This window comes from Acipenser ruthenus, chromosome 4, assembly GCF_902713425.1.
Source record: "Acipenser ruthenus chromosome 4, fAciRut3.2 maternal haplotype, whole genome shotgun sequence".
NCBI classification, from domain to species: Eukaryota; Metazoa; Chordata; class Actinopteri; order Acipenseriformes; family Acipenseridae; genus Acipenser; species Acipenser ruthenus.
The window spans coordinates 104,663,628-104,735,716 of NC_081192.1; the positions used below are offsets into that span (position 1 = coordinate 104,663,628).

Below are 72,089 nucleotides of genomic sequence, written 5' to 3' on the forward strand. Positions count from 1 at the left end.
CAAGGGGAGACTTCTCATTGTCATCAAATCAATACCGGCAGACAAAACGCATGATAAACTATAATGATTGCACTCTGTCTATTAAAGGCTGTGAATGTGCTCGGCCGTCTGCTGTGAACTTTAAATGGCAAGAAATCCATCTTGTGTGTGCGTGTGTGTGTGTGTGTGTGTTACCCTACCAAATCTTAATGAATGATTTCATGGAACAAGTGACTGGGCTGGTAATGTGGGATATCGGGTAACCCCACACACACATACTCACAGCCATGACGTTGGTTATTAAGGGAGTGTAGACAGGATCAGGATAAACAGCGGGGTCAAGCAGGAATGATGTGGTTCAGAATGGAGAGGGCCGTGAAGTGGCAGCTATTTTGTGTCCTGTTCAGAAGAACGTAGGGATTTCGGCTTGTAGGGGCCTGTATTTTTTCCTGTCTGCAGTAAATAAAAACATTGTGATCCGCAGTGGGGGGGGGGGGGGGGGGGGGGGGGGGGGTCCGCTGATCTACTTTAAGTCTTGGCCACCCGCCTTCTGAACTGTTCAAGGACTACGTGTTATGTTTTATTTTCCTCTTTTCAGATTTTTAGTGTACTGTCAGTCAAACCCAGATAAAACAGAGGTAATGTTCTTGGGATCAAAAAGGTCAACTAAATAATGTAGATCCATCTGTTATTCGAGTGGACAGCTTCCCTTCTGAGCCGAAGACTGAAAATGAGAGATTTGGGTCTAATTCTCGACCCAGATCTTTCATTCAAACCTCACATTAGGAATGTAACCAAAGTGTTGTTTTTTCCATCTAAGAAATATTGCTAAACTAAGACACTTGCTTTCATAACATGAAGCAGAGAGACTGATCCATGCTTTTGTATCATTCAGAATTGATTACTGCAATGACCTGTTGTGACAAGCTGGCTTTAGTGGTTACGTCAGACCAGAAAGGAGTACACAGACAGACGGTAGCTGGTGGTGAATCTGAGACGTTGTTGCGCTCAATGAGTTTATTGTAAAATAAAAGGTTTAAACAGAAAACAGGACAAGGCCAAAATAAACAGACAAACAAAACTAACAGGCACTAACAAACAGGGACGAACACTAAACAAACACGTACCACGTAGCAATTGCTTCTTTTTATTTCTCTCCTCACTCTCTCCCGTTCCTTCACCCTGAACACACAACCCCGAGTGAGTGAAACGTGCATCTATATATACTGTTGTGCCGGGATTCAATTACTAATTAATTATTCACTTGAATCCCAGCACGTGAACTAATTCTGTGCAACCCTGTGCTCACATATTATTAAATACTGTAAATGCATGTGAAGTGAAGTGCAATCTCCGTGCCTAAATACAATTATACATTTTAAATAACTCGTGCTGCACACACCCATTTATATCCCGTGCAGCCATATCTATACACCAACATTAACACACCACACGCAACATATAACACAGAAATGCACACAGGGGCGGGGCACATTGCCACATATTCCCCCCTTGTGTGCAGCACACATGGCCTCAATGGCCACCTCCCCCCTTAAAATCCCAAAAGTCCAGCACAAAGTCCCGGGCCAAGAACAGGGACTTTAAGGGGTTCTTGGGTGGCAATGTTGCCAGTAGCCAGGCTGCTACTGGCAATGCTGTCAGCATAACTGCCGACAGCTCCCAGGCTGACTCCTTCAGCCGGGGCAGTCCTGGCAGCAGAAAAGCTGCGGGGGCAGGTGGTCCCCTGACCTTCCCCTTCTTCGTAGCTGTCAGATCCCCCCCATGGGGCTCTGGCCACAACACTTTCTGCAGCGCAAGTGCTGCAGTGTGAGCAGGTCTCCTGACCTCCCCCACGATCTCCGGCAGCGAAACTGCTGCTGGGGTTGGTGGTCTCCGGACCTCCTCCCCCTTCTTCGTGGCCGGCAGCTCCCCTTGGGGTTCCGGCCACAGTACTTCCTGCTGTGATGCGGAGCAATAGGCAGTCCCAGGCGATGTGGAGCAACAGGCAGTCCCAGGCAATGCGGAGCAACAGGCAGCCCCAGGCGATGCAGAGCAACAGGCAGCCCCAGGTGATGTGGAGCAACAGGCAGCCCCAGGCGATGTGGAGCAACAGGCAGCCCCAGGCGATGCAGAGCACCAGGCAGCCCCAGGCGATGCAGAGCACCAGGCAACCCCAGGCGATGCGAGGCTGGCATCCTTGGGCGAAGTGAGGCTGGCATCCTTGGGCGAAGCGAGGCAGACATCCTTGGGTGGTGCAAGGCAGGCATCCTTGGGCGGTGCGAGGCAGGCATCCTTGGGCAGTGCGAGGCAGGCATCCTTGGGCGATACCAAACTCAGCTGCAGCTTATGGTGGTGGAAGTGGGAGCGGCAAGCAATCTTCCCTTGACAGTGAAGGTGGAACCAGCAGGTATTCACCCTCTGCTGGTGGAGGAGGCAGAGGCAGCTGCTGCTCTGCTCCTGCCGGTGGAGGTGATGGAAGCAGAGACAGCTCCTGCTGCTCTGCTCCTGGTGGAGGTGGTGGAGGCAGAGACAGCTCCTGCTGCTCTGCTCCTGTCGGTGAAGGTGGTGGAGGCAGGCAGCTCCTGCTGCTCTGCTCCTGCCGATGGAGGTGGTGGAGGCAGAGGCAGCTCCTGCTGCTCTGCTCCTGGCGGTGGAGGTGGGAGCAGTGTGTAGTCTCCTGGTGATGGAGGTGGGAGCAGCGTGTAGTCTCCTGGCGACAGAGGTGGGAGCAGCGTGTAGTCTCCTGGCGATGGAGGCGGGAGCAGCGTGTAGTCTCCCCCTCTTGCAGGGGACAGGTGCGGCTCTCCCTCTCTTGCAGGGGACTGGTGCAGCTCTTCCTCTCTTGCAGGGGACTGGTGCGGCTCTCCCTCTCTTGCAGGGGACTAGTGCAGCTCTTCCTCTCTTGCAGGGGACTGGTGCGGCTCTCCCTCTCTTGCAGGGGACTGGTGCAGCTCTCCCTCTCTTGCAGGGGACTGGTGCGGCTCTGCCTCACTTGCAGGGGACTGGTGCGGCTCTGCCTCACTTGCAGGTGACTGGTGTGGGTCTACCTCACTTGCAGGGGACTGGTGCAGGTCTCCCTCACATGCAAGGGACTGGTGCGGGTCTCCCTCTCTTGCAGGGGACTGGTGCAGCTCTTCCTCTCTTGCAGGGGACTGGTGCGGCTCTCCCTCTCTTGCAGGGGACTGGTGCAGCTCTTCCTCTCTTGCAGGGGACTGGTGCGGCTCTCCCTCTCTTGCAGGGGACTGGTGCAGCTCTGCCTCACTTGCAGGGGACTGGTGCGGCTCTGCCTCACCTGCAGGGGACTGGTGCGGGTCTACCTCACTTGCAGGGGACTGGTGCAGGTCTCTCTCACATGCAAGGGACTGGTGCGGGTCTCCCTCTCTTGCAGGGGACGGGTGCGGCTCTGAAGGTGCAACCATCAGGCACTTTTCCTCTGCTGGAGGAGATGGGGACAGCAGACATTTTCCCTCTGCTGTTGGAGATGGGGACAGCAGGCATTCTTCCTCTAGCCCAGTGAGGGTGCAGGTAGGCATGGCTCCTCCTACTTGGAATTCAACCTGCTGGGGCAGTCCCATGTCGGCAGCCAAGTAGTTGATCACCACGGCTGCCGGGTTCACAAAGGGCACTGGGGAGTAGTGTTGTTCCCAGCGTTCCCAATGTTCCCCATCTCTGGCCCACAGCAGGTCAACAACCTTCGGGAGGTCCTCCCAGTTCCACTCCAGGTCTGACACCCAGTCCAGCATCTCCTCAGAGGATGGGAAAGGCTCTGTCTCCTCCCTCCTGGGCTGTGGATGCTCCGGGACCTCTCTCCATTCCTGCTGTTGCTGTCTTTTGCCGTGTTTTCCCATTTTTTTATTTTTATTTTTTTTAAACAAACAGTCATGTTTATTTATTTATTTATTTATTTATTTATTTATTCCCCCCCCCCCCGCAGTACTCTTTCTGGCCTGAGTCTCAGAGGTGCTGTTGTCCTGGTTCTGACACCACGTGTATCAAGCTGGCTTTAGTGGTTACGTCAGACCAGAAAGGAGAACACAGACAGACGGTAGTTGGTGGTGAATCTGAGACGCTGTTGCTCTTAGAGAGTTTATTGTAAAATAAAAGGTTTAAACAGAAAAAAGGACATGGAACTTGCGGCCAAAATAAACAGACAAATAAAACGAACAGACACTAACAAACAGGGATGAACACTAAACAAACACGTACCACATAGCAATTGTTTCTTTTTATTTCTCTCCTCACTCTCTCCCGTTCCTTCGCCCTGAACACACAACCCCGATTGAGTGAAACGTGCATCTATATATACTGTTGTGCCGGGATTCAATTACTAATTAATTATTCACTTGAATCCCAGCACGTAAACTAATTCTGTGCAACCCCGTGCTCACATATTATTAAATACTTGAAATGCACGTGAAGTAAAGTGCAATCCCTGTGCCTAAATACAATTGTACATTTTAAATAACTCGTGCTGCACACACCCATTTATATCCCGTGCAGCCATATCTATACACCAACATTAACACACCACATGCAACATATAACACAGAAATGCACACAGGGGCGGGGCACATTGCCACACCTGTTTACTGGTGTTTCAAGTGATGTCTTATCCCAATTGCAACGTGTGCAAAATGCAGCTGCTAGTGTCTTAACAAAAACAAAGCAATATCACAACCATATTACGCCTGTCTTAGCATCCCTACACTGGCTTCCAGTTCGGTTCAGGATTGATTTTAAGGTCATGCTAATAACCTACAAAACCATAAATACTCCCATCTTATTTGAATGACTTGTTGATCCCATATGTTCCTAGATGACCACCCCGATCACAGGACGCTGGATTGCTCACTACCCCAAAGATGTTTTTAAAGAATACAGGTAGTAGAGCTTTCAGCTATAGGGCTCCTAAACTGTGGAATAAACTGCCTTGTTCCATAAGGGAAGTACCAACCATTGCTGTTTTTAAAACAAGACCGAAGACACATTTTTATAGTCATGCCTATTTATCTTAAAAATGACTTGTCTGCACCTTTTATTGTTCTGTTCTTGCTGTTTTATTGTATTAATCTTGTATTCATGTTGCCTGCTGGATTCTTTTTAAATTGACAATGTACTGTTTATTTGGTTTTTTTTATCACCCTGTGAAGCGCTCTGTGACGATTCTATTGTGAAGGGCGCAATTCTAAATAAAGATTGATTGATTGATTGATTGAATTAGCTTTCAGCTCTAGCATGCTTCTATCAGATGGTAGGTGCCTGCTGTGTTGTCAGTATAAGGTTTTTCATTTTAACTTTTCAGCTCTGTAAAAGCCTGTTTGTGTTTGCTGTCAACTCAATTCAGGTTAGCATCTGGTTTAGTGCTGCTGATCTGAAAGCTGTGCACAGCTCAGAATATGCTCTGTATTCTCTCTTTTATGTTTTAATAAGAACAACAGGAAGCAGTGTGACCTCCATGGCCTGCTCAGAGCTGCTTGACTGACTCTTTGCAATTCATGTCATCTATCAGATAATAGAACCTTCATCAATGGGCACTATCGATTAAATATGCTTAACAAGAAGTACAGCATCATATGTACCTTTTACTATAATTATTATTTTAATAATCATATTTAAAAAAGGTGCTATTATTACGGTTTTGTTCTGATCACTGGTTAAGAATGTATCCTGGATTTTCAGTACAATACACTTGCTCACCAAAAAAACCCGTAATGGCCTACATACAGTATCCCTCCAAGATCCAGTTTAAGTGGAAATATGTGTATCTTGTTTATCGCTGAGCTTCTGTAATGTGAACCACTGCAGCATGTCACAGCATGTTCATGTCTGGGAACTTGTTTCATTATGAATAGGCTGGGTTTTTTTCACGGATTTCACAATTGCGTGTAATATGTAGTTCTTATTTCTTAAATAATTGTGTAAACGTACTTTTTTATCACTTAAAAATAAATACAGCAAACGTTTGCCTTATTGACATCCAGTCTAGTTTGCTTCAGGTAAATGATTGAACACATTGCATAGAGCTGCAAGATTTTTCAGAAAATGTCTTCAGAGAAAAAGACATCAGCTGCAGCAAAGATCATACATATTTCTGCTAAGGATCACTCTGTCCAGCATAAGGGGACATTTCACATGTCCGCTGTTATTTTTGCAATTACCGGTATTGTTTTTATTTTGTTTCATAATATACTGATGGTGAAAATGCTGGGTGAATTGCAGCATAACAAATTTAGTCCACTTGATGTGTCTAACTAGTGGATTAAGCAGGTTTAGTCCACTAGTGGATCATCTGCTAAATGAGACTAAACAAGATCCTGATTGTAGTGAACCAAATCAGATTCGTGATGATCATGTTCAAGTGGGTTAACTTAGTACTGTGAAGGATAACACTAACTTAGTATGCTTGCTTGTTCTAAGCATTTACTGCTTACATTTTTTTTTTTTGCAGACATCTGAAAACTTTATTCCGTACATTTCTTTATGTCCGTTACGTTCGAGCAGTCAGATAAAGTCTTGCACAATATATTGTAACAACCTGAGCAATGGCATTGTTGCAAGACTCTTTGTCTGTCTCGTTTGTTTGTCTTGTCCTGTCTTTTCTCTTCTGTTACATGCATTGTGAGGAAACGGGTAACACTATTAGGGAAGGAGAGAGTATGTGTGAGTGTGTGTGTGTGTGTGTGCGTGTGTGTGAGTGTGGGGGGAAGTCTCACCTGCTGCTGAGGGATGCATCAGCCAGGTCATTCTTTGCCTTTCCAGAATTGACAGGAGCTGGAGGGTTGAGTGGAATGGATCTGACTGTTCGATCCGGGTGGTAGGCGGGACCCCAACCGAGGCTATATAGGAGGGGCATGCCCTTGCAAGGGAAGATCGCGCAGACTTGAACCTGAGGGGATGCTAAGAGACCGTGAGAGACAGAGTGACAGCCTGAAAGAAAGGGGCTGCTGTGAAGTGAGTTGGGAGGATCCTGAGGCAAGTCTGGAGAGTGGGAACGAGCGCATGAGAGTTGGGTAATAGCGTAAGGAAGGGTTTTAAGAGTGAGAGAGCTAGAATACATTCCTTTTACTTTTACTTTTATTTTGGTGTGAGTCCCAGCCCAGAACAGGGATTCGTTGTTTTTATCAGTTTCAACCAGAATAATAAACCGGAATTATTTGTAATCCCACTTTGTGTCCTGAGTCCTGCTTCACTCAAGCCTGATGAACACTACAATATATAGGCCCTACATTTAAAATAAACATTTTAATCATGTACCTTTAATACCGGTTTCAGTTTAACGCAATATGATTTCAGTTAATATGCTTCAACTATAAACAACTAATGGTCCATTATAGTTCAATTCAACTTTTCTGTGCCTATGCAGCAGTGTCGCAGCTTAAATGCAAGTATGATCCGCCAGTTTGAAATGTGCACAAGACATGACATTTATTTTTAATTAAATATGTTTGATGTAATAAAAATGTGTCTTTCTTTTTTGTACAAGGATCCCGTTATATATTTATCTGACACTGAAATCCACATATTGGATTAGTAAAGAAGGGTTTATACAGCTATAGACCAGGTTGAAGTTGTTTTGATAGTGGACATTCGCAGTACACTGTAAAATACTACAATTATAGTGCCAGCTTCAATCACTGCTACCAAATAAACTGAACGCAGGAATGGTTTGTCATTTACAAGGTATATTCTTTGTATCTTGCTAAACAAAAAAGAGATAAAATTGCCAGGGTACAATTTTCAGTAACAGCCGTGACGAGTGTCCATATGGCTATGGACAAAGGACCCCAGGATTACTGTGAAAAGATGAGCTGTAGCTGTGCTTCTGTTGAATTCCAAACTTTAAAATACAAAGTTAAATGTAACAAATATGCAAATAGATCCCATTGCTATAGCTACTGTAGTCTTGATTAATAAAGATACTGTTTAATGTTCCACAGAGGCGTGCCCTTCAGAGTGATGAAGGTGCAATTGTGTATATAACATCATTAACACAACATGTTTGTGGTGTGACAGTGCTATCTGCTTTTTCCCACATTGCCACATTAATAGCACTAACAAAATTGTTTCCTGTGTTAAATATAGCAGCATAGAGAAGGTGTTTGTTTGTCTCAATGTTAAATGAATCCTTAATATCACCCAAAGTAATACATTGCATGGAATACTGAACAAACAGTAAAGGTGAGGCAATTTGGTAAACCTTTGTAAGGTTTTATGCAGTCCCTTGCATTGGGATCTTCTGTAAACCTTTGTGAGGTTATACGCACTCCCTTGCATTGGGATCTTCTGTAAACCTTTGTGAGGTTATACGCACTCCCTTGCATTGGGATCTTCTGTAAACCTTTGTGAGGTTATACGCACTCCCTTGCATTGGGATCTTCTGTAAACCTTTGTGAGGTTATACGCACTCCCTTGCATTGGGATCTTCTGTAAACCTTTGTGAGGTTGTACGCACTCCCTTGCATTGGGATCTTCTGTAAACCTTTGTGAGGTTGTACGCACTCCCTTGCATTGGGATCTTCTGTAAACCTTTGTGAGGTTATACGCGCTCCCTTGCATTGGGATCTTCTGTAAACCTTTGTGAGGTTATACGCACTCCATTGCATTGGGATCTTCTGTAAACCTTTGTGAGGTTATACGCACTCCCTTGCATTGGGATCTTCTGTAAACCTTTGTGAGGTTATACGCACTCCCTTGCATTGGGATCTTCTGTAAACCTTTGTGAGGTTATACGCACTCCCTTGCATTGGGATCTTCTGTAAACCTTTGTGAGGTTATACGCACTCCCTTGCATTGGGATCTTCTGTAAACCTTTGTGAGGTTATAAGCACTCTATTGCACTGGGATCTTCTGTAAACCTTTGTGAGGTTATACGCAGTCCCTTGCATTGGGATCTTCTGTAAACCTTTGTGAGGTTATACGCACTCCCTTGCATTGGGATCTTCTGTAAACCTTTGTGAGGTTGTACGCACTCCCTTGCATTGGGATCTTCTGTAAACCTTTGTGAGGTTATACGCACTCCCTTGCATTGGGATCTTCTGCATGGATCCGTTTTCTGAAAGACAAGATGGTCAAGCCATGTTTGGTCAAATGAAATTTATAACTAAAGTTCGGGAGGAGGGTCAGACACCAATCTCCGCGTCACCAAATTGAATCATTCAATTTACACATTGGCTAATTTAAATTGTTAGCACTATAAATACCCGCTTCACTTATCTCTCAGTTGTGTTTTGATTTCATCATACATGCACGCATCATGGTCTGCATTCTGGATTATTCCGTTTCGGCGGATGATGATCTGTTTGCTGTTTCCCCGGAGCCGAGATCCACGCAACCAGTTCAACCAGCCCTTCCCAGGCCAACTCCACGACAACTTCGGTCGGCGGTATTACCACTCCAAACTTCTCTGCCCAGATGTCTGCTTCTCCTGTCTGCCGTGGCTCCTGCCTGGCCACTCGTTCCTCCGCAACTCCTGACATCAGAGACTGGACGATCTCCCGGCTCCAGCTTTATCTTCGTCGCAACAACATCCCATTCAAATCTACAGCACGTAAGGAGAATTTGTTTACTTTATTTCATCCTTCCCGTCGCAGGCGCTATGACGTCAGCACTGATCGTTGCTTTACCCAGTGTTGCCAAGTATCACGACAAAACAAGCCCAACCCATGTCAGTATGGGTGTTTTTACAAATTCCAACCCGCGACTCAAGAAGCTAGCCCAATTTCCACGTATTATAAGCGGACTTGAAACACCTCGCCCGCACCGACTGCATCTCCACGAAGCGCTTCTACTACCGGAAAAATCCGAAAGCAGGACCATCGCACCTGTCAATCAAAGGCTCATTTAGCAGTTCCTGAGCATTCTGGCTCCAACTATAACCTTTCAGGTTACCTCCCCTCACTGCAGGCGTCCAGCAGGCCCCATGCAGTGACCTCTTTGGCCACTATGGGCGTCCAGCAGGCCCTCATAGTGATCCTTTCTCTGTGAAATGCTTTTCTTTCTGCGCTTCAGCAGTTTTGAGCATTTGTATCCAGAGATTGTTTTTACAGTTAGGAGCGGCTGCTCCCGCGATCTATCCTGGGGTTTCGACACCCGCCACTGTTGTATAATATGCATCTGTAACCTTTCTGGTTACATCCCCTCATCACTGCAGGCGTCCAGCAGGCCCCTGCAGTGATCTCTTTGGCCACTATGGGCGTCCAGCAGGCCCCAATAGTGCTCCCTTCACCTCCAACTATAACCTTTCTGGTTCCCTTCCCTCACTGCAGGCGTCCAGCAGGCCCCTGCAATGACCTCTTTGGCCACTATGGGTGTCCAGCAGGCCCCAATAGTGCTCCCTTCACCTCCAACTATAACCTTTCTGGTTCCCTTCCCTCACTGCAGGCGTCCAGCAGGCCCCTGCAATGACCTCTTTGGCCACTATGGGTGTCCAGCAGGCCCCCATAGTGCTCCCTTCACCTCCAACTATAACCTTTCTGGTTCCCTTCCCTCACTGCAGGCGTCCAGCAGGCCCCTGCAGTGATCTCTTTGGCCACTATGGGCGTCCAGCAGGCCCCCATAGTGCTCCCTTCACCTCTAACTATAACCTTTCTGGTTCCCTTCCCTCACTGCAGGCGTCCAGCAGGCCCCTGCAGTGATCTCTTTGGCCACTATGGGTGTCCAGCAGGCCCCCATAGTGCTCCCTTCACCTCTAACTATAACCTTTCTGGTTCCCTTCCCTCACTGCAGGCGTCCAGCAGGCCCCTGCAGTGATCTCTTTGGCCACTATGGGCGTCCAGCAGGCCCTCATAGTGATCCTTTCTCTGTGAAATGCTTTTCTTTTTGCTCATTGGCAGTTTTGAGCATTTGTATCTAGAGATTATTTTGCCAGATTTGTAATAACTTCATTGAAGGAACCTGTATTATTCCACCTGTAACTTCCTTCATTTCCGCTCACCGTAACTCCATCACATCCAGCATCAACAGTCCCTCATGAAGATTGCTCCCTGCAATATGCAAATCAACCACGCCATATTCTTAATCAAAATTGCTGGGAAAAACGCATGACTGACTAAAGCCAATATATCAAACACATTTAAAATCATGCCCATTGAGCCTGTCCTCAGGGGATTGTATTTTTTATATTTCCACTTTTCTGTCCGCCCCCCCCCCCCCCCCCCCTACTAAACGCAATCTTCTGTCCCTCCTAGGCCATTTAAACTACATGGGAGCATGGGAGGATTTGCAAACAAGAGGAAGCCATTCAGCCCATCTTGCTCGTTTGGTTGTTAGTAGCTTATTGATCTCGGAGTATCATCAAGAAGCTTCTTGAAGGATCCCAGGGTGTTGGCTTCAACAACATTACTGGGGAGTTGGTTCCAGACACTCACAATTCTCTGTGTAAAAAAGTGCCTCCTATTTTCTGTTCTGAATGCCCCTTTGTCTAATTCCCATTTGTGACCCCTGGTCCTGGTTCAAAAAGTCTCCTGGGTTGACTTTGTCAATACCTTTTAGGATTTTGAATGCTTGAATCAGATCACCGCGTAGTCTTTGTTCAAGTCTGAATAGCTTCATTTCTTTTGGCCTGTCTGCATACGACATGCCTTTTAAATCCGGGACAATTCTGGTCACTGTTCTTTGCACTTTTTCTGGAGCAGCAATATTTTTTTTTGAATGAAGTGTCCAGAACTGAACACAATATTCTAGGTGAGTCTTACTAATGCATTGTACATTTTTAACATTACTTCCCTTGATTTTAAATTCAAAACTTTTCACAATATATCCAAGCATCTTGTTGGCCTTTTTACAGCTTCCCCACATTGTCTAGGTGAAGACATATCTGAGTCAACATAAACTCCTAGGTCTTTTTCAAAGATTCCTTCAATTTCAGTATCTTCCATATGATATTTATAATGCACATTTTTCTTGCCTGTGTGCAGTACTTTACACTTCTCTATTAAATGTCATTTGCCATGTGCTTGCCCAGTTCTGAATGCTGTCTAGATCATTTTGAATGACCTTCGCTGCTGCAACAGTGTTTGCCACTCCACCTATTTTTGTGTTGTGTGCAAATTTATCAAGTCTGCTTACTATGCCATAATCTAAATCATTATGTAGATTAGGAATAGCAGAGGACCTAATACTGATCCCTGTGATACACCACTGGTTACCTTGCTCCATTTTGATGTCTCCTCTAATCAGTAATTACAGTTGGGAGCGGCTGCTCCCGCGTTCCCCACCCCCCATCACTGTAGGCCCCTGCAGTGACCTCGCTGGCCACTATGGGTGTCCAGCAGGCCCCCATAGTGCTCCCTTCTCTGTCAAATGGTTTTCTACCAGCTGTGAGCTTCAACAGGGCCCCACAGCCCCCTTCTATTCCTTAGCTCCGCGGTCTTCCAAATGTAACCTTTTAGGTTACCCTCCCCTCACTGCAGGCATTCAGCAGGCCCCTGCAGTGACCTCCCTGGCCGCCATGGGTGTCCAGCATGACCCCATAGTGGTCTCTTCTCTGTGAGATGCTTTTCTTCTTTCAGCTTATCTGCAGTTTATTCAAACACTTTCAAAACCGTTCCCATTTCTTTGAATATCAGTCAGGGCCGCAATACTGCATACTCTGGAGGCCTTCTGTTTTCTACATGTTAACTACTCCCTAATCCACGTGCATGCATTTCATCAAATCCCTACTGCGTTCAATATGAGAAATTAATCTTTTATGTGGGACTTTGTCAAAAGCTTTCTGGAAATTTAAATAAACCATGTCATATGCTTTGCAATTTGTACGCAATGAGGATAAATCCTCGAGGCAGAGCTTTTATCTCCTACCTTTCTGTCGATTCCCTCAATGATGTCATACTCATGGTTTGGTTCCTTTTTTTCGCAAGGAACTCCGCCTGTGGGAGCTCCTACTAAAAGAAAGGAATGGCAGTACTTTCTTTTACGACAACTGTCTCCTGCTGCACAAAGACATTCAGCCATTCAAAGATGCAGCTCCCTCTCTTGGCTTTGGAGGATACTACAAGGGAAAATTGGTTTTCTGCTCCATGGCCCAACGAATTCAGCATTATTCCTATAACCGATCACTCCTCGTCATTGCGCAAAATGTGTCCATTTGCTGTAGCCACACTCCTTTTGGGGGTCTTCCTGGGCTCAAAATCCATTCTTCTCCACTTACATAATTCACCTACAGTCTAAATCTTTAACAAGATCGTTCATTCTCCCACCATATAATGAGAATATTCAGAAGGATTACCTGTTTATCTGTTACTCATCAGTTCATTTTCAGAGCTCAACACATTCTTGGCCACCTGAATATAATCGATTCTCTTTCTTGTTTCCAAACGCAGAGATTCAGAGCATTGGCTTCCGAAGATGACCTCCTGCAAACTCAGATGCCTCATTTTTCAGACCTGACATTCATGTGAGCCACCTGCTGCATTCCCTGATTTCTGCAGGCTCAAGAAACAACTCTTCTCAGCATCACTCCCCGCTCACTGCAAATGTACTGGTCATCCTGGAATTGCTTTAAAATTTCACTTTGCATTCAACATTCCTTTCCATCATTTTCAGTGCCCGTAGCGTCATCCTATTTTATGTCCCTTAAGAACAGAGCTATAAGATTTGAATTTCCGGCATCAAGTTTTTCTACAAACTCAACTCAATTTCAGTGTCCCAGCTCTACACTCTGCAACTCACAAATTTCACTAATCCTGAAAGGGCTTCAACTATCAGAATCTCTTTCTCCTCCTGCTTGCCTACCTATTGCCATCAACGTACTCTCTTGGTGCCTCTCATCTGCTCCAGCTACTCCTGCCTGTTTTAGATAAAACCTTACAGCTCTTTCTCTTAGCCTTCTTGGGTTCCCATAGGTGCTGGGAGTCTACATCGCTCTCAAATTCAACCTCCAGATTCACCCCTTAATCTCTGACCTAGCAATCCCCTCATCTGATACCCTTTCCTTCCTGCTCAAAAGAAGTAAAACGGACCAGGAAGATTAGAGAAAGCTTTTCAATTTGTTTATAAATTAAACTCCCATGTTAGCCCATATGACCCCTTTCTCTCTTGTCCATCTCCATCTTTCTCAGGGCGCATCACCCTCAGGCCCGCTGTTTATTAACGAAAACTGAACAATCGTCACCCAACATTTGTTCTTCTTTCACCTGATTTATTTCCAGGTCCGGATTCGCAGCTGAGCAGTTTTCCGGTCATTCCTTCAGAATCATATCAGCCTCTTTCCACTGAGTTCCAGACTCTCTTATCAAACGGTTAGGTTGTTGATCCTCCAGTGCTTACCAAGTTTACATTATAACAAATATTATGGAGCCTAAAAATGCTTTTACAGAAATGTGCTCTTAAGTGTTAGTAGCCTGCCTGGAGGAAGGGCAATCGAATCAGCCATGGATTCCCAGAGGTTTATTTCCCAAAAGTGGGTTTTGTTTTCCTCTCCTGCGTGCTGATGATCATTTGTTAAAGGTTGGCTAAACCTTCAAGTGGGCTATATTCAATTCTAATTGTGGCATTGAGACTGGCTTGTTCTTTTTGGGGGCCTCGTCCAGTTGGCCAGGCAGCGAACCCTCAAACCAAGTTAGGTTTGATGCCAAATGAATGTGTATATACAGCATACTTTTCTGTTAAATCGCATACTCCGCATTCTCTACAATAAATATTTGTACTAAAACATTTTGTGATTGGTGTTTGTCCCGAACTACTGAAATGAAATTTATAATTAAAGTTCGGGAGGAGGGTCAGACACCAATCTCCGCGTCACCAAATTGAATCATTCAATTTACACATTAGCTAATTAAATTGTTAGCACTATAAATACCCGCTTCACTTATCTCTCAGTTGTGTTTTGATTTCATCGTAACCCACCACCTCCCCATCTCCTCCTTTCTTAATAACAGTTTTTATGTTTTATCAAATGGGGGTCTCAGCCTCGTCCAGTTGGCCAGGCAGCGAACCCTCAAACCAAGTTAGGTTTGATGCCAAATGAATGTGTATATACAGCATACTTTTCTGTTAAATCGCATACTCCGCATTCTCTACAATAAATATTTGTACTAAAACATTTTGTGATTGGTGTTTGTCCCGAACTACTGAACTGCAAATATCTCAGAAACTGTTCTTGATGTTGTGGAAAGTGAGCAATGGTTGTTGGAGCACACAGACATGGTATGCCTCTTTTGCAGCTGGACAGTGTGATCCACAAAGAACTCTTCCTCTGTGCCATACAGATTCCATATCAATGAGTTGCTGTTTTTCCACTTTTCAATACCCAGAAGCCATATGTGCTTTGCCTCACTATATTTTCCTTCCAAAATTGCATTATGCACCTTGAAAAGTTGTTGGGAAATCCCTGAACTGCCCTGAGCATCCTGGGTAAATACTTCAAAGATAGTTGGCTCAGAAAGGAAAATTGTGTGCATTACCATCAGATGATTATCAATTGTGCAAGTGTGGCCAGACATACCTTGTTTGGTTGGCACTTTGCCTCCCCAGTTTACAGGTTGCAAAGCAAGCTGCTGTTCATGCATTCCCTGTTTTGATATCAGCCTTTCCTTTGTAATAGCGAGAAACTCCAAGTCTCTTCTTTTTCTTATGTTTCCTCAGCTAGCTCAGTTTCTTCACACATCTTTCTTTTCTTGTACCTGCTAATAAAGGCCCATTCCATTCAGAAAAAGTGAATTGGATAGCAAACTTTTCCAACTTATTAGCAGTGAAACTATAGCCACCATCTCCACACTTTGGGTTTTCCTCATCTATACCAATATATTCATCTTCTTTAGATCTATTGTCTATTTTTTTCACTTTCAGGCACACTGTGTAGAGAAGATAGGTCTTTGCAATCAGGACAAAAAAGGGACTGATAACACATTTGAAGAAATTAAGGATATCTGTCCCTTTTTTTTATCCTGATTGCAAAGACCGATCTTCTCTACACAGTGTGCCTGAAAGTGAAATAAAAAGGACAATAGATCTAAAGAAGATGAATGTATTGCTATAGAGGATATAAAAATATAGAAGAGTAAAGGTCAAAGATATCCCCAAAAATAACAAAACAAAGGTTCTCAAAACCATTTCCTGCAGAAAGGCTGGAATGATGTCCTATATGAACATTTTTATAAGGTGAATAAAACATGTGTTTCTGTATTCACATATAGCCATGTTACTGTAGAAAAATCAAGAAAAAGGAAATGCCCCCTTTTCAAGGCTCCAGCTAAATGTAAATTTACAGGATGCAAAAAATTCAGTTTTAAAATCTCCAAAGAACCTGTCTGTGGGAAAACTACTTATTGATGTCAGCAGCTATGGTTCATTCTGCCACTCGAAAGGCAATCAGAATGCCAGACACACACGTAAATCAAACAGAAAATGAATAGGTCAAAGTTTAAAACACAAAACTCCATCATCCTACCGCTTTATACGTTTAAGGAAAGCAGTGGAGTCACTAGAGGCTGGAAATCTGAGCTATGCAAAAAGTCTGTCTGTTTATCAAACCATTTCCAGTGAATATTTGAGAAAAGACAACGTAAGCAGTGATACGTTTATGGATATCATTTTGAATAAAGCGACATTTGAAAACTTAAAGTAATACAATGCAAAACAGTCTGTGGATATATACAAGAAATTGGATACCTGCCTTTCAGGCTGATAGCTTCAGTGACCTCAAAGGTAGAATGGGAGGACAAGCAAGATCTCTACTACGCATTACTCCGTCATGACTCAGAACAGGGGATGTCTATGACAGTAGCAGAGTAATTAACAACAATCCATACTGTTCCTTCTATATCTTATTTTCTAATTCTTTATCTGTGGACATTTCGATCAATCCGTGGTCCTTCTGTCCAGTCTGCTGATAAAGTAGAATTTGTTTTCAGTTTTGCTTTAATTCATTCCATTTTAATTTATTTTAACAAAGAGGATTTGCTCTCATATTTAAACTTGACATGGGATTATATGAGCAATGTTGGTGGAAAAGTAAAAAAAAAATCTGTTTTTCACATTTGTAAAGTGCACTATTCACAGTGTCCCAAGATCTAAAGGTGCTTCTCCCAAGCTCAAAACTAAGAGCATTTGTGCTGCACACATTTGCATTACTTCAGAATGTCACCTCTCTTCAACAAGCAGACACTATCCTGAAGTCACTCCTCTATTTGTTACTGTCACCATGTAACAATACAGGAACGGATTATCACAAGAAGCTCCTTGAACAACTAATTGATGCATCTGTTGAATTAGAAAAGGGTGAAGTAAATTGCAGTGAAAGTGGGGATAAACATTCTGGGAAAAATCTCAGGAAACTCTCCCCATTTGGAATCCGTTTTGTAAAGTTGTGTGACAATATTTCCACTTGCATTGATAAAACCCAGGATATTTCTAAAGTACCAAACCCATTTCATTGTACACATTTGGTTCTAGTATTATTGTCTCACTATCTTCCACTTTTTCCTTTGTGAACAGGGTGTCTGCTTACTGAAGGCAGAACAAGAGACAGCAATGCAGCTTTAGAAAATTGGTTCCAAATTATTTTGAAAAACTTATTTTAAGACAGACACATAAAAATATAGAAGAGTAAAGGAATGGACCTTTATTAGCAGGTACAAGAAAAGAAAGAGGTGTGAAGAAACTGAGCTAGCTGAGGAAACATGGAAGAAAAAGAAAATAATTGGAGTTTCTTGCTATTACAAAGGAAAGGCTGATATCAAAACAGGGAATGAGGCAAAAATGCATGAACATCAGCTTGCTTTGCAACCTGTAAAGTGGGGAGGCAAAGTGCCAACAAGTCAAGGTATGTTAAGTCTGGCCACACTTGCACAATTGATAATCATCTGATGGTAATGCACACAATTTTCCTTTCTGAGCCACATATCCTTGAAGTGTTTACCCAGGATGCTCAGGGAGATTCAGAGATTTCCCAATGACTTTTGAAAGTGCATAATTCAATTTTGGAAGGAAAATATAGTGAGGCAAAGCATATATGACTTCTGGGTATTGAAAAGTGGAAAAACAGCAACTCATTGATATAGAATCTGTACGGCACAGAGAAAGAGTTCTTTGTGGATCACACTGTCCAGCTGCAAAAGAGGCATACCATGTCTGTGTGCTCCAACAACCATTGCTCACTTTCCACAACATCAAGAACACTTTCTGATATATTTGCAATTGACTGGCACTGGAAAGAAAAGCCAAACCATATGTGGGGAAAAAAGCAGATAGCACTGTCACACCACAAACATTTTCTGTTAATGATGTTATATACACAATTGCACCTTCATCACTCTAAAGGGCACTCCTCTGTAGAACATTAAACAGTGTCTTTATCAATCAAGACGACAGTAGTAGTAGGGGGTATCATTGTGTGCCACCCAGAGGCTAAAGGGTTAATTGCACCCTGGCAATGTTTTCTTTCTTTTGTTTAGCAAGGTACAAAGAGTATACCTTGTAAATGACAAACATTCCTGTGTTTTGTTTTCTGGGTAGGAGCGGTTGAAGCTGACTGTATAATTGTAGTGTTATACAGTGTACTGCGAATATCCACTATCAAAACAACTTCAGCCTGGTCCAGTGAGAGGCATGCATAAAATAACAGGCACAAACCGAAGTTTTGAATCAGGAAAAAATGATAATACATCAAGGGTAAGTGCGGACCTTCGACATTATAATGAGATTTTTACATTTGCATGCTAAAGTATTTTGAAACAAACTAACTAAACTACCGCAGCAGGGATGAAACTAAGACTGAAAATGACTTTAATACATTTTCCTGTGAAATTGGGTTTAAAGCCTGATTTTAAACAATTCAATTTGGTGGGAACAAAAATGGAACTGTTTATTGAGAAAAACTATAAAGTCCAATCCCTTGTTTTTACCTGTCCTTGACAGAAGTAGAAGTATGGTTTGATCAATGGATGTAGATCTTCAATGTCCTGGGAGTATTATTGTAGTTCTCTACATTACTAAGAGATATTTTGAGTTATTGTGTATGGCTGTACAACAGTGAATTATACTGCACACAAGAGAAACAATGAACTGTATTTTTAATATAGCTGTGTCAGTAATACAATTCTTCAATAAGATAGTAAGCTGAGCGTCAATAATGTTCTTCTAGATCAGGGGTCTCCAACCCTGGTCCTGGAGAGCTACTGTGGCTGCTGGTTTTCGTTTCAACCGATCTCTCTATTACTTAATTGCACCAATTATTGGCTTAATTAGTCAAGATTAACAGGTGTTCCAGATCTTTAGCCACTGATGATATAAAGACACCTATAAAACCTGCTGGATAGAGGCTCTCCAGGACCAGGGATGGAGACCCTTGTTCTAGATAGTCCTCCTCAGTCTTCGAGAGTCGAGTCTGTCAGGCTTTTACATCATTAATGAGTGTTTTAATTGAGTAAGATACAACAAAACACTGCTTCCTTGATTTGTTTGTGTGATTCCCTAATGCATATGTGAAAATGAATTAACCTGAGTAATCAGTTTGCAAATGAGATTTGACACAAAGGGCTAGATTCTCAAAGCTCTTCATTCCAAACCGTCATTAGTATGATTTTTGTTTTTCAGAAAGGAAATAAATAAATAAATAAATAAAATGATTAAACCAGAAATAGACAAATAAGACAACAGTTATTTCTTATTTGTTTTACAGTTTACAGTAAAACAGGTTCTTTTTTCTATGCAGGAACCATTTGGCGTTAAAGGACATATTAAAAAATCCATAGGTCCTAAGTTTCAGCAACTGCAATGCAGGGCTAGACTATTGGTTGATTTAAAATGATATAATTTAAAATTTGAATTAAGAACCCATCAATGAATGGAGTGTACATACAATCATATGTTGATAATGACAAACAGTACAGTGAGCTTACATGTCAGTTTTATTTTGCGGGTTGTACAATGACTGTAATGGGTCTGCAGGCTTTAATGTCAATTTGCAGGTCTGACCCATGGAATGTGGGTCACGTGGGTGGTTTGAAATCTCTGTCACTGTTAACATTTTCCAATGTAAAAGACTATGGTAAAAGTGACTCTCATTCTCAGAGGCTATGCTCTTAATACTGATAACTGTCTTTGCATCAATATCCTCACACCACTTCCACTGCCAGAGTGATATCACAAGGCTGAATGATAAACAACTGGTGTTCAGTGGATCCAGCTGTGAACATTTTCCTACATCCTTTTCAGTCAGGGGGAATACTATTTTCTGTTTTCAATTGTATGATTCAATTGTACTGATTTATTTAGCACTTCACTGGTTACAGGGAATTTGAATCAATTCACTAAATGATCAAATGTCTAAGAGTTTAATTTCACAATTTAAATTCTGTTTTCCAATACTGAGGACTACAGTATATTTTATTGACTCACGACAACTTTTAATTAAGCTTGTCAAAAATGGATGGGTAATTGAAAGCGAACTACATTTGTCAGGTAAAAAAAAATAAAAAATACTATGTATCTGCCACAAAACCTCAGGAGACCCATGCCAACAAAGCTATTATGAGAGGATTTTGTGTTTGCTGAACGAGTTTGAGTGTGTTTTGTAGCATTAAGACTAATTCTATAAAGTTCTTCTTTAAGTGGCTGTGTAAAACACACACTTGAGACAAACTTAAATGGTAACTTGGCAATACCATAAAACTGCTGAGTAGAGTACTACCGTCTTGTATTGTACTTTTTTTTTTTTTTTTTTAAGTGAATACAATAGCAAAAGCGGGGCGCTTTAACAAGGCTCCAAACTAGCAACCGAAGTTTCCCGGTAAGTGTTACTAACCTACATGAACTGGAATCTGCAGGCCTGCCTGCGAGCTAGTCCGTGTTGCAAAACGCGGCCGTGCTTTACATACACACGGGTACAAGGACTGAACAGAAAAGCAGATACCGTCACCCTGTATGTTTCAATTAACCAGTGCACAACCCTTTCAGACACGCCTTGTTTTTATACTTCCTTTCTATACTAGCGGTAAAAAAAAAAAAAAAAGTAACCCTAGCCGCTACAAATGGGGAGTAGCATTGGTTATGCAGGCTCCTCCTCTGTTATGGCATAACTCATTTATATAGGGGAAACGGGTTATACTCTTCATAGCACAAACGTGAAAACACTCAAAACCAAAAATCTTATTAATTTATTCATAGTCAGATATTAAAGTTATCTATATAAAAAATAAACTAGATTAGGCCGGAAAGTCGTAAAGAGAAATCTGCAAAACATCATTCCTCATGAAGACCCCCCTTGAAACCGTAAACTAGAGGCTCCCAAAGCGCGCTCTGTGCAGTTTGGCGGTTGTTGTGGAGGAAGAGAGAAAACACATTAACTTTAATGTGTGTTTGTTCTTAGATAGTTTGTAATATTCTAGCTATTTTGTTTTTAAATTTCAAAAACTATGTCCGATGAGGAGCTCAAGGTTCCAGAAGAGCTGTTTAAAGATGTTAAATTCTACGTGGTTGGAGACATTGAACAAAAGGTAGAGCGACAATCTGCCCTGTGTATGGAGGGTATATTGTAATAGTGTGGATAGCCGCACTAATAGTTTGTATTTGCTTTAACAACGGGTTTGCATGCATGGATTTGTATACAAGTGTGTACTCATTATTATGTATGTATTGCTTAACCTAATTCATTGCTTCTGTTGTTGTTGGTGTACCTTAGTAAAACACAGCAGAGAAGAGCTTTTCTTTTGTAACAGGGCCTCTATTTTTTAAAATCTTTTTTTTGTTTAACTTTCTAAAATGAAAGTCTGTGCATCTATTTATTGTGTCATACCAGTGCGCTTATTTACCGAAACTGTTAGCACCTTGTGCTTCCTTATGGAGCGTGCACGTTTAATTTGTGTATTTACATTAGGTAATTCGAACAGTTTGCTAAATAGTGTGCTCTGCACTGCGCTTGCGCGAGTTGTGCTCCTGTCTGGGATTGAATGGCGTGCTCTAGCAGGATGTTGCTGGATTGAACTTCCTGCCAGATAGTGTACCCCTGCCTTGTCTTTTTGGATTGGTGGTGATTATGGATAGACCATAATCAGACCAAGCTTCTTTTAAAAGCTTATGCATAAGTAGTCTTATTTCCATCCCTGAAACAGTCATGAGTCATATTTTAGTGGAATACAGCATGCTGTCCATCTACCGTTCAAGATGTATTTGTTATGTATGCCAGAGTAATGAGAGAGGGAAATAACTATGGCATTCTGTTTATCCTTTTTCTTTTACAGTTTATATATATATATATATATATATATATATATATATATATATATATATATATATATATATATATATATATATATGAATATATATATATATATATATATATATATATATATATATATATATATATATATATATATGAATGACAACAGGACTGTAATTGAATGCAATTAAACATTTGGTGATATTAAGATAGATATAATTGTCATTTAACATCTGAATTTATTGTGTATGTAGTTCATGTAAATGTACCCTTTTCTTTAAAAATGTTTTAAGTTATTTGTTTTAAAATCTTTTAATCATGATCTTCATCGTTGTTGTTGTTGTGATTTATTATTAGGTAGTTCAGCTCTTGAAGGCTGGGAAAGCCAAAGAAGTGTCCTACAATGCGCTCGCTACACACATCATTGCAGTCGATGAGGACAATCCCGAGGTGGGAGAGGCACGTGAGGTCTTTGACTTGCCTGTTGTTAAGGTATGGACTATCAATCCCTTTCATTATTTGGGTGAAACAGTTTTAGGCGTTACCGTTTCAGACAGCCCCGCATAGTATACTGTTATTATATATTAATCAAAACCTTTATTTATCCAGATGAGTCGATTGAGATCAAATTCTCATTTCCAACAGCGACCTGGCATGAGACTCACACTACCACAGCAACAACATCAAACATTCTCATTGCTGTGTGTTTACATTATTAGAACCTCTCAGGATTACAGTACACCTTTAGAACAGTAGTACAAAGGTACAGTTGCTGGAAAGAGTACAAAAATACATTGTTCTTGTTCTACCAGCTCACACATTGTTTCCCCTTCTGCAAGCTGTTGAGTAGCAGTTCTAGGGCTCTCCCGAGTTTCTATACATGTGATCAGTTCAGCTGAGCATTTCCAGTTCTGCTTTAGGTTGGTAGGATTAATGTTTGAAATTTTGTTTTGCAGCCATCCTGGGTAATCTTGTCTGTTCGATGTGGAGATCTCCTGCCGTATCCTTGTTGTTTTGCATCACATAAATAAGTGCAGTATATGCACTTGTCTTGCATTAATGTTGGAATAGTGCAGTGTTTCTGTATTTCTATTTAGTTTTTGCAACAAATATCAACGTTTTAAAGTTTAAACAAATTCTGGCAAGCTCTCTGAAGATGTCATATTATTTATCCAAACTAATAGCATTTTGGAACTCCTGTAAAATGTACTTAACATGAAATTACTTTTAAGAAATTGTGCCAAAGAATGTTTACAAAAAGCCATAATCACCATAGGTTTTTTCATTTTTTTTTTTTTTAAATGTTTGTATTCCAAGTTGCCAGCTCTTTGCTGAACAAAACAGGTGTACTACATGATGTTAGCCTTCATTTTCCAGCACGTTTAGTTTTTCCTTGATAAATTACATATAGAGTGGCTGGTTTTTCTCCAGAATCAGGGCAGATTTTCTACGGCGTCACCGCATGTTTACCCAGGGTATGTACATTAAAATCATTTTGTTATTATTTTTAAGTTTCTCATTTTTACTTGCTAAGAAGTTTGTTCTTAAAGTAATAACTGTTTTTTACTGTTGTGTTCTTATGTGATGTTTGACTTTTTTTTTTTTTTTATCCCTAATGTTATTCCTGAACAACATGTTCATGAAATAAACCAATGCAAATAACCCCCAGGATCACTTTTATTTTGGGATTAAATAAACAGTCCACCGTTACTCTCTTTTAGCACTATTTGCCCTTTAACAAATGTCCTATTCAAGGTCGAAGCGTTCTGTGACATTGCAAAGACATGAATAGGTATATTTAATAGTTCTTGAAAGGGCTAATTATACAAATCATTGTGTATAATGGTTTTGTTATTGAGTGACTCATAGACCTCAGGAAATATGCAGAGAGGATCATCTACAGCAGGGCTTCTCAAACCCACTGTCTTCTGGTTTTCGTTCCAACTGAGCTCTCACTTACTTAACTAAACCCATAATTTAAATTTGCTTAATTAGGCCTTTTTAACTGTTTTCAGCTCTTAAACAGTTGCAGATTTCAAATTAGCTGTAACATTGTATAAATAACCTGAAATGTGTAACTTTTTAGGAGCTGAGAACAATTAAAACGGCCTAATTAAGCAAATGATTAGTTCAATTAAGAAAACCAGAAGACGCATGTCCCGAGGACTACAAAATGATATGGCCAAAGAAACTACAAAATGATATGGCCAAAGAAACTACAAAGTGATATGGCCAAAGAAACTACAAAATGATATGGCCAAAGAAACTACAAAATGATATGGCCAAAGAAACTACAAAATGATATGGCCAAAGAAACTACAAAATGATATGGCCAAAGAAACTACAAAATGATATGGCCAAAGAAACTACAAAATGATATGGCCAAAGAAACTACAAAATGATATGGCCAAAGAAACTACAAAATGATATGGCCAAAGAAACTACAAAATGATATGCCAAAAGAAACTACAAAATGATATGGCCAAAGAAACTACAAAATGATATGGCCAAAGTCTACTGGAAGCCATAGGAGTAGTGCAGTATTTCATGTTGGATTTCGAAATGTCACATATGTCAGTTTTCAAGTATGTGGAAAACTACAAAATGATATGTAATTCAGTATGTTAACGTAGCATTATTGAGCAGAGTTAATTCTATAGGGTGATGCAAAATTTTTGGCCATAGCTGTACACACCTGCCCTTAATAGAAGCAGAGAGAGTTGGGGGGGGGGGGGGGGGGGGATGTCTATATGCATTCTTAGAAATACATACTTAAAAAAAGAGAAAGACATGAACTAATTTTCATAATTGATATTTTGTTGCACCAGATTTCGTCCGAGGACCGCAATACACTCTGGGCTTTGATAACCTTTTATGGAGGGGATTGCCAGTTGAGCCTGAATAAGAAGTGTACTCATTTAATTGTACTTGAGCCAGCCGGGGTAAGTGTACTGCTTTCATGCTGGCTGCATATGTGCAGTCATGATTTTGGATGGTTTGAGTTGACAGGTAGGGACCAGCCAGCCAAATCTGTATGCTCTTGGTTACGTGTCATTGCCTCTTCAAAATGTCATTTTGTGCATATTTTAAAATTACAGCAACCTCTGTATTTTCACTAATTGAATTCACCAAGGGAACAGCTTACCCCATGGGTTATGTACAGTAACGTATTGCATTGAACCATGTTTGTGCTTTAACTAAGCTTAACCCTTTAAGGACCGGGATCATGTTAACACGATCAGAATGAAGTGGACTTCTAGGACTGTGATCGTATAAACACGACAAAAAAAGCACTTTGTTTTGATGACTTACAGGGCCACCTTACTTTGCAGTACAGTCTTGAAATACACATCATTGGATAGGGAAGGGACTAACCTTCAGATTTTTTTTTTGTGTGATGTCACTGAGAGGGACTGTGGCAAGGTGGCTGCTGATTAAGACGGGATGCAGAGGTGATGCAGTGCAGAATCAATCACACGTGAAAACTGTAATCCAATTTGGAAATGTTATTTTTATTTTTACACAAATCATGGTCTGGCAACCAAACAATAATCCTCCGGCTATACACCCCTGGAAAATAATAACGATTTGTAAACAAAATAAATAATAACACGTTATCCGCTCCCACAATACTACAAACACAAATCACCGGTCCGGGTGCGTGCAGTAGTGCTCAAGGTGGGTGATAACAAATAACAGTGACTGGTGGTGTTGTTCCGGGTAGTGCTGGCCCTAGGCGGAAAATCTGTAAAAAATTTGAAAAAAATGTAAAAAAATAAATTTTTAGTGGATTTTCTCACCTGGTCCTGGGGCAGCATCCCACAGAATGCTTGGTCCTGAAAGGGTTAAATGCAGCACTGCCCCCTGTAATGTCGGTCGCTCAGGTGAACGCATTGGATACAAGTTTGTTTTACTAGAAGGTCAAAATTCCAGGAAATGTGTTGTGCTGGTTTGGAAGTGGGAAGCTCGTCCCATCACCTCCTGGCTGATAGTGACAGTCTGTTTTTACTGCTTGATCACTCTAAAGCCCACCGCACACAGTCAGACTGAAGCAGTCCCGACTCGACTCATCTCATCTCATCTCAACTGGCCGTACAGAGTCTGGATGAATCGTAGCATTGTGCGTGCCCTTAAAACCAAGATTATGCAGATTTCAGTCGGGGTGTCTTCAGATTTGAAGATTGAACATGTTGATTCTTTTTCAGACTCAGTTTCGTTCAGATGTGATCAGTCTGTCTGTGTGCAGCGATTGCCGACCAAGAGTGACTGAGACCGATTAGTCATAAGGGTGTCAACCAATGGTGAAGCAGGTTTAAGTGACGTAGCTTGTCATGTAACTTGTCATACAAGATGGCGGAATATTGACAGCTTTAGTTCCACAGGTAAAAATACATTAGTCTTGAATTGCTCTGAGTGTCCCGAATTCAAAAATACCAGATATGTGCACATTTTAATAGTTTTTTTTAGGCGTTTACTAATCAAAGGTAAATGATCAATTTAGCTTTTTGTTATCAGTCTACTGGCAGCCTATATTTTCTTACTGCGCAAAACAGAAGTATGCAGTGCGTCGATCTCCAGTAGGTCACAAATCACAAGCTCCTAGATCCACACGCTGAGAAAAAAACACCAGTCAAATAAAAATCAACAGGTTGGATTTTATTTTCCACAGGCTAAAGTGTAGTAGACAAACTATACAAAAAGTCAAACACTGCCTGAAACATTTGCACGGTGTAAATGGTCAACAGCTAAATTATTAGGCTAAGCGCTTCTTTTGGTTGCTTCGCGGCGCGATCTCCACCGTCTAATCAACATACGATGCCATGCATAATATGAGGGACGCTATGTTGGGCAAAAATGTGTACAGGGCAGTATTAATTAAATCTGCATACATAGTAATCACCAGGATCTAGTTGTGGTCACTAATTCAGTCTTAGCAGTGTTCGACACCCAGTCGGGAAAAACTCAATTGTGACGTCAAACCAAAACTAAGCACAACTGATCGTGGAATCTGTGCAGACTCAGATGAGATGAGTCGGGACAGATTGAGTCGGGCTGTGTGTGGCGGGCCTAAGAGCAATAGATATGGCAAACACACTGATGAATAAAACATGCATGGAAACCCCATATACTTATGAATACTATTATACATGCACTATTGGATGACTGAACGTAATATATAATAGATATACAAACAGTATATTCCATGTGTAAACAAGCTTTTTCACGTAACTCATTTGTATGCGTTATATCTGTTATACTGCATGATGGGGCCAGCATTGAAAATCAGTACTAGATTCATGTGAACCTGGGAATTAATCTTCCTGTCTAACATAAATGTGCAGTTTCTGGCTGGTTATTTTCATTTCACATCAGTGATGCATCAGGTAGCCTGTCAGAATGTCTTCTGACTTCACAACATCAGCAGCTTCAATCCAGCCTCTTCAATCAAACATTTCAGTGGTTCCTGACTGCTCACCCAAAGTTGTGCGTTTTTGATTTGGTGCATCTGTACTACCTACTTGCATAGCCTCAAGTACCTAATTAAGCAGCAAGTACCCCATAAAAGGTCTTTTATTTTTTTATTGCCATTGCTCAAAGAAAATGGGAATAGTGCAAACACATCTGCTTTGTGTTCAGTTCAATTTAATGGGGCTTTTGACTGGTCTGGTAGACAGCAATAATACAGAGGGCTTTGTATCTACGTATACCAGGGTGTGTCTAGCTTGAGACGTTGTATTATCTGTGTATAAGGCTGTGCTCGGTTTATTACAGGAAGAGTGTTTAGTTTTTATAGCCCCATCCCCTCGACTACAGGGGCTGGCAACCAATAAACCTTTGCACAAGTGTTGTCAGAAATTACGAGTGCTTTTTTTTTTTTTTTTAATATCCTTGTGAGTGTCGAGTAAAAAAACAAAACAAAAAAATCCATTGATAAAATTGATGATTTGCTTAGGTACTTATCTGTAATCATTTGGCTCAACAAAATCTCACATTTTTAATTAACTGGGGCTTAAGTACCTGCATATTTTCAGTGTTATGGAAATCGGGCAACAGTAGACCTCTCCTAACATGGCTGCCAAATTCAGGGATATAGTTAGGATTTCAGATTTTGGAAGGGAATTTAGGTTGTGTGCATGTCTCTAAGTTTTTTTTTTTTTTTTTTTTTTGTAATAAGTTAAATAATATTAGACAGCAGTTTTTAAAAAAGAGGAGGTTTTGTCAATACAACTGTTAGAGAAAATATTACACTTCAAGATATTGTCTTTATATTTGGTACATACTACACAATTTGAAATATTGATGAAAACAAAACCTGGATACAATTTCTGAAAGTGTCACTGGGTATTCTGTCTTAAACTCCCAACGATGCAAAAATATTGTAATGTTGTTTTTTTTTTCTTTTAGGAAAAGTATGAATGTGCTTTAAAGCACAGCAGTATTAAAATAGTGACTCCAGACTGGGTGTTGGACTCTGTTGTTGACAAGTCCAGAAAGGAAGAGGAGACTTACCATCCACGACTGAATATCCAGGAAGAGGAGGAGGAGGAGAGCGAAGAGGAAGAATATGACAGGGGCTCGCAGTCTGATGGCAGCTACATTGAAAACAGATCAAGGAAATACAGCCCAGCCTCGTCTCGTGAGGGGTCCCCTGTGAGCTCAGAGGGGTTCTCCCCAAAGCAGCAGAAGAGGAGCGACCGATTGAAAAGTGAATTGATGTTTGACGATTCCTCTGACTCCTCGCCAGAGAAACAGGAGAGGAACCTAAACTGGACCCCAGCTGAGGTTCCCCAGTCAGTGGCTGCTAAGCACCGGCTGCCCCATGGGAAGGACTCCGGTCTAATAAACTTGTGTGCTAATGTACCACCAGCACCAGGCAGCATTGTGCCCCAAGAGGCACCGAGTAACTTGTGTGCAAATGTAGCACCAGGCAGTGCACTCCCCTCGGAGGCACGGAGTAACTTGTGTGCTAATGTACCACCAGCACCAGGCAGTGCTCTCCCCTTGGAGGCACGGAGTAACTTGGTGCCTTCGGGACAGAGTGCACAGGGACCAGAGAGGCAGGAAATGATGGCTTCTTGGAGCCCAGCTGTACGGACGTTGAGGAACATTACAAATAATGCAGATATTCAGCAAGCTAGCAGGCCATCAAATGTTGCACATGTAAGTTAAATCTGTTGATTTTCTGTGTTCGCTATGGCAGCACATATACGAAAATTGGATTTTCTTTATTGCACTTTTAAAAATGTATTTTTTGTTTATTTTCTATAAGTCGTTTGCCTGCCTGTTGATATTTGTATTAGTCACATGTATCTCTTTTTTGTTTTTTGTGTTTTTTTTTGTGTTTTTTTTGGTTTTTTCTGGCTGTCAGCTTTATCTTGATCGCCTAGATACTTTTATTTTGATTAATTAATTATTCTTTTCTGTGACTCATGTCAGTACAGTTACTGGGGAAGGATGAGCAACATAATCTGAAGAATTTAATGAAAAGGGTGATCTTAGAAAATACTACTTAAGAGTAAATAGTACTTAAGAGTCCTTGATTTTGTAATGGTCAAAAAAGCAGATGAATCTTTCATGAAAGGCTTAAGCTGTAATCGGATTTACCAGCATGTATCGATTTTGCCTGTGGATCAAGACATTACAAGGAGGATTTTAGTGTTACAATAGAATATCAGGACCCAATATGGTCTTTCATTGTACAGTTGTGATGTATTCTGGCAACCCTGTGATAAGGGGTCACAGATCTTCACAGCACTGCTTTGAACTCTCCTTTTAAAAATAACTATTTTATAGCAGACTGTAAAATACCAAGTGTGCCTACTGACATTTAAGTAGCACCATAAATATTTCAGCGGCTGACCAAAGGATACATTAATAAGGTAATTTAGAAAGCCAGAAACAATCTTCAGTTATCAAGATCAAACCAGTCCAGGTAATTGGACACTGAACAGTAATGTGTTAGAGATGAACTGTAGAGCAAGTTATAAATAATAATGCATCCAATCTGTGACCAATTGATTTTGTAGCAATCTAATCCAAGAAACATCGATAGCAAGTACCCTAACCTTGAGTAACAATCTTTTTTTGGTTGTGGCCTTGGATAATTAAATTATGTACAGAGCATTTAATATTTACTTTTTTCAGAACAGCATGGATTTGCTTGTTAGTGCAAGCAGTTAATGGGATATTTTGTTTAGATTTTTTTTGTTTGTTTTTTTAATAAACTAGCATGTTTATTCATTAAAACCTTAAATTTACAAGAAAATAAGACACGGGTGGGAAAAAATGGTCTACAATATTAGTAGTGTAGTGTGCTGTTTCTGCCCAGGATAGAGACACAAATTCAATCTGTTGAAAATTGATTGCCAAGTTGTTAAGGTAGCGATAACATGCATTTAATGCCATTTTTAAATCTGACAGTGTGATTTCAAAGCAATTTATGGAAATGCCCTGTTAGTAATAGAGCTGTGACAAATAACACCTTCAGTGATTTTTATTTTTTATTTTACATGCAGATATTTAATAATACAGGAAGTGGAATATGTAAAATATCAGAATATTACCCCCTTATTGGGAATAGACTGTCAAACCTGACATGACGATTATCAGTTTCTGTTTACAGTTTTAAGACCTACAGATATGCCAATAGAGGTGCACTCCATTTGAAGTTATGTGCTGTACCTATATGAACAATCTGAATTTTAAAATGTCTCTTAAAGGGGCATCGGCAAACTCTCACTGGAAAAGAAAATAAGCCAGACGATATACCCTGTTCACTCTGTCTGCTAACTAATCTGTTTTTTGTATTCCTTTTATAGATCTTGCAGACCCTTTCAGCCCCTACAAAATCTCTGGAACAAGTAGCAAATCAGACCCAGCAGGGGCATCCAAATGCAGTACTGTTTAACCAAGGAAAACCACAGCAGCCACCGGCGCAGCAGCAGCTAGCTCCAGAAGCACAATTGTTGCAGCTACAGCAACAGCAATCTCAGCAGGTCCAGCAGCAGCATAATCCTCAGCAGGTCCAGCAGCAGCAGCAGCAGCATAATCCTCAGCAGGTCCAGCAGCAGCATAATCCTCAGCAGCAGCAGCAGCACCAGCTACAGCAACAACAGCATTCTCTCTTACATCTCCAACCACAACAGCTTATGCAGTTGCATCAACAGCAACAACAGCAACAAATTCCCCAGCAAACCTTTCCACCACAACCACCACCACAGCAAACTCATCAGTTCCTCCATCAGCCACACCAGCAGCAGATCCACCAGCAAATCCTCACTCAACAAAATCATCAGCAGCAACAACATCAGTTTGCCCAACAGCAACAGCAGCAGTTGCGACCTCAGCAGTTGCATCGACAACAGCAACATGTTTTACAGCAGCAGTTGCAGCAGCTGCAGCAGCAGCACCGGTTACAACTACAGCAGCAACAACAGCAGCAAAACCAGCAACACTTGCACCCGCAAAGTGTACAACAGCATTTGCAGCAGTTGCAGCAGCAGCAGCAGCAGCAACAGCAACAGCAGCAGCACCTGTTGCAGCAACAGTTACAACAACAGCATTTGCAGCAGCTGCAGAAACAACAACTGCAACAGCAGACTGTGCAACATCAACATCTGCAGAGTCAGAATTCTCATCAGCAACAGAATCCACAGCTGCAGCAGCAACAGGCACAGCTGCAGCCACTGCAACCGCAACAGCTCTTTGGGCACGAGCCAGGACTAGACAGTATGTATTACATCTTTATCTATGATCCATCCTTTTATAGTTGGCCTGGCATTGTATTCACAGATTCCAGAACACATCTTCAACTTGATATCCAATTGAATGTGGCTACCATTTTGTATTTCAGTGACTAATTTCAGGATAATGGAGATCATACACTTTAGCATATTGCCCTCAAATTTCACAGTTGTTTCACAACCTCTCACCCACACCCTTTAAAATGTAGACTTCATATTTGCACGGCTAATTATTATTTTATTTTTATTTAATTTTTTTAATTTGGCAGGCGCCTTTATCCAAGGCCACTTACTGGTGTTACAGGGCAGTACAAGGTTACAATGCAAGGTCAATATTTAAATAGAATAGTTTACAATAAGTGAAAATTATACTGCAAATGTACAATATGAAATACGATGCAACAAGTTAGGATCACAACTATTTATATCTACAGTAACAAAGTAATAGTGCAAGGATATATAGCTTTGAATTGAATGCAAGCGTACATAGGGAGCCAGTGGAGAGTGTGAAGTATGAGTAGTGAGGTTGAGAGAAAGCAAGGCGAGCTGCAGAATTTTGAATGAGCTGAAGAGGTGGATAGCAGAGGCAGGGAGACCAGCAAGGAGAGGTTACAGTAGTGCAGTCTGGTGAGTACAAGAGCTTGGACCAGGAGTAGAGTGGAGTAAGCAGTGAGAAAAGGACAGATTCGGTAGAAGCAGCAAGTGCGTTTCAGGGGAAGGGAGGGAGGGTAACCTGGAGTAACACCTAGGTTTTTTGCAGAAGGATTCCTTGCGTCTAGGCTTGCCAGATTTTTTTGTTTTGTTTTTTGAGCACATGCTAATGTTTTCTTTATGATCACTGCCATTGTGTTTTTAACTCCAGTCCTTCTCTCTAGTTCCAGAGCACAGTTTCCTAGTGGGCTGCATCTTTTCTATTGCCGATTATCCCGAACAGATGTCCGACAAACAACTTCTAGCAACCTGGAAAAGGGTAAGTAGTTGCTACCGGGTGGGGGGTTAAATCAAATGTATACAAATATAACGTCAAAATAAGCCACTGTATTCTGTAAATAAATAAATAAATGAATGAGACCTTGAAGCCGAGGGGTCACTAGTCTACATGTTGCTAGAAAAATGTAGAAAGGGATACTTTTTTTTGTAGAAAGTGACTTGCAAGCTACTTTGTTGCAAGCAACTGTATCAAAGGACTTGATTTTGTAGAAGCAACATTATGTCATAGAATAAATCAGCCAATGAAAGTGATTTAAAAAGTCATGTGACTAGCTGCTTCTCTGGTGGGGGGAAAAAAAACAAAAGAACAATGGCAGAGAATTTATCCAAAGCCGGTGTGGGATATTGAGAGAGAGGCTCTCCTTATCGATTTTTTTAGGATGGTTCTTTTTTTATTATTATTTATTTTATTTATTTATTTATTTTTTTATAGGTGGTATAGGCAAGTAAATAAGTGTTCATCAGTCCGTTCCTGGTAGTTAATGACCAATTTGTCAGTAATGCCACGAGATGTAGTGGAGTGGCATTAAAGTCGACACAATTTATTAATATTATATTCCTTGTAAAAAAACAATTTACTATTATGAACTGTTTTAAACATAATGTTGTGTTGGCATCAGTCTAATATTAGAAATGACAACAAAAATGCCGGTTTGGTGCCGACGCTGAAGCTTTAGAGAGTTCATGTTACACTGCAGCGGTGTGTGGACGGTGTGTTGTGTTTAGAGAGTTCATGTTACACTGCAGCGGTGTGTGGACGGTGTGTTGTGTTTAGAGAGTTCATGTTACACTGCAGCGGTGTGTGGACGGTGTGTTGTGTTTAGAGAGTTCATGTTACACTGCAGCGGTGTGTGGACGGTGTGTTGTGTTTAGAGAGTTCATGTTACACTGCAGCGGTGTGTGGACGGTGTGTTGTGTTTAGAGAGTTCATGTTACACTGCAGCGGTGTGTGGACGGTGTGTTGTGTTTAGAGAGTTCATGTTACACTGCAGCGGTGTGTGGACGGTGTGTTGTGTTTAGAGAGTTCATGTTACACTGCAGCGGTGTGTGGACGGTGTGTTGTGTTTAGAGAGTTCATGTTACACTGCAGCGGTGTGTGGACGGTGTGTTGTGTTTAGAGAGTTCATGTTACACTGCAGCGGTGTGTGGACGGTGTGTTGTGTTTAGAGAGTTCATGTTACACTGCAGCGGTGTGTGGACGGTGTGTTGTGTTTAGAGAGTTCATGTTACACTGCAGCGGTGTGTGGACGGTGTGTTGTGTTTAGAGAGTTCATGTTACACTGCAGCGGTGTGTGGACGGTGTGTTGTGTTTAGAGAGTTCATGTTACACTGCAGCGGTGTGTGGACGGTGTGTTGTGTTTAGAGAGTTCATGTTACACTGCAGCGGTGTGTGGACGGTGTGTTGTGTTTAGAGAGTTCATGTTACACTGCAGCGGTGTGTGGACGGTGTGTTGTGTTTAGAGAGTTCATGTTACACTGCAGCGGTGTGTGGACGGTGTGTTGTGTTTAGAGAGTTCATGTTACACTGCAGCGGTGTGTGGACGGTGTGTTGTGTATAAGTTCCAAGTTGTTTTCAGTGGTCATTTTGTTCAAATAAAGGCTTTTATTTGATACAACTTATACTTTTTGTTGAAAGCCATTTGAACATTGCAGTTCAGATGCAGCTTGCAAATATTGTTATACAGTTACCTATTTCTGGCATAAAATAATCACATTTCAACTTCTCTATTTACAATTGGTTTTATTTACACGTTTACACAAATAAAACATAAAAACATTCAAGCAGGTTATTACTGTACCAGGTTACCTGTGCTTTAATATAGTACTTGATTGGTTGACCGTGACTTAATTATAAGTTAATTTCTATATATCTCATTGGCGGTCCATCAACTTTCTATCTGCAATAGGGCAGCAGTGTGGACTAGTGGTTAGGGCTCTGGGTTCAATCCTAGGTGGGGGGCACTGCTGCTGTACCCTTGAGCAAGGTACTTTACCTAGATTGCTCCAGTAAAAACCCAACTGTATAAATGGGTAATTGTATGTAAAAATAATGTGATATCTTGTAACAATTGTAAGTCGCCCTGGATAAGGGCATCTGCTAAGAAATAAATAATAATAATAATAATAATAATAATAATAATAATAATAATAATAATAATAATAATAATAATAATCTCTAATCTACAATTCCCCTGGAATTTGAAGCAACAGGTTTCATTCTACATTTTGTAGTAACATGTAGACTACTGTCCCCTTGGCTTAAGAGAAGGCAGTTGTGACTAACAGCAACTCCCACTAGCTGTCTCTCTTTCGTGAAGAAACTAGTGATATTATTATTTTGTAGTTTTTCCTGTGTCAGGGTTTATATTTAGGTAAGAACACAGTTTAGCTTTTTTTGCCTTTGTTCTTTTACAGAATATTTATTTAAAATATCAACGCCCAAATTACTTAAGCATGATTTGCTGGTGTGTGTGTGTGTGTGTGTGTTGTCTTGCAAGTTTCAAAATGTCCTTTTACTATTGTGTTAAGATTATTCAAGCACATGGTGGAACAGTGGACCCTTCTCTCAGCAGCCGATGCACACACCTTTTATGTGAAAGCCAAGTCAGCAATATGTTTGTTCAGGTAGGTAAATAAGACAAATCATATCTATATCTATACCAGATTCTGCCGAGTCAGTGCCCAGGGGGCGCGAAGTTGGTGTTGGTGTTGGTGTTGGTGGGGGAGGGGGGGGGCGCAGAGGCAAAATTCCAGTTGTAGGCCGGTGAAGTTTATGTGTTCTCTTCAGAGGAGCCGGCCAGGTTCGTGAAGTGTGTAAACAATGTCCAAACAAGATTTCTTTGTTCAATATTAGTTATTTCCTTGGCACAGGTTTATTGCTTTTGGTTACAACATTAGAATACAGAGCTCAAAGACACTTGATCAAAGTACCGTGTGGTAATGATCTTTAGGTCATCCATGGTGTGTCTGTTCCTTGTAAAGTGCTGAACTATTGGTTCATTGTTAAATTTGCATATGACACAAAAATAGGAGGGGTGGCAAACACTGTTGCAGCAGCAAAGGTCATTCAAAATGATCTAGACAGCATTCAGAACTGGGCAGACACATGGCATAAGAAATTTAATAAAGAAAAGGGTAAGGAACTGCACGCACGCAATAAAAATGTGCATTATAAATATCATAAGGGATATACTGAAATTGAAGAAGGAATCTATGAAAGACCTAGAAGTTTATGTTGACTCAGAAATGTCTTCATCTAGACAAGTTGGGGAAGCTATAAAAAAAGGCCAACAAGATGCTTGGAAATATTGTGAGAAGTGTTGAATTTAAATAATGGGAAGTAATGTTAAAATTTTACAATGCATTAATTAGACCTCTTCTAGAATATTGTTTTCAGTTCTGGTAACCTCGTTACAAAAAGGATATTGCTGCTCTAGAAAGAGTGCAATGAAGAGCGACCACAATTATCCCGGGTTTAAAAGGCATGTTGTATGCAGACAGGCTAAAAGAATTGAATCTATTCAGTCTCGAACAAAGAAGACTACACGGTGATCTGATCCAAGCATTCAAAATTCTAAAAGGTATAGACAATGTCGACACAGGGGACTTTTCTGACCTGAAAAAAGAAACAAGGACCAGGGGTCACAAATGGAGGTTAGATAAAGGGGCATTCAGAACAGAAAACAGGAGAAAATAATACTGTAGTTTTCAGGAAAAATCTTTCTTAAAGCAGTCCACTAGTAACAATGTACTGTAGTTTATTTGCTGTAAAACTGCTTGCATGTGTTTCTCATATGAATAGTGCTTTAATAATTCGGTACAGTTGGTAAAATAAATAAGTATTTATTGGTTCACTCATTGTTGAATCTACAATTTTCACCATTTTCTGTTCTTACTAGCTAGAGTAGAGAGAGCCATGTTACAGCAACAAGAGTAGGGGGTGGGGGGGGGAAATAAAAATCACTGAGTACGTAGTAAAGAGTTAATGATAAATTAAAAATAATAAGTTATAAAACTAAAGGTTTCACCTCAACCTAATTGGGGGGGGGGGGGTTGACGATCGGTACTGTTCACTTTTCTGTAATATACAACTCCAAAATGATTCCACAGAATAGAACTCTCACAAAACAGCTAGTTGCTTTTTTAAACAACTCGCCTCACATAGCACGCAGGCAACGCCACAACAGAGACAGACAGTCCTTCAGCGATCCAAATAAACATACAAAAATGTTTTATACAAGCGTCATCGCTGGGCTTCTGGGTAGTGAGGTTTTCAAAGCAATCTATAAAAAATAATGGAGAATAACAGTGTGGGTTTTTTTTTTTTTTTTTTTTTTTTTAAATGTGCAGTTGCAAAGCAGAATTCCATTCCAAAAATGCCAATTCCGTTCCCAGTGCCTAATTCCAAGATTGCGGCCGTAAAAAATCAGTAGCCCTACATATGTTCTGCAAACAATCATTCGCATTGGGGGGTTTTCTTTGTGTATTTTTGGGGTACCTCTAACCAAACCTGTTCTAAGATTTTGCGGAGGCATATAATATTTTCATTCTTTCGATACAAACCCATTTTTATATAATCTGTTACTATTTCATTTCTAACCACTTCAATATATATGTCTAACCATTTGTTTCTTCCCTCTGGAGGAGTCCAGTGGTGCTTTCTTTCATTTTTATTCCATGTTTACGCACATATTCTGATTCTGTGTGTGTTTCATCAGCAAAGTATTCCCATTCATTTAATTCTGTTATTAACATGTCCTTATTTATGTATCTTCTTGCCGGAACAAACTTGAGACCCTTGCATAGTATTGTTTTCTGTAGGCTGTTAATGTTTTACCAGATAAATTAAATACTGTGTCCACTTCATGACCCTTAGTGATCTTCTCTCTGTTTGTTTTAACTTTGATATTCTTACTTTTGTACACCCAATTGTAAGTTATGTCTTCATTACTAATATTATTTAATGCTTTTCCTAAATCCCTATTCTGCATTATTTTCTTTTTGTGTGTATGTATTTTATTCCTTGCAGTTGATGTATTTGATATGTATCTATTCATATCCCATTTAAGTATAATTGAAAATTATTATTTTTATTTAACCGATTAATTGATTCTCCATTACATGGAACTGAGGTTTCTGTTCTTCATATTTAAAGCATTCCTGGCCTATGTTTAAGTAAACATGTATTGGTCTATTTATAATATCTACAGCAGCAACAACGTCTGCATCTGTAGCCCATGTCTGGTGTTAATTAATGTGCAGTAATCATTTGTATTTGATGTGCCTTGCTTTGGTAGGCTTTGAGAGAGGGGAAGCGCTGTGTGACTGCCCACTGGCTGAATACCATCCTCAAAAAGAAAAAGATGGTCCCACCCCATAGAACCTTGCATTTTCCTTTTGCATTTCCCCCTGGAGGAAAACCTTGTTCACAGCATGTGAGTAACCTGGCTGTGGGAATGAAGAGTGGTGATGAAGGGTAAAAAGAGTTGAGTCAGGAATAGGTGCTAATGCTGTTGGAGGGCAGAATTAAACTCTGGTGGTGGGACAATAAATATACCCCTTAACAAAACTCGGGGGTGGGGGGGGGGGGGGATGGACTGCATGCAGTTGGGTGGTAATATTATATAATGTAGAGGGCATCATTCTACTAAATATTTTTATTCAAAGTGAATAATTGATAATATATGTTATATTAGTGCCTTGCAAAAGTATTCAGACCCCTGACCAATTCTCTCATATTACTGAATTACAAATGGTACATTGAAATTTCGTTCTGTTTGATATTTTATTTTAAAACACTGAAACTCAAAATCAATTATTGTAAGGTGACATTGGTTTTATGTTGGGAAATATTTTTAAGAAAAATAAAAAACGGAAATATCTTGCTTGCATAAGTATTCAACCCCTGTGCTGTGGAAGCTCCCAGTTTACACAGATGAAAGAAATTGCCCTAACGAGGACACAATTACCTAACCATTGGCTTCCACCTGTGAACCATTAAAGTTGCTGTCACATTTTCTGGATAAAAACCCTACTGTTGAAGGATCATTGGTCAGGCTGTGAATCTGAAGGAAAATGAAGACCAAAGAGCATTCTGCAGAAGTTAGAGATAAAGTAATATAAATGCATAGATTAGGGAAAGGGTACAAAATAATATCCAAGTGTTTGGATATCCCAGTGAGCACAGTTGGATCAATAATCAGGAAGTGGAAGCTGCATCACACCACCTAGGCACTGCCAAGAAAAGGTCGTCACTCAAAACTCAGCGCTCAAACAGGGAGACTTGTGAGAGAAGCCACAGAGAGGCCAACAATCACTTTGAAGGATCTACAGAGTTCAGTGGCTGGGAGTGGAGTAATGGTGCACCAGTCAACCATATCAAGAGCTCTGCATAACACTGGCCTGTATGGGAGGGTGGCAAGAAAGAAGCCGTTACTCAAAAAGTACCATCTGAAAGCACGTCTGGAGTTTGCCAGAAAGCATGAGAGTGACCCAGCTGCAATGTGGGAAAAGGTTTTGTGGTTAGATGAGACCAAGATAGAGCTTTTTGGCCAAAATTCAAAGCACTATGTGTGGCGCAAACCTAACACTGCTCATGCCTCAAGACACACCATCCCTACAGTGAAGTATGGTGGTGGCAGCATCATGCTGTGGGGATGCTTCTCATCAGCAGGGACTGGGCATCTTGTTAAAATTGAAGGAAGAATGGATGGAACAAAATACAGGGAAATACTGCAAGAGAACCTGCTTCAGTCTGCTGAAAAACTGAAGCTTGGGAGGAAATTCACCTTTCAGCAGGACAATGATCTGCCAAGAGGAATGGGCCAAAGTCACTCCGACACTGTGTGCAAAGCTGGTACATACTTACCCCAAAAGTCTTAAAGCTGTTATTGCAGCGAAAGGTGGTTCTACCAAATATTAATGTGTGGGGGTTGAATACTTATGCAAGCAAGATATTTCAGTTTTTTATTTTTCTTAAAAATATTTCCCAACATAAAACCAATGTCACCTTACAATAATTGATTTTGAGTTTCAGTGTTTTAAAATAAAATATCAAACAGAACGAAATTTCAATGTACCATTTGTAATTCAGTAATATGAGAGAATTGGTCAGGGGTCTGAATACTTTTGCAAGGCACTGTATGTAGCAGCAGCAGTGATCAATGGTAAGCCTGTTCATTTTGTTGGCTTGGATATCCATTCATGAATATTGCATGCTAACTATACTGTAAGGTGTATCGTTTTATGTATTGTGATATCATAATGTCCTACTTGCAGATCATTTCTGTGACTGGGTTTGTGGATACTGATCGGGATGACCTCAAGTTAATGGCTTATCTGGCAGGGGCAAAATACACTGGTTATTTGTGTCGCAGTAATACAGTGCTCATCTGCAAAGAGTAAGTATACCTGTAATACTTTTGAATAAGCTACACGTCGGAGATACAATGCAAGCACTGTCTTCACATTTTACAGTGTTACTGGACTATCTATGAACTTTCACATATTTGTTCCCTATTCAGACCCAGCGGGTTAAAATATGAAAAGGCCAAAGAATGGAGGATTCCTTGTGTAAATGCCCAGTGGTTGTGTGATATCCTTCTTGGAAACTTTGAAGCATTACGGCAGATTCAGCACAGTCGTTATTCAGTATTCAGTCTTCAGGATCCTCTAGCTCCCAATCAGCACCTCGTTTCAAATCTTTTAGGTAAGTGTTACGTTGTATTGTAAGACAGATGAACAGCATTTGCCTCTTAACCCTCAGAGTACTACAGGGCCGATGATCGGCCCACGGAGGTGTGCTGCGTGAGGACTAAAGGGCCGATTATCGGACATAGATCTGCCCTCCCATTTGCTCTGTGTTATTTTTTTATTGGTCAATTTTACATAGCAACAAACTGCCGAGCAATAGCAGAGGGCTTTGGTGTTAATATTAGCCAATTAAAATGGTTGTGAAACGAACATCTTTTTTTTTTTATTGGTTAAAAAGAAAACCCTGTCTCCTAGGCTTGCTGAGAGTTGAGAAATGGCGGATTAGAGAGTGAGTTTTTAAGCGATTCGGACAGAGAATATGTTGAAGGTTTTACGGCTTCTGAGGCTGATAAAACGTATAATTGGTTGGGACTGTATAGCTATGTGGATAGTGATGACAGCGATTTAAAAGAGGAGGAGGATGGAGAACAGGAGGATGACGAGGGGGATGAAGAGGAGGAGGATGTGGCGGGAGGTGACGACAGTACAGACAAAGACGTGCCTTTAATTCGGTTACTGAACAAAAACTTTGGAGTCCTGATTTGGACCCGTAACAGAATTGCCAAAACATAAAATAACATCGAACATAAAGAAGTATACATAGGTTAGTGACTTCACCAAATTGGATTTACAAACCACTGAAAAAAAACACTGATTGCAAAAGGACTTTACAGAGAATAAGCTTCCATGCCAATTCAGATGTCTCCACAACTCAAAGTAAGTTACGTGTATTATTATTATTAATAATAATAATAATAATAATAATAATAATAAGTAGTAGTTTTGCATATGCTTTTATATTTAATTAACACTTATTTGTGTTGGTATACATGTTGTACAATCTTTATATAAAAGAAAAGGCTTTCGAGGGCAAGTACGTTTACTGTGCTGTGTGGTTCCGATCTGTTTGTACAGATAGATGCGTTGCTTGCAAAATTGAATATATCTTTTGATTCATTGTTTGTAAACATCTGTGGTTTTTTACATTTAAAAAAAAACATTCTGGGGATTTATATGTCGTATTTTGAAAGTGTTTATGTGCATGGTTGGTTTTGAAAATAACTGATGTTTTGATGATAAACATACTGTTTGTATAACAAAGGTGTCTTTGCCAATACATATTTCTATATTCAGTCCAAAAATATATCAGTAACAGAGAACAAAAAACTTCAATGTCTTACGTTTCTTGTGATATATAGGTTTCATATAATATATATATTTTTGGGTGTAAAATTAAGTAATTTGCTACGCTATCCCAAGCGCTGTTATTTGCGTGTGACAGCTGTAGTCCTGTGGCGTAGAGCACTCGCCGTGACATAGTACTCTGAGGGTTAAAACATGAGTTATTTCTCAGGTGTAGAAGTAGTAGACATGTATCTTATTGCAATGGACCCCAAGTTGTGGAATTGGACCAGGAACTGAAATACTTTTTGGTGCTGAAGCCACAGTAGGCAATATAGATTTATGTTTTTTGTGAGTGAAAGTGTTGCCATGTATTTATTAATTACAGTCAGTAAATTGAGGGAAGCTTCTATTAATATTTCCATTAGAATTTGAAATGGAGGGTTTCAAAAGTTCTTGCACATAAATGTAGACAATTTCCTTAAGCAACTTCCATATGATATCAACTTCAGTGCAAAGTGATATGTTCTATAACAGTGGAAACCACAAAGTATGTAGATTTAGTTTTTACATACCTGTGGAACCATGGAATAGTTAGTTGGAAAAGGTTGGGAATGAGGCAGTAATGTAGTTCATGGATTGAAACAGTAATGTATTTAAAGTTGCATGATTTTATAATATGAAACGTTTGTTTTTCATGCAGCTGCTTGGCGGATACCATTAAAAATATCACAAGAACTCCTAATGGTAAGTGGTGTTTGTTCTCGTTGTTCTCGTTGTTGTTGTTGTTGTTGTTGTTGTTGTTGTTGTAATTTTAGGGTGGAATAAAGGATCCAAAAGAAACTGGTATTTCTATACTATCCACAAATCTTCATCTGAAAGAAACGTAACAGCAGGGGAGGTTTTCCACACCACTGCAGACTGTGCTTCTTAACACTGCAGACTTGGGCTTTGATAATGTGATTCCACTAACCTAGATTTTACTTTCATTTTTTTGTGCATTTGTAACTCGTTTTGCACAACACATGTTTTTGTTATCTGGGGGACTAACTTCATGCAAACACCATCTTGGTGCAAAATGTTACTGGCCAACACTAATTATGTATACAATTAATGCTGGGACAAACAGGGTTTTTCATGTTTGAATATTTTTTTTTAAGTGTAAACAAATGTTTCAGTATTCTTTTAATTTTGGACTATCTGTAAAGCAAGGTATTATTCATACTATATCTTGTGAGTAAATTAAACCCTGAATCCTGTCAAATGATTTATTAAAAGCTGCATTGGTTTCCTTTGCATGATATCTTTTTGATATTGTCATTTTAAAATGATAGCTTATGAATGGGTACAAACATGATGCATATAATAAGGTTGCAGCACTTTTTAAAGCTAGCAGTGAAGAGGGATAACCAGTGATTGTATTAGTCATGCAGCCCGTTGATGGAATCTGGTACAGTACATGGGGATTATGAGACATTGTAATGCAGTTCAGGATCTGTAGCACTAGAAACCAGGCTAAGGTACAACTCTCAAGTGCCAGTGTCTAGCAAATCTGAACTTGGGGCCAGGGAGACCTTGTTACTGTTCCACTAAGCACACCTGTTTGCAAACAACTGAAGTATTGGTCAAAAGCTTTGCATCACCCGATAGAATTAACTAAGTCATATGAAACCTGTTGAATAGTTTAGTGTTAACATATTGAATTATATACTACTTTGTAGTTTTCCATGTGACATTCCAAAATCTAACAAGATATACTGTACTACTATTATGGCTTCTAGTAGACTGTTTTGCGATATCATTTTGTAGTTTCTTTGATTACATGATGTTAAAGGGTACATAAGGACCTTTTATTTTAGTGTGTTACATGTTCCCATGTATTGCTACAACTGTTTGCGTAATGTGTGGGTGTGTGTTTTTTTTTAGTTTTTTTTTTTTACATTTTTACCACTTTTTTAGACCTCTCAGAACTGCATTCTCACATATGTAACTGAGATGGATTTACCAGTGAGCAGGAGGATGACGGGAAATGTATTCTGAGAGGTTCTGAGAGGATAATTGCAAAGCATACGACATGGTTTATTTAGATTTTCAGAAAGCTTTTGACAAAGTCCCACGTAAGATTAATTCTCAAACTGAACGCAAGTAGGGATTCAAGGAAATACATGGATTAGGGAGTGGTTAACATGTAGAAAACAGAAAGTACTGATTAGAGGAGAAACCTCAAAATGGAGTGAAGAAATATCTTCATCTAGACAATGTGGGGAAGCTATAAAAAAGGCCAACAAGATGCTCGAATATATTGTGAGAAGTGTTGAATTTAAATCAAGGGAAGTAATGTTAAAACTTTACAATGCATTAGTAAGACCTCACCTAGAATATTGTGTTCAGTTCTGGTCACCTTGTTACAAAAAGGATATTGCTGCTCTAGAAAGAGTGCAAAGAAGAGCAACCAGAATTCTCCCGGGTTTAAAAGGCATGTCGTATGCAGAGAGGCTAAAAGAATTGAATCTATTCAGTCTTGAACAAAGAAGACTACGTGGCGATCTGATTCAAGCATTCAAAATCCTAAAAGGTATAGACAATGTTGATCCAGGGGACTTTTTTGACCTGAAAAAAGAAACAAGGACCAGGGGTCACAAATGGAGATTAGATAAAGGGGCATTCAGAACAGAAAATAGGAGGCACTTTTTTACACAGAGAATTGAGGGTCTGGAACCAACTCCCCAGTAATGTTGTTGAAGCTGACACCCTGGGATCCTTCAAGAAGCTGCTTGATGAGATTCTGGGATCAATAAGCTACTAACAACCAAACGAGAAGATGGGCTGAATGGCCTCATCTCATTTGTAAACTTTCTTATGTTCTTACATTGGAAGCCATCTTGAGGCAGGGAATGCAATTTAAAAGTTTAACCCTTTGCGGTCCATTTATTCAGCGCGTCTCAGGCACGTCGGGTCCAATTTATTTTCACACGCGCAGTTTATTTTAGATGCGCTGTTTAACCCTTAGCAGTCCATTTATTAAGTGCGCGTCAGGTCCAATTTATTTTCACACGCGCAGTTAATTTTAGACGCGCTGTTTAAAAGTTGTTTTTTTTTTCACAGTCAAACGGGTTTAAAAGGCCCTGCATATCAACAAAGCACTCACTAGGCATCTCCAGCCCCGCCCCACCCTTTCGTTCGCTATCGCTTTCACATATGCTTAGAAATAAATAATAATAATAATAATAATAATAATAATAATAGTCGTACATACCGATCAATCATCTCCTGATCACTCGTTTTGTCACCTAACTCCTCAATAATGCAGTCCAAGTCATTATTTTATTACTATAACATCTCAAAGCTCTGCAAATGTCCGTGATAGTCTCTGTGCGCTGATGCAGTATCAGACAGCTTGTTTCCTTATGACCCCCCATATGGGATGCCAGGGCAGGTATGACTAATCATGAGATACGCCTTTTATTAATTTTTTTATTTTTTTTCGGCTTGTCTCGGCTCCTGTCTCTCCCACTCGGCCATTGAATGGTTTTCTCTGCTTTTTCCGGAGAAAAAACGACTAGAAACCCATTTTTTGATGATGTCGGACAGGGTCCGACAATGGACCGCAAAGGGTTAAAAGTATTTTTTTTTCACAGTAAATCAGGTTTAAAAGGCATTGCATATCAACAGGACACTCAATACTGCATCTCCAGCCCCGCCCCACCCCTCGTTTGCTGTTTTTTTCGCAAACCTCTTAATAGTAGTGCATACCGATTTAAATCATCTCCTGATCACTCGTTTTATCACCAAACTCCTCAATAATGTGATCCAAGTCATTATTTTATTCCTATAACATCTAAAAAAAGCTCTGCAAACGTCTGTGATATTCTTTGAGCGCTGGATGCAGAAGCAGCTGTCTTGTTTCTTTATGTCCGTGTTATCTATGTGATGCCGGGGCTATCTATTCATGAGATACGCCCCCCCCCCCCTTTTTTTCGGCTTCTCTTGGCGCCTATCAATCTCTCTCGGCCATTGAATGGTTTTCTTGGCTTTTTCCGGAGAAAAAACGACTAGAGACGTCTTTTTGATGATGTCGGACTGGAAAGGGAAAATTGCAATATAGGACCGCAAAGGGTTAAAAAAAAGTGGTCAAAATGTGAAAAAATAAATGAAACAATACACACACATTACGTAACAAGACATGTAACACAATAAAATGAAAAGGTCCTTATGTGCCCTTTAAATAAAAGATCTAAATGTCTCAATCCTGGGTCGCGCTAAACGTGTGGCCATAGCTGTAGGTATTAATGTATATGTTTTGTGCAGTATCAAATACCATAATATTATTATGTTTATTAAGTTGGTTCTTGCTGTTTGCAACCGCTTACAATAGTAACCCTTTGCGGTCCTATGTCGGATCATTAAAAAGACGTCAAGCACAGGTCCCTAGTACGTTTTTTCTCCGGAAAAAGCCTAGAAAACGTTTCAATGGCCGAGTGAGACCGATAGAAGCCGAGAGGAGCCAAAAGAAAAAAGCGGATCTGAGCAGAACACATAGTCCTTTCAGCACAGGCGTAACACGGACATAAACAAACAAGATAGCTGCTTCTGCATCCAGCGCTCAAAGAATATCACAGACATTTGCAGAGCTTTTTGATATAGTAATAAAATAATGACTTGGATCGCATTATTGAAGAGTTTGGTGATAAAACGAGTGATCAGATGATTTATCAGTATGCACTACTGTGAAAAGAGATGTGAAAAATACAGCAAACAAGGAGTGGGGCAGGGCTGGAGATGCAGTACTGAGTGTCCATTTGATGTGCAGTGCCTTTTAAACCCATTTTACTATGAATAAAATTACTTTTAAACAGCGCGTGTGAAAATAAATTGGACCTGACATGCCTGAGAGGCGCTGAATAAATGGACCGCAAAGGGTTCAGATGCTTTTTTTTTTTTTTTTTTTTTCTAATGCAGTCTAATAGCATGCAGCTTTGGGGATTTTAAGATAACAGATTGCTGGTCTCTGTCTGGCATCTGTCCTGAAATCCAATTTCAGTGTAATGCACATCAGCCCTGAAGTAAAAAGGCAATCGAAAGCTGGCTTTCAAGTGCACATTTTGGATTCAGTGCAATGTGTTTTCTTAAGGGAACAAGGTTGTGGTGTTTCAAATAAATCAAATGAATGCCCGTAGTAGATGACATTGAATTATATTGTACTCGTTTCCCACAGAGCTTGCGCCTGCACCCAAAACAGAAACCGAACGAACATGGCCTTCAACCTCCTGCAAAAAAGCAAAGGTAAGCAAGAAGGAAAGTGCACTACTGCCCTGTACAGCAGTAACCAGGGATATGCAGCTTGAATGTGCTACTACTGCCCTGTACAGCAGTAACCAGGGATATGCAGCTTGTATATGCTACTACTGCCCTGTACAGCAGTAACCAGGGATATGCAGCTTGTATATGCTACTGCTGCCCTGTACAGCAGTAACCAGGGATATGCAGCTTGTATATGCTACTGCTGCCCTGTACAGCAGTAACCAGGGGTATGCAGCTTGAATGTGCTACTACTGCCCTGTACAGCAGTAACCAGGGATATGCAGCTTGTATATGCTACTACTGCCCTGTACAGCAGTAACCAGGGATATGCAGCTTGAATGTGCTACTACTGCCCTGTACAGCAGTAACCAGGGGTATGCAGCTTGAATGTTCTACTACTGCCCTGTACAGCAGTAACCAGGGATATGCAGCTTGAATGTGCTACTACTGCCCTGTACAGCAGTAACCAGGGGTATGCAGCTTGAATGTGCTACTACTGCCCTGTACAGCAGTAACCAGGGGTATGCAGCTTGAATGTGCTACTACTGCCCTGTACAGCAGTAACCAGGGATATGCAGCTTGAATGTGCTACTACTGCCCTGTACAGCAGTAACCAGGGGTATGCAGCTTGAATGTGCTACTACTGCCCTGTACAGCAGTAACCAGGGGTATGCAGCTTGAATGTGCTGCTACTGCCCTGTGCAGCAGTAACCAGGGATATGCAGCTTGAATGTGCTGCTACTGCCCTGTACAGCAGTAACCAGGGGTATGCAGCTTGAATGTGCTGCTACTGCCCTGTACAGCAGTAACCAGGGATATGCAGCTTGAATGTGCTGCAGTAAAGAATACGGGAGGTACCATTTGATTAACAAATGAGTGATGTGAGGTACAGTCCATTTACGTATGTACTGATTTTTGTATGTTCGAGTAATGCATTTGTAATACCTCTGCAGCTATTTTAACTGCTAATATCTGATGTAACACTGAGGTGCTGATTTCAGATTTACAGTATTCTGGAAGTTCCTCTCACACAGTCTAATGGTACATTTACCAGTGACCTAATACAGCTGGCTTATTGTGGTCATGTGACCTTTTGGTTTCCAGATATTAAAGACCTGATGCTTTGTAACGTTGGCTTAGTACTGGACACTGTAATCTCTGATTCTATTGGTCAAGTTCGAGCGTGGGTATCCCATCAACATTACAGCTCACATACCTATTTTACTTCACATTTTACATTTAATTTCATTCAGACCCAAATTTAAATAGTTGTATATGAGTTTGGGTTTCAGGTTGATTTCACTATGTAACACAATTTTTGTTCCTGGGTAGTAAGTGTTATTTCCTAATTGCTTATGCCTCAAAAGTATAGAAAATGGCTATTATTCCCCACAAACTGCTTTTGTGACCAGCACAGTGATATTTTGAAATTTACCTATTTCCAATGAGAAAACGGGCGAATTTGTGTCTTTTCGTTCACATAAAGTAAAAAAAACAACAACATATGAATCCAAATTAACATGTATTTATACTAAAGTAATACAAAAATGACTACAAAAGATTTAGAAGTGAGTAGTTTTTCGAGATTTACGATTATACTGTAAATCACTTTCACGAATCAGCCCCCAAATGTAGTCTCCCATCATGTTCTCGTTATACTGTCCTTGGTAGCGGCGTTCAAAGTCCAGTATATCCTGGTGGAAGCGCTCGCCTTGCTCCTCCGAGTACGCTCCCATGTTCTCCTTGAATTTATCAAGATGAGCATCAAGGATATGGACTTTGAGGGACATCCTACAGCCTATTGTGCCGTAGTTCTTCACCAGAGTCTAAACCAGCTCCACATAGTTTTCGGCCTTGTGATTGCCCAGGAAGCCCCGAACCACTGCGACAAAGCTGTTCCAAGCCGCTTTCTCCTTACTAGTGAGCTTCTTGGGGAATTCATTGCACTCCAGGATCTTCTTTATCTGTGGTCCGACGAAGACACCGGCTTTGACCTTTGCCTCAGACAGCTTAGGGAAGAAGTCGTGAAGGTACTTGAAGGCTGCCAACTCCTTATCTAGAGCTCTGACAAATTGTTTCATAAGGCCCAATTTGATGTGCAGTGGTGGCATCAGCACCTTCCGGGGGTCCACCAGTGGCTCCCACTTGACGTTGTTCCTCCCCACAGAGAACTCGGTCCGCTGTGGCCAGTCCCGCCTGTGGTAGTGCGCCTTGGTGTCCCTGCTGTCCCAAAGGCAAAGATAGCAGGGAAACTTGGCAAAACCGCCTTGGAGACCCATCAGGAATGCCACCATTTTGAAGTCTGCTATGACCTTGATGCCATCTCAGAAAAATGCAGATATGTATCCACTTAGGCAGCTGGAACTAAACTGAACTGGTGGGCTTAAGGCCCCTGTATTTATACTACTATTTATATTACTGGAAAGTTCTAGAAAGTTCTAGAAGTTACTCCAAGTTTACTCAGCACTGAATCTATCTGGAATGTTTTGGAAAATAGGTAAATGTCAAAATATCACTGTCCTGGTCACAAAAGCAAAGTTTGTGGGGAATAATAGCCATTTTCTATACTTTTGAGGCATAATCAATTAGGAATTAACACTTACTACCCAGGAACAAAACAAACAAAAAAAATTGTTACACGGAGTTTGTAGCAAACTTAACTGTTGCAGGTTGCTATGCAAGGTGTTGTGGCTTTATTTATAATGACCATTTACCAGCTTGTACGAACCTGTCCTCGTTTCTTAGGGTTGAAGATTTGCCACTTCCCAATAAAAAGCTGCCACCAGAATCAACCCCTGCCATGCTCTTCACAGGGTTTGAACCAGCACAGGTTCAGCAGTATGCAAAGGTAACATTTCTAGTTTAACGTTTGGAGACAACTGGTAATATTACAATGTTTATAATGTGGTAATTTGAAATATATGTTTTTGTTTAACCTGTTAATACCAAGTTTCATTTTAACTGGAGATGAATGATTGTCAGAACAAATGTAGGCTTCACAGTTGATATGCAAGTAACCCTAGTGATCCAAATGCATTTTGCCTCAACTAAGAAAACATTAGTCTTTGTTAATGATAGTCTTGTAACTTAGAGGCAAAGGTTATATCTACAGAAAAAAAGTAATGAGTCGATATCTCCTATTATTATTATTATTATTTCTCTCCTGTTAGAAATTATACTTCCTCGGAGGAGAGCTTGCAGAAAATGCACAGAAGTGTACTCATCTAATTGCAAGCAAAGTGACGAGAACTGTAAAGTTCCTGACGGCTATGTCGATCGTGAAGCACATAGTCACCCCGGAATGGCTAGAAGAAAGTTTTAAAAGCCAACAGTTTGCTGGTAAGTGTCCTCCACTGAAAAGCACTATGATTATGATGATCCTTTTTATTATGCTTATTACTCCTCAGGGGAAATATATTTCCCAAACATTTATTTATGTATAGAATGCAGTTTTCTGATTTGAGTATTCAAATTTACAGTCTTCTAAGGAATCACTCCTTTTGTGCCTACACTGTGTGAAAAGGTAGAAATTAAAGGTCCCAGATTATTTTGTAAATGAAATATTAAAAACAAGGAATTTCTGAAGGGTGCATACAAAAAGGAAATGATAGCACTTTTACAATCTACTGTCTGCATGCACTAACGGTGAATCATCGAATGCTGGAATATCTAGGGAGTACTGTATTATAGACTTGGAAAATCACTGAGACAGTCCAGATGGTAAACTTTTAGGATTGAGACAGTAATTATATATATATATATATATATATATATATATATATATATATATATATATATATATATATATATATATATATATATATAATATACACACACACTACCAGTCAAAAGTTTTAGAACACTTCCATTTTTCCAGTTTTTATTGAAATTTACGCAGTTTAATGTCTAAATGTACTCAGAAATTAAAGCATAGAACAAATAAACAATTGGAGATAAAGAAATCATGGAATCGTTTTGTATAACAAAATTTAATCTAAATTTCTGACTCAAAGTAGCTACCTTTTGCAGATATAACAGCCGAACACACTCGTGGCATTCTTTCTACAATGGAAATCAAATATTGTTCGGAAAGTTCTTCCCAACACTGTTGCAGAAGTTCCCACAAATGTGTTGCACTTGTAGGTTGCTTTGCTTTCACCCTTCTGTCCAGTTCATCCCAAACCTGTTCGATGGGGTTTAAGTCTGGAGACTGCTGGCCATTCCATGATTTTAAGCCTGCCGTCTTGTTCTCTTCTTCTAAGATAGTTCTGACATAGCCTGGAGGTATGTTTTGGGTCATTATCTTGCTGTAGGATGAACCCCTGACCAACTAGGCGTATACCAGAGGGTATTGCATGGCGCTGCAAAATGCTGTGGTAGCAGTTTTGGTTCAGTGTGCCACTCACTCTGTGCAAATCGCCGACTCTGGATCCAGCAAAAGAGCCCCAGACCATCACGCTTCCTCCTCCATGTTTGACAGTTGGTGTCACACACCGAGGAACCATCCTTTCGCCTACTCGACGGCGTACAAAAGCCCTGCGTGATGAACCAAAGATTTCAAATTTTGATTCATCGGTCCATAAGACCTTCTTCCAGTCTTCAGTAGTCCACTGGCAGTGCTTCATGGCCCAGGCAAGCCTATTTTTCTTATTTTGCCATCTTAGCAATGGCTTTCTTACTGCCACTCGACCTGTCAAACCTGCAGCTCGAAGTCTTCTCTTCACAGTTGAAACTGAGACTTGCTTACTTCGACCAGTGTTAAGCTGTGCTTGAATCTGTTGTCCTGTGAGCCGCCTATCGCGCAAGCTGTTGACTCTCAGAAACTTGTCTTCTGATTCTGTTTTGGCTTTGGGTCTGCCAGACCTCTTCCTGTCAGAGTTTCCTCCAGTTTCCAAGTGCCTTTTGATGGTGTAGGAAACTGTACTCACTGACACCTTGGCTTTCTTTGCAATTTCTCTAAAGGAAAGACCTACACTTTTAAGGGTTATAATGGTCTGTCTGTCATCCTTTGTTAATTGCCTTTTTCTCGCCATTATGAGAGCAATATACTACTTCCTGCAGTACAATACAGTCCAAATAATGCTTAAGAGGGTGTAGTAACACAGTCTGTTCCAACACTGCTTTTATACAGACATAGGGTTTGTAAGTAATCAACAAAAGTTGGGGACACCTGTAGGAATTGTTAGCATCAACTTTCAAGGCTTAATTTACTTCTATTGCTGCAGAACAGCTGTAAGTTGTTAACCCATTACTTGTTCCCTGAAAAAGGCCTTTTTGTATAACTCTGAAATGTACATTATTTTTCAGTTTTTGGGAACCTAAACTTTTTTTTTTTTAAACTCTGGCAGTTTACCGCTTACCTTTGTTCTATTTCAGGTTATTCACTGGACTTGAACTGCTTAAATTTCAATAAAAACTGGAAAAATTGAGGTTTTCTAAAACTGTTGACCGGTAGTGTGTTTGTATGTATGTATGTATGTGTGTGTGTGTGTGTGTGTGTGTGTGTGTGTAATATATATATATATATATATATATATATATATATATATATATATATATATATATATATATATATATATATATAATAATTACTGTCTCGTATAACATTTACATATTTTATTTAACATCATATCATCAAAGAAACTACAAAATCATATCGCAAGAGTCTACCGGAAGCCATAATCGTAGTACAGTATTTCATGTTAGATTTCGAAATGTCCTGTTTTTCAATGTTTGTCAGTTTTTTAGTTAAGTATATGGAAAACTACAAAGCAGTATGTAATTCAGTATGTTAACGTAGCATTCAGCAGGTTTCATTTGACTTTATGAAGCAAAATTTAATTCTGTAGGGTGATGCTAAACTTTTGGCCACAGCTGTACATCTCTGCTGTGCTTGTGGGATTAGCGATTGAACGTCATATGTTAAAATATGTGTTGTTTTTCTCAGATGAGCAAAACTTCATGCTGAGGGATGCTGAGGCAGAGGTGCTGTTCTGTTTCAGTTTAGAAGAATCGCTGAAGAGGGCACATGCTGCTCCACTGTTTAAGGTAACTTTTCAGAATAAGAAAACTGCAAAAAAACAAAAAAAACAAGCAGAAGCAAACTAACTATCGCTCTTGCCATTTTGTCATAGCGAGAGCTACAATAAAACAGATCTTCCTATTGCTGGTTCTCTATCCAAAATGATTGCGCTAAGGTAAAGAGGGGTTAAGAAGTATGCTCTTTTAAAGCTAGGCTTCTCTAACAGTTAGTTAAAAGTTGTGATTTAGGGATTTTATTTCAAATTAATTAGTGCTATGCCACAGAAGAACCTAATTTGCATTTTTTAAATTTTTATTTCCCTATATACTTAATCTTACAACTGTATGCTGGACATAATAGGGTACAACTAATTTTCTTGATAAATAATTAAGCCATTGTGTTTTAAGGGGAAATTTTTCTACATCACTCCTGGGATCTGCCCTAGCCTTACAACAATGAAAGCCATAGTGGAGTGTGCTGGTGGAAAGATGTTGACTAAACAGCCATCCTTCCGCAAAATCATGGAGCACAAGCAGAACAAGGTATGTTTACTGCAGTCTGCTGACTTCTGTATTGAGCACTTTTGGGCTGGTGGAGACAAAACTGCATTAAATAACAAAGGGCTGTTCTTTCTTTGAAATGTAACTATTTTGTCAGAGTGATTGCATACTGTACCTGGCTACTGATAAAAACGGAAGAAATTGGAACTTTATTAGGCTTCCAGGCCCGTAGGGTTTGTTTTGCTGGGATTATTATTATTTTATTATTCTTTCTGTCAAAAGTTTCTTGAACACTGATGAAATTCGGTAGGATGGTAGATGCTTATGGGAAGTTGGTAAATGTTAATTGAACTTGTCACAGGTCAAATGGTTTGGCCGCCATATTGGATTGAAAAACAACATTCTGCCTAAATGTATAAATTAATCTTTTGAAAACCACTTTTTGCAGAGTGCTCAAAGTTGGTATAGTTGTTGAGGGATAGTCCAAGATTAAGTGGTGTTCGTAAGAAGCTGATAGGTTGTGTGGTATGACGGCCATGCTGCATGACGTCAAAATCGCAGGGTACAGACGTCATAATCACAAACTACAAAGATTTTCTTCTCCCAAACCGCTAGTCTGATTGAACCAAAAATTGGCACGCATGATCCTAATGTGGTTTTCTTTAACATTTGGTCAAGGGAAGTTGCTACAATAAAAAAACATGACGGCCACATTGGATGACATCATCAACATACAAAACTGGCTTACAAAAACCTTAGTCTCTGAAACCGCTAGTCCGATTGAACCAAACATTGTTACACATGATCGTAGTGTGGTTGTCTTTTAAAGGTTGTTCAAGGGAAGTTGCTACAATAAAAAAAAAAAAAAACATGACGGCCACGTTCGATGACATCATCAACATACAAAACTGGCTAATAACTCCTTATAGAGTTCAGATATGGCCACGGTTGCTATGGAACACATATAGTAACCCATGTATGCTCTATAAAAAATGTCATTGGCATATAACTCTATGTAATAATGGCATTCTGCACTATTTGCTAAAGTGTTTGGTACTGGAAGCTGTAAAGTTGCTTGCAACTTTTATTATTATCCAAGATTTTACTGAATGTTATTGTGATAATTAATACATTTTTCTTTCTCAGAGCTTACCTGAAATTATCCTGATTTCTTGTGAAAATGATCTTCACTTATGCAGAGAATATTTTGCAAAAAATATAGGTAAAAAAGCTGTTCATTACATATTTGTGCCGTCTTTTGGCCTGTCAGTTATTGCTGTCCAACATCTGTTGATGTACCTTACTCACAGTTTTCAATATCAAAATTAGAATGTGCTTAATTAAATGCGTTATGTGAGCTTGACATTATCCATTATTTTTTATTATTTCTAATATTTATGCATGTTTGTTGTTTTCAGATGTCCACAATGCAGAATTTATCCTGACTGGAGTGCTCACGCAAACCATGGATTATGAATCATATCCTTTCTTTGAAGCTTGTACATAGTCTTGAATAGATGGAGTAGGCAGGTTTAAATGGCATTTTAAATGTCTACTTTAATACTTTTTATGTTTCTGAGTTGGTTATGTTGCTCCCAATAGTTTCAAATTGTCTATCTTTTTTTCCTGGTTATGCACATTCAAATCACATGACATCAACTGACCTTCTAACTGGTGCTGGCTGTTCAATATCAATCTTTATTTTAAATACAGGTGAGGTGGCTGCAGCTGCTCTTAAAATATATTTGTGTCAAGACAATAACGCACGACTTAGCACAGTAAACGAAATCGAATTGTACTCTTAATGAAAGAAAGAAGAAAATACTGTAAATGTCAACTCAACAACGTGGTGTTAGAATACTTTCAAAATCTAGTGTTGGAATGTCTAGACAGTTGAAAGAAGGGATCTTGTAAAGTATGTTGATGTGCAGTCTTTTTTTTTTTTTTTTTTTTTTAAACTGTCTAAGGTTAGGCTTAAGTCACTGCAACTTTTTGAACCCTTCACATGACTTCCTTAACAATCCTACATATAAATTCACGTGATGCTTCTCTGGTGTCGTGTGGGATGCTGAAAGGGACTAAGCAGCCATAAGAAGTAACAATAATAAAAACAAAATCCTGCTACTGATACTTTATACACATTCTAATGAGAGGAAAGAAGATGGCCAACACTATTGTTTTTAATGATTTGTATTATAATAATAATAATAATTCAGAATCGATTTAATACTTAAAGTAGCTATGGGTAAGATATATTAAATGATGAATGTTAGAAAAATAAGTTTTATATTGTATAGTTTTTTATGCATTGCAACTGTTTTGTGTGTTCTATTTTGGAATAAAATGTTTTCGATTTCATTTTGTGGGGTTGTTTTTGTGAAGCTCTAAATCCTCTTTAGGCATATGCAGCTGCCACAGTCTCAAAGCCTCATAGAAACCATTTGAAGTAGGCACTTATTTGTTGTGTTATATAAGTCATGAATGCTAAATATGTTGGTGACATTAAGAGCTTTGACACATTTCAAAATCCATTTTTTTCTAACCAGTGTGTGTGTGTGTGTGTGTGTGTGTGTGTGTGTGTGTGTGTGTGTGTATCAGTGGTTGGAAATTCTGGGCTGTGATTGGTTAAAACCTCATCGTAGGAGGAAAAATAGATTGAACTATTGCCCTAACATGCTGTAAAGCCATAAATATTGGCGACCAAAATATTTGGAGAATCACACCCATAAAACCTATTTTGCTCCAGAAATGCTGGCGCCCTGTTGCACTGGTAGTTTTTTTTTTTCATACGCAAATAACGGATAATACAAGGCTCGCAAATATTTATGGCTTTACAGTATATAGTCATATTTACTGTCCAACCTCATTATTTTCACTGACTCATATATTAAATAGGTACTGCAGACTCGGCTCATAGTGGAAAATTAAATGCCTCTCGGTAAGACTATTGTTACCTACAGGGTGCGGCTTCAGGCATTATAGCCCCATCGGTAACAATAGTCTTCCATCGGGTCAATAATTTTCCACTATAGCCCTCCTTTCTAGTCCATATTAACACACACACACACAAATTACATGATAGTAGCTATATTTACACTTTGGCCCATGCAAAAAAAAAAAAATTGTCTAGCACCTTTATGACGCAAGTCATGAGAGAGTTTACAAATGAGAGGAGGCTATTCAGCCCATCTTGCTTGCTTGTTTGTTTGTTAGTAGCTTATTGATCCCAGAATCTCATCAAGCAGCGTCTTGAAGGATCCTAGGGTGTCAGCTTCAACAACATTACTGGGGAGTTGGTTCCAGTCCCTCACAATTCTCTGTGTAAAAAAGTGCCTCCTATTTTCTGTTCTGCCCTTTATCTAATCTCCATTTGAGACGCCTGGTGCTTGTTTCTTTTTTCAGGTCAAAAAAGTCCCCTGGGTCGACGTTGTCTATACCTTTTAGAATTTTGAATGCTTGAATCAGATCACCGTGTAGTCTTCTTTATTCAAGACTAAATAGATTCAATTATTTTAGCCTGTCTGCATACAACATGCCTTTTAAACCCGGGATAATTCTGGTTGCTCTTCTTTGCATTCTTTCTAGAGCACCAATATCCTTTTTGTAACGAGGTGACCAGAACTGAACACAATATTCTAGATGAGGTCTAATTAATGCATTGTAAAGTTTTAACATTACTTCCCTTGATTTAAATTCAACACTTCTCACAATATATCCGAGCATCTTGTTGGCCTTTTTTTATAGCTTTCCCCACATTGTCTGGATGAAGACATTTCTGAGTCAACATAAACTCCTAGGTCTTTTTCATAGATTCCTTCTTCAATTTCAGTATCTCCCATATGATATTTATAATGCACATTTTTATTGTCTGCGTGCAGTACCTTACACTTTTCTCTATTAAATGTCATTTGCCATGTGTCTGCCCAGTTCTGAATGCTATCTAGATCATTTTGAATGACCTTTGCTGCTGCAACAGTGTTTGCCAATCCTCCTATTTTTTTGTCGTCTGCAAAGTTAACAAGTTTGCTTACTATACCAGAATCTAAATCATTAAGTAGATTAGGAATAGCAGAGGACCTAATACTGATCCCTGTAGTACACCACTGGTTACCTTGCTCCATTTTGAGGTTTCTCCTCTAATCAGTACTTTCTGTTTTCTACATGTTAACCACTCCCTAATCCATGTGCATGCATTTCCTTGGATCCCAACTGCGTTCAGTTTGAGAATTAATCTTTTATGTGGGACTTTGTCAAAAGCTTTCTGGAAATCTAAATAAACCATGTCGTATGCTTTGCAATTATCCATTGTTGATGTTGCTTCTCTCCCAGGATACTGTTACCATATAGGTAATTTTCCATTTTGGATCTTATTATAGTTTCCATAAGTCTACATATAATAGAAGTCAGGCTTATTAGTCTGTAGTTACCTGGTTCGGTTTTGTCTCCCTTTTTGTGGATCGGTATTACGTTAGCAATTTTCCAGTCTGTCGGTACAACCCGTGTCAAGAGACTGTTGCATGATCTTGGTTAGTGGTTTGTAAATAACTTCTTTCATTTCTTTGAGTACTATTGGGAGGATCTCATCTGGCCCAGGGGATTTATTTATTTTAAGTGCTCCTAGTCCCTTTAACACTTCTGCCTCTGTTATGCTAAAGTTATTTAAAATTGGATAGGAACAGGTCGACATGTGGGGCATGTTGTCCGTGTCCTCCTTTGTAAAAACCAGTGAAAAGTAATCATTTAATATATTTGCTACTTTTTTTTCTTCATCTATGATTTTGCCATTTGTGTTTCTTAGACATTTAACCTCCTCTTTGAATGTTCTCTTGCTGTTATAATATTGGAAAAACATTTTGGAATTGGTTTTAGCCCCCTTGGCAATATTGATTTCTATCTCTCTCTTGGCCTTTCTAACTTCCTTTTTGACTTGTGTTTGCAGTTCCAGGTACTCTTTCTGTGTACTTTGTTTTTGGTCCCTTTTAAACGCTCTGAAAAGTGCCTTTTTTCACTGAATATTCTATTTATCTATTAAACCATTTTGGCCATTTTGTTTTAGATTTAGATTTGTCTACTTTTGGGATGTAATTGTTTTGCGCCTCTAGTACTACATTTTTAAAAAACAGCCATCCTTTTTCTGTGGATGTTTTCTCTATTTTACTCCAATCTACTTCTGTTAGTCTATGTTTCATACCTTCATAGTTTGCTTTTCTAAAATTGTAAACCTTAGCTTTAGTCATTACTTTTTGGGTTTTAAAAATCACTTCAAATGAGACCATGTTGGTGTTTGAGTTTGCCAATGGCTCTCTGACCTGTTTTAGTTATTCTGGCTTTGTTATTTGAAAAGACTAAATCAAGGCATGCCACCCCTCTAGTCGGTGCCTTGACATATTCTTGCCACTAACAAAAAAAAAAAAAAAAAGTCGCTGAGTACAAACCTGGCACTGTGTGTATGTGCTGAGCTCCTAAAAGCCCATGCTGTGGAAGCTACTCTGCTGTCTCCTAGCAACACTGCTGTAGGGGCAGGGCCTTTTTACAGAGGCTCTGATCAGACTGTGAAACTGGGGATTGGAATTGCTGCCAAATAAACATCTGCCTTGTTTTTTTCTTTATTGACCCGGTAGGTGCCATCTTTTAAAGAGTACAACAATACTATAATGAATTCAACATGTGTTATTGTGTTTATACTAAAGGACGGTGGGGAGTGAGTAGCCTATAAACCCAGAAAGTTAGCTTCTATTCTTAGTAGTATTGATAGGTATCTTGAACAACAACATATGTTACCATATTTTTTAAATCCATGTAATATAAAAAATTACACATGGGCTGCAGTGCACTAGGAGAAAATATGTAATCTCAGGGTTCTGTACCATTTCATAAACCATTCAAGCTCCCCTCTCACAGTTTATGATGTCACAGAAACCCTCCATGAAATATTGTCTTGTAATGCACGGCAGCCCATATATTATTCTATCTATCTATTTATATATACAGTTGTCAAAAGTTTACATACCCCAATGGAAATTTATAATATCTAGAAATGTATTGAAAACAAAGAATTTTAGGAAGAATCTTCTGTAGCAAAAGTTTTGCTTTTGTGGATGAATAAAACAGTTACAAGAAATGGATGTCTACAGTTATTTCAGCAATTCTCTTTGCAAAACACCACAAAATGCTAATTCAAAAGTATTCATACCCTTTGATGCTATGATAGTATTGTCTACAAGGTGCTAGAAATTTCAATATGATAATGCAGAACCTAATTCTAGAAAAGTCTAGAAAATGCTGGGTTGTAGGTGAACATTCTTAGAGAGTATAAAAGGGTTGGGCATAGGATGATTGCTGTCATTACCAATGAGTCAATATGGGAAAAAGTAAAGAGCTATATTGTCAAAGCTGGAGAAGGATACAAGATTTCCAATTATTTGAGTATCCCGATTTCAACTATTAAATTGGCTGCAAGTGGGACGAGTTTCCATTTCAACCATAGGTTGAGTATTGCATGGTGAAGGTCTCAATGGTCGCAGGTCAAGGAAAAAGCCACTCTTAGGAAACATCACATAGATAATCGCTTAGTTACAAAACAGCATTTAAATGATGGATATGTTCTGGTCAAAGGTTTTGTGGAGTGATGAAACAAAAAATTGAGCTATTTGGTCACGCTGATAGTCGTCACATTTCGTGGCGTACAAAGAAAAGAACACCATACCTACTGTCAAGCATGGAGGTGGTAATATCCTTCTATGGGGCTGTTTTTCCTCTAATGGCACAGGAAAATTTAGTTCCAGTACATGTTAAAATGGATTCCATAGCATACCAAAAGATACTGGCCAATCATCTGAAACCATCCGCTACAAAACCTGGTTTCAAGCACAACTGGACGTTCCAACACTACAATGATCCAAAGCACACATTAAAATCTACTTCAGAATGGTTAAAGAAGAATAAAATCAAGGTTCTGGAATGGCCTAGTCAAAGTCCCGATCTAAATCCGATTGGGGATCTTTAGTATGAGCTGAAGAAGGCTGTGCACAAGAGAAGTCCTCAGAATTTGAATGAACTGGAACAATTTTGCATTAAAGAATGGTCAAAAATCACTAAACAATCATGCCAAAAGCTCACTGACAAATATCCTAATCATTTAAAAGAGGTTATTATTGCTAAAGATGCCTCAACCAGCTCCTAATTTCATTTTTTTTTCTTGTCAGGGTATGAATACTTTTGAATTAGCATTTTTGGAGTTTTGCAAAAAAAAAAATGAAATAAATAATTGTAGACATCTATTTCTTGTAACTTTTTTTCCTCATCCACAAAAGCAAAACTTTTGCTACAAAAGATTTTTCCTATTATAAATTTCCATTGGGGTATGTAAACTTTTGACTACAACTATATATATATATATTCCCAAGAGATATAAAGTAACCAAGAAGACCTCCAGGAAGATGTCAAGATGAAATTAGGAAACATGCCGGAGCAGCGTGGATGAGGGATGCAGCACACAGGCTTTTGTGGAAGAATCTTGTGTGGTAGCAGATTGAAAAAGGCTGAGGATGATGATGACTAGATAAAACTACCTCTAGTTATATGATAAATTCAATGAAAGGTTATTGATCTTTGTGTATAACAGTATAGTTGGCCCCTAGTTTCTGGTGCTCTCTGAGAACAGGGTCATTGTACTACAGGATACAATGGTAACCAACTTACACTAAATCAGTGCTGTACTCTGAGGACTCCTAATGAGAGCACATGCTTGGGACTCTTCTCTCAGGGCAACACCCTCAATGTATGAAGGAAGACACCAGTGCATAATGACCTGTAAATAAAAGCAGACTGCAGGGAAATGAATCCTCTTTCTCTGAAAGCCTACCTCCCTAATAGACTCAAAAGCTGTTTGGCCACAGGCACCTTTTTAAAATCCTCATTAGGTCGAGGGCATGACATTTCTTTTTCTTTTGTCATTGAACTAACATATTTAAAAATGCTAAATAACATACCATTAAAACACAGCTTTATCAGATAGCACAAAACTGGAGAGTATCAGATTGTAATGCCTTTAGTTCAGTCAAGAAACTTGTGCGATAGATTATTTATTAAACAGACTAAACCATGCTTCTGCAATATAGATATTTTACACTACGTTCTTTGGTGTCCTCACCTTTCGAGGTGCCCCGTATGAAATTGAACCATGATGAAGCCAAACAACAGGTGGAGGTTGAGGAGGAGGAGGCGAACTCTAGCGCACAGCGGAGACTTAATGGATTGAGGTAAGATATAAATGATTTCCTTGACATTCATTGGACATATGTATATCAAGTGACTACCTATTCGACTGATGATTTGATCGGGTATTGGAAGCATCTAAAATATGCTTGATGTTTACAGGATTTCATCTACAGTGAGTGAGTTCCCTTCCAGAGACACCACTTTACTTAATTTCACCCACAGTACCAGTACATACACTCTTGGTCTTGCAGGCCCAAATTTACCCACAAGCACAACTTTAAGGACGCCTGGACTATAGCCACCATATTTTTCATATGCAAAAGAAGCAATATATTACATGGAAACGACTTCTATCTTTAGTATTTAGTGGTGTCAACATTCCCTTCATAAGGTGTATGCTTTGCCTAATCCTTTGTTAGTCTTGAATATTAACTGCATGCAATTAAACTGTTTCATTCTTTCTACAAAAGTTGATACATTACTCACACACATATGCAATATTGTTACTGCATGCTATCTTAGGACGCCAAAGCAATTCAGGTCTCTAAATTGTTTTGAGTTTTTCAAGGGAAGCATGCCTGTTTGTAGGTGGATGAGTCACAAGCCTTTATGAACTCCTTTCCTTGTTATATTTGGATATAAGGAAACTAAATAGCACTAGCCAGCGTTACACAAGCATACACCTGTCTGATTCTTTGCATGTGAATATCATTGAATTCTGGATGCCCCATAATCACCATGTTAAGATAGCAATTACTTTTGTTTTAAAGGAAAAGGCCCTCCTGTCTGCCGCAAACCAATTTCATTCTAATAATATCGACAATCAGAAACGGATGGGCAGAGAATGCTTGTGTCATAATAGATTACTAGAAAAGGGGCCTCTGATCTTAAAAGACCCGTGACCGACACATCCAATTACTCAACCCACTCGTAATGGGTGAAGAGAGGGTTTGAGTGATGTGCAGTATGTGGGCCTATTCCATGTCAGAACATTAACCGGGATCTAAGACGCTGTTTTATCACACCCAGCTCTGTGAGTGATCGTTTAATCTGGATCTAAGACTCTGTTTTATCACACCCAGCTCTGTGAGTGATTGTTTAATCAGGATCTGATGTAACTTAAAAAAAAGGATGGTGAGTAAGTAGATTCAAGAAACTGCACAGAGTCCTTTTCTTCAGTCAGTTGTTAGGTTTATTGAAATATGCAGGGAGTCTGGTCCCAGGTACAGGACACAGAATACTCGTTCTTACAATTGTTGCATGACATTAAATACCCTTCTGCATAGGTGTCTCTCTCCTCCTCTTTCTCTGACACTTAACCAATAGAAAAGGTACAACTCATTATCATTATGTGTGTGTGTGTGTGTGTGTGTGTGTGTGTGTGTGATCTAGTGTGAAGATCTCTGAACTCAGTGCTTTCTTCAGACCCTGGTGTCACAAAGGTCCATACATCTGGTTTTTGTCATCTTCCTTGTTCCTATCTCTCCGATTTGCCTAAGACCCTTTGATCCCAGTATTATCTCTTTTTGGATCTCTCTGAAGTCTTAGAGCCTGGCTCCTTCGGTCCCCTTGAAAATTAGCTTTATGACCCCGTCATAAACCAGCTGTATTTTCTAAACAAAAACCTGTTAACTAGTTTTATACCCCAGTGGACTCCCGAAGAGCAAACTTCTTTCATGTCAGGGCTGGAGATCAAAGGACTTGTTTATACAGCCGTGTGCTGCTGGCCAGCCATTTGCTTTGACACAAAATAATCTTAACTTCTCTACCATATTGCAGCCTTCATCTATCACAGCAGTGCTTGCATTTTTGGAACTAACAGTTTTTTCTATCCAATGTTAAATCACTTTTCAGAAAAATAACATGAATACAGCCGTCATTCCTCATGCGTAGCAAACTGCTATTCAATACTTGTTCCATGTTTTCCAACAGGATCTAAGATGCTGTGTTTAATCACACCCAGCTCTGTGAGTGATCGTTTAATCAGGATCTAAGACGCTGTGTTTAATCACACCCAGCTCTGTGAGTGATCGTTTAATCAGGATCTAAGATGCTGTGTTTAATCACACCCAGCTCTGTGAGTGATCGTTTAATCAGGATCTAAGATGCTGTGTTTAATCACACCCAGCTCTGTGAGTGATCGTTTAATCAGGATCTAAGATGCTGTGTTTAATCACACCCAGCTCTGTGAGTGATCGTTTAATCAGGATCTAAGATGCTGTGTTTAATCACACCCAGCTCTGTGAGTGATCGTTTAATCAGGATCTAAGATGCTGTGTTTAATCACACCCAGCTCTGTGAGTGATCGTTTAATCAGGATCTAAGATGCTGTTTAATCACAACCAGCTCTGTGAGTGATTGTTTAATCAGGATCTAAGATGCTGTTTAATCACACCCAGCTCTGTGAGTGATCGTTTAATCAGGATCTAAGATGCTGTGTTTAATCACACCCAGCTCTGTGAGTGATCGTTTAATCAGGATCTAAGATGCTGTTTAATCACAACCAGCTCTGTGAGAGATCGTTTAATCAGGATCTAAGATGCTGTGTTTAATCACACCCAGCTCTGTGAGAGATCGTTTAATCAGGATCTAAGATGCTGTGTTTAATCACACCCAGCTCTGTGAGTGATTGTTTAATCAGGATCTAAGATGCTTTGTTTAATCACACCCAGCTCTGTGAGAGATCGTTTAATCAGGATCTAAGATGCTGTGTTTAATCACACCCAGCTCTGTGAGTGATCGTTTAATCAGGATCTAAGATGCTGTTTAATCACAACCAGCTCTGTGAGAGATCGTTTAATCAGGATCTAAGATGCTGTGTTTAATCACACCCAGCTCTGTGAGAGATCGTTTAATCAGGATCTAAGATGCTGTGTTTAATCACACCCAGCTCTGTGAGAGATCGTTTAATCAGGATCTAAGATGCTGTGTTTAATCACACCCAGCTCTGTGAGTGATTGTTTAATCAGGATCTAAGATGCTTTGTTTAATCACACCCAGCTCTGTGAGTGATTGTTTAATCAGGATCTAAGATGCTTTGTTTAATCACACCCAGCTCTGTGAGAGATCGTTTAATCAGGATCTAAGATGCTGTGTTTAATCACACCCAGCTCTGTGAGTGATCGTTTAATCAGGATCTAAGATGCTGTGTTTAATCACACCCAGCTCTGTGAGTGATCGTTTAATCAGGATCTAAGATGCTGTGTTTAATCACACCCAGCTCTGTGAGTGATCGTTTAATCAGGATCTAAGATGCTGTGTTTAATCACACCCAGCTCTGTGAGTGATCGTTTAATCAGGATCTAAGATGCTGTTTAATCACACCCAGCTCTGTGAGTGATCGTTTAATCAGGATCTAAGATGCTGTGTTTAATCACACCCAGCTCTGTGAGTGATCGTTTAATCAGGATCTAAGATGCTTTGTTTAATCACACCCAGCTCTGTGAGAGATCGTTTAATCAGGATCTAAGATGCTGTGTTTAATCACACCCAGCTCTGTGAGTGATCGTTTAATCAGGATCTAAGATGCTGTTTAATCACAACCAGCTCTGTGAGAGATCGTTTAATCAGGATCTAAGATGCTGTGTTTAATCACACCCAGCTCTGTGAGAGATCGTTTAATCAGGATCTAAGATGCTGTGTTTAATCACACCCAGCTCTGTGAGTGATTGTTTAATCAGGATCTAAGATGCTGTTTAATCACACCCAGCTCTGTGAGTGATCGTTTAACCAGGATCTAAGATGCTGTGTTAAATCACACCCAGCTCTGTGAGTGATCGTTTAATCAGGATCTAAGATGCTGTGTTTAATCACACCCAGCTCTGTGAGTGAACGTTTAATCAGGATCTAAGACGCTGTGTTTAATCACACCCAGCTCTGTGAGTGATCGTTTAATCAGGATCTAAGATGCTGTGTTTAATCACACCCAGCTCTGTGAGTGATCGTTTAATCAGGATCTAAGATGCTGTGTTTAATCACACCCAGCTCTGTGAGTGATCGTTTAATCAGGATCTAAGATGCTGTGTTTAATCACACCTAGCTCTGTGAGTGATCGTTTAATCAGGATCTAAGACGCTGTGTTTAATCACACCCAGCTCTGTGAGTGATCGTTTAATCAGGATCTAAGACGCTGTGTTTAATCACACCCAGCTCTGTGAGTGATCGTTTAATCAGGATCTAAGATGCTGTGTTTAATCACACCTAGCTCTGTGAGTGATCGTTTAATCAGGATCTAAGATGCTGTGTTTAATCACACCCAGCTCTGTGAGTGATCGTTTAATCAGGATCTAAGATGCTGTGTTTAATCACACCCAGCTCTGTGAGTGATCGTTTAATCAGGATCTAAGACGCTGTGTTTAATCACACCCAGCTCTGTGAGTGATCGTTTAATCAGGATCTAAGACGCTGTGTTTAATCACACCCAGCTCTGTGAGTGATCGTTTAATCAGGATCTAAGACGCTGTGTTTAATCACACCCAGCTCTGTGAGTGATTGTTTAATCAGGATCTAAGATGCTGTGTTTAATCACACCCAGCTCTGTGAGTGATCATTTAATCAGGATCTAAGACGCTGTGTTTAATCACACCCAGCTCTGTGAGTGATCGTTTAATCAGGATCTAAGATGCTGTGTTTAATCAGACCCAGCTCTGTGAGTGATCGTTTAATCAGGATCTAAGATGCTGTGTTTAATCAGACCCAGCTCTGTGAGTGATCGTTTAATCAGGATCTAAGATGCTGTGTTTAATCACACCCAGCTCTGTGAGTGATCGTTTAATCAGGATCTAAGATGCTGTGTTTAATCAGACCCAGCTCTGTGAGTGATCGTTTAATCAGGATCTAAGATGCTGTGTTTAATCAGACCCAGCTCTGTGAGTGATCGTTTAATCAGGATCTAAGATGCTGTGTTTAATCACACCCAGCTCTGTGAGTGATCGTTTAATCAGGATCTAAGATGCTGTTTAATCACACCCAGCTCTGTGAGTGATCGTTTAATCAGGATCTAAGATGCTGTATTTAATCACACCCAGCTCTGTGAGTGATCGTTTAATCAGGATCTAAGATGCTGTTTAATCACAACCAGCTCTGTGAGTGATTGTTTAATCAGGATCTAAGATGCTGTGTTTAATCACACCCAGCTCTGTGAGTGATCGTTTAATCAGGATCTAAGATGCTGTGTTTAATCACACCCAGCTCTGTGAGTGATCGTTTAATCAGGATCTAAGATGCTGTTTAATCACACCCAGCTCTGTGAGTGATCGTTTAATCAGGATCTAAGATGCTGTGTTTAATCACACCCAGCTCTGTGAGTGATCGTTTAATCAGGATCTAAGATGCTGTGTTTAATCACACCCAGCTCTGTGAGTGATCGTTTAATCAGGATCTAAGATGCTGTGTTTAATCACACCCAGCTCTGTGAGTGATCGTTTAATCAGGATCTAAGATGCTGTGTTTAATCACACCCAGCTCTGTGAGTGATCGTTTAATCAGGATCTAAGATGCTGTGTTTAATCACACCCAGCTCTGTGAGTGATCGTTTAATCAGGATCTAAGATGCTGTGTTTAATCACACCCAGCTCTGTGAGTGATCGTTTAATCAGGATCTAAGATGCTGTGTTTAATCACACCCAGCTCTGTGAGTGATCGTTTAATCAGGATCTAAGATGCTGTGTTTAATCACACCCAGCTCTGTGAGTGATCGTTTAATCAGGATCTAAGATGCTGTGTTTAATCACACCCAGCTCTGTGAGTGATCGTTTAATCAGGATCTAAGATGCTGTGTTTAATCACACCCAGCTCTGTGAGTGATCGTTTAACCAGGATCTAAGATGCTGCTTAATCACAACCAGCTTTTTGACTGATTGTTTAACCTGGATCTAAGATGCTGTTTAATCACACCCAGCTCTGTGAGTGATCGTGCCTGTCAGAGGCTGCAGTCCACACTTCATGAACATGTATTCTGATTTTGTATTGTAATTGTTTTTTTATTACAATCCCTAGTTTCTGTACAGCTGTTCTGTTATTACTCAGTAAGGGAGACAGCACGGCTGAGAAGAGGACGCTAGTTAATGACAGCTCTTCTAAAAACCATGGTTTACTGGTGAAGCAATTCACACAAACGCTGGAGCCCTGTTCTCAAAAAGTTTCTTTTATTCAGATAAAAAAGAAATAAGTAAAGAAATAAATAATAGTGCTAATGGCACTGGCGTGGGGCGTTGATCCCTTAATTATAGTTCAGTGTTTTCCCCTGACTGCAATCATCGAAGTGAGAGGTATTCCAAATTTTTTAGAAACAGGCTAATTAAATAAATTCGACACACGTGTTTTGTAGATTTATGAATTTTCAAGTATGATAAAATAGCATTAAAGACAGACAGTACTATTAAAATACTCAGTACCAGTGTGTAAAAACCTAAAGTGAACATCAAATGAAACTGAAATAAAACAGTATTACTATTATACTAAATACAGGTACTACTGAATACAATGGGAACCCATTTATCCTTAACTGAAAAGGGTTCTACCTGAGGTTCTCCATTTGAAGAGGAGACTGAGCATGGAGTCCATTCTGGATTTGCATACAATAGCTTGCTTCTTTAATCCCATTTCTAGAGCACATTGTTTTAATTAAAATCAAGAAGTTCCTTACTGGTTGCTCTTCATGTCCTCAATGATTAGTTATGTTGATGTATTTCAGTTGTGAAGTATAGGGAAAAGTCATGCTTCTAATTAACCTTAGATGCAAAAATAAATTACAGTCATTTTAATTACAACAACTTTTCCTATGATATGATAACATGTGGTATATGTCTTGAAGTTAACTAAAATCAGACTCAATCTTTTGTTATAATTAGTGCTTTGGAATTAATTAATCTCTAATTTACAGTTGTGCTAATTACCTCAAACAAGCTAATTAATGGTAAGTAAGCAAATCAGAATAGTGCTTTCACCAATTAACATCAGTTATGTTTTAGACTGTCTATATAATCAAACATGTCTGTCACATTGTGATTCATGTTAGTTACATTGATAATAATGTAAAATACAAATATTTAATAACTAGCTATTATGTGTTCCATAAGTACATGTATAACCCCAATATTAATTTTCTACAAAAGCAACACATTTAGCTTCGGACGCGTCAGGTCAAATTAAAATGACAATAATCCCAGTTACGAAAAACATCATCCACCTGTTCGCTGCAATCTCCTTCTGTCCTCCACAAAAAATGCAACAAAATTCAGCTCACGACACTAAAATTGAGAATAAAATTAAAACCTATCCCTCTGCACCCTGTGCTCTGTAAAACTCATTCTCATCTCAACCAGTTATTTTATTATGTGGCTCATCCTACAATGCACAGATAATAATTGCAGTTTAAAAGCACAGCCTTGTATCACAAGGTCAACTCTCTCTTTCAACATCAATTTCATTGGACTTGTAAGAAGCTCTGTATTGAGGCATGTTAGTTCTGCATTGCTTTGAATAACTTGAAGAGCACCAAGCCCTTCCTTTCACTTTTTCTGAAAATGCACTTTGAGGTTTTTTTTTTTTAGGTTTGTTTAGAGTGCCTGATTTTCTCCTGAATTTTGAATGTCAAATGATGTTTCCTCGCCACAGCAATTCCCCACACTGCTCAGGAGAACTGAAGGTTCAGTGGGCGTCCTCCGATCCCACGACCAAGCCAGTATCCACTTATACTCAGGAACTCGAGAGCGGATATCAGCCAGCTACAGGCCTCTGGAGGACAAAGGCCAGCCGTGCAGGTGTCCGCCCGAGCTCACAGGCTCCGCTGAACCGCGATGAGGGGAAACAGATCCGGACAGTTTTGCCTCCCTAACCCGCAGCAGTGCCAGAGCCAACGCTCGCTCCAGAATCCCCAGTGAAGATCGTTGACTTCGCACTGCCGGGATGCAAACCTGCAGCCGTGCTTTTACCAGGTGAGACTCTCTGGGACCCCGTTATTAGATTATTTTAAAAACATTTCTGTTTTTCTGCTGCAAAGAGAGGTTTGATGTATTTGCTATTTACAAATAAAAACAAGACTTGTTTTAATATACACTACAATTAAAAATATATATATTTTAGGTTTCAAAGGGCTTTAGTGTATAAAAATGGAGACATAAGTTATTATTATGCAACAATTAAAGCTTTAACAAACTCATGTTTTGTTTCTAAAATACGTGTGTTAATGTATTTTGACACTAGTAAGTTTTATAATGCATGTTTTTTTTTTTTCAAAGTTATGTCAGAGCATCTTCTCGAACTCCATTGAGTTCACACAAACTTTGTAAAAAAATGTATTAAAAATGAGTGACCGAAGGGGATATTCATGCTAGAACTATCTTGTGCACAGCTGTGTATTACCAGCAATGCAAAGAACTTGATCTAAAGCAGTTGTTCACTAGAGGGCGATGATTCTTACTTCTATAAATGCACTATACAGGGGATCTAGCCTAGGTTAGATATTTCTATAGTAGAAAAACAGAAATGAAGAGCAGCATCTGAACAGCTGTTAAATCACCTTAACAAAAAAAAGATAATTACAATAAAAAAGTCATTTTAAAAATAAACCATTAGGATTATTGCAAACACAATTAAGTAGGCCATCATGCTTTAAACAGTTCAAAGAAATGTAGAACAAATGCATCATGGTCAAAATCCACTGGGAAAAATATTGCAAAATATTATAATTTAGATGATAGTACTGTGTAATTTATACATTATACACAGTTTTAAAGGTTAGTACCAAGGGTCACAATTGGTCCTTTTGTTTTAAAGTATCAAATATAATTGTATTACCCTGGAAGATTAAAAAAATATATTATTTTCTTACTATGGAATGGAAATTAACCTTCATCAATCAATGCACACTATCTAATAATTGTGTTGTAATTATCTTGCTAAGGATACCGTAGATTGTATTTAAAATATTAATATATTAAATTGAATATTAATTGATTTACATATCTCCAATAAAATAAACCTGGAATTAAAAAAAAAAAACTAATTATACCTTATGCAAATCATTTCCCTCATAGGGAATTGTGACATCTCATCATTCTTTAATCCAAAAATATAAGAAAGTGATATTATATTTAATTTAATTTCATATCCAACATCTGTGACCTAAAAATGACAGACAGTTCAAGCTACAGTCAAGGTCTTTGTGGTGTTTTGTAAGAGCCAACTACATTATGAAAGAGATTTTTGTGTGCATTGATGTGGCAATGTGGCATTTTCTAGTTCCAAAAATGCAAGCAAAACAGCACACGGTATAACGCTCTCAAGAAATACATCAAAGGGTGACTTTACACTTTGTCGCGGTGAGCCGGAGCCTAACCCGGCATACACAAGGCGCAAGGCAAGACTACACCATGGACGGAATGCCAGTCCATCGCAGGGCACCACACACACACACACACACTCACTCAGAGGGCAATTCAGAGTGACCAATCAACCTGGACAGCATGTCTTTGGACTGTGGGAGGAAACCAGATTACCCGGAGAAAACCCACGCGAACACGGGGAGAACATGCAAACTCCACATAGACAGTACTCTAGGCCGGATTCAAACCTAGGACCCTGGTGCTGTGAGGCAGCAGCGCTAACCACTACGCCACCGTGCCGCCCACACTGTGTCATCTTGTACAGAAACAGGATCATGAAACACAAAATGTACAATTTGCAAAGTGACTAATGCATAACAATGAGCTCTAGTGGTTCTGCTGACGTCAACAAACAGCGAGAGAAAGGCTCCGAACATCAGCCTTCCTCTAGAACTGATTGTATTCTTTGCATGTTTAGAATTCACATTTTTCTGTGGTATGATGTCATTTGCAAGTTGACTTCTGAAAGCATTGATGTCAGTAAGAAAGGTGTTTAGTCTCTTGCTGCAAAGCATTTCGGTCATTAGTAGAAGCAAACAGTTTATTAATGTTTGCAAACAGAGCATTCTTTAACCTGGCACGAGTCCAGTATTTAAAAATGAAAATACATACAGTTAAATCTCTGATGTTGATGAAATACATACAGTTAAATCTCTGATGTTGATGAAATACATACAGTTAAATCTCTGATGATGATGAAATACATACAGTTAAATCTCTGATGTTGATGAAATACATACAGTTAAATCTCTGATGTTGATGGTACTCAAATGAAATTTGAAGAGTAATTGTGTCCATTAGCAAAGAGCTTGTGACGGTACAATGGGCCTGCGTATCACTATAAATTTCTCTTAAATCCACTTTTACTTTTGCCAGACCATGATGTAACAGCAACTGGCTATCTTCCTACATTATACT

The 72,089-nt window shown here is 39.7% G+C and overlaps 1 protein-coding gene across 1 annotated transcript; it reads left to right on the plus strand.

Annotated features, from left to right (window-relative positions):
- The first annotated feature begins 20,951 nt into the window (after positions 1-20,951).
- On the plus strand, positions 20,952-55,923 carry LOC117399539 (PAX-interacting protein 1-like). The gene is made up of 21 exons (XM_059023325.1): positions 20,952-21,413; positions 22,493-22,627; positions 23,092-23,135; positions 23,547-23,610; positions 24,964-25,077; positions 28,541-29,296; positions 30,955-31,864; positions 32,754-32,848; positions 35,398-35,493; positions 38,166-38,303; positions 40,147-40,268; positions 40,392-40,576; positions 42,446-42,489; positions 46,958-47,025; positions 49,789-49,891; positions 50,214-50,382; positions 52,991-53,091; positions 53,473-53,607; positions 54,712-54,787; positions 54,984-55,043; positions 55,592-55,923. Exons 1-21 carry the CDS (start codon positions 21,333-21,335, stop codon positions 55,606-55,608), a joined length of 3,513 nt encoding a protein of 1,170 aa, XP_058879308.1. The 5' UTR covers positions 20,952-21,332; the 3' UTR covers positions 55,609-55,923.
- Positions 55,924-72,089: the final 16,166 nt, after the last annotated feature.

Excerpts from the sequence above, each read along its gene's own strand:
- LOC117399539 (XM_059023325.1), top strand. The coding sequence starts at position 21,333 with ATGTCCGATGAGGAGCTCAAGGTTCCAGAAGAGCTGTTTAAAGATGTT. Across the intron at positions 38,304-40,146 it reads GAAAACCTTGTTCACAGCAT|ATCATTTCTGTGACTGGGTT; the intron begins GTGAGTAACCTG and ends TCCTACTTGCAG. Across the intron at positions 40,577-42,445 it reads CCTCGTTTCAAATCTTTTAG|CTGCTTGGCGGATACCATTA; the intron begins GTAAGTGTTACG and ends TTTTTCATGCAG.